Here is a 53,180-nt window from a genome sequence, read left to right on the forward strand (position 1 = left end):
ATTCCATAGAGGGGAGCTGCTGGTGTATGTGCCTGAGCTCGATTTGATTTGTTTCTCCCCCACCCTTTTGGGGTACAATTTCAGCACCGTTGATTTCATCATACTCAAACATTTTGTGGTAGCACAGATGCATTTTTTGGCGCCTAAAGAAAGCGATCAAGCTCCTTGCCAGACCTGCTTTGAAAAGCAAGATGAGTAAGTGCCCAGTTTAATTCTTCCTCCTCAACAGCTATGACTCCAAAAACACTGTCTTGAAACTTATTTCTGATAAACTCTTTTTTTTCCTAGGACAGTTTATTTATATCAGACACTTTCACTCAAAAGCTTGGTAAACTGGAAGCCAGGGAAGAACAAAGAAGACAGAAGACCAAGCATGAAGCAACTTGCTTAAAGGTGAGTTATTAGCTTGCCTTTTTTCCTGTGTAAAGTTATTCATTCCCTATCAATTAATACTTTTCTCTTTTCTTGGTGGATTCTACCTTTCTAAGTCATATGTATTATGAACACTAATGAAACATAATTCAACCAAAACCAGATAAACAGGAAATGCTACTTTTTGGACAGTTGCTCCACTTTCCTTTGGGAAAAAAATGTTGCAGATAAGACAGTGGACTAAGTGGTACACCACTGTCAGAACCAGTGCTTCTAAAATTAGCAGGAATGCTTTCTAGATGATCAGAATTGGCCCAACCTTGCCCACAGAAATTGCTGGTAAAACTTCATAGACCTCAGTGGGACCGTATTTACAAACAGGCTCATTTTATTGTTACTGGGGAAAAAAACAAAACAAAACAAAACAAAACAAAACTCATCCCAGGTCTTCAAGACACCATGAGTTTTGAACAGAGAAAAATGTGGGGGGTTTTTTATCTCCTCCCAAACTGATGAAGCTGTTAGATCATAGTATCAGTCAGAGTTGGAAGGGACCACAAGGATCATCTAGTTCCAACACCCCCTGCCATGGGCAGGGACACTCCACACTACATCAGGCTGGCCAGAGCCTCATCCAGCCTGGTCTTAAACACCTCCAGGGTCAGGGCCTCAACCACCTCCCTGGACAACCCATTCCAGTGCTTCACCACTCTCATGGTGAAGAACCTCCTCCTCACATCCAGCCTGAATCTCCCCACCTCCAGCTTAATTTCATTCCCCCTAGTCCTATCACTACCTGAGATCCTGAGAAGTCCTTCCCCAGCCTTCCTGTAGGCCCCCTTCAGATACTGGAAGGCCACAATTAGGTCACCTTGGAGCCTTCTCTTCTGCAGACTGAACAGCCCCAACTCCTTCAGTCTGTCCTCATAGGAGAGGTGCTCCAGCCCTCTGATCATCCTTGTGGCTCTTCTCTGGACACGTTCCAGCACCTCCACATCCCTCTTGTAATAGGGGCTCCAGAACTGGACACAGTACTCCAGGTGGGGTCTCACCAGAGCTGAGTAAAGGGGGAGAATCACCTCCCTTGACCTGCTAGCCACACTTCTCTTGATGCAGCCCAGGATCTGATTGGCTTTCCAGGCTGCAAGTGCACACTCAGAGCTCCTGTTGAGCTTCTTGTCCACCAGCACCCCCAAGTCTCTCTCCTTAGGGCTGCTTTCCAGCCAGTCACTGCCTAGCCTGTATTTGTGCCTGGGATTGCCTCAACCCAGATGCAGGACCCTGCACTTGGTCTTGTTGAACCTCCTGAGGTTGGCTTGTGCCCACCTCTCCAGCCTGTCAAGGTCTCTCTGGATGGCCTCCCTTCCCTCCAGCCTGTCTGCTGCACCACACAGCTTGGTGTCGTCAGCAAACTTGCTGAGTGTGCACTCAATGCCACTGTCCATGTCACCCACAAAGATGTTGAACAAGACAGGTCCCAGGACTGATCCCTGAGGGACTCCACTTGTCCCTGGCCTCCACTGGGACATGGACCCATTGACACACGACCACATAAAGATCATTGTTGTTCTCTTCAACAGAGCAAGGGACAAAACTAAAATGTAGGCTGTGCAAAAACACAGGAGTCTTAGAAGTCTTTCCACCTGTCTGATCAATGTTTGGAGGTGTAATTATACTGGCTTTCCCCAGAGGTGGTCTACCAACAAGTTTGTGTTAAGTGAACTTGAGAGACCTGTACCCCCTTGGCAGCAGCCACTCCGCAGCATGGATTCTTCGTATTTCAAACCCAAACTAATTAAAAGTAATATATTACTCAGTTCTCATGAACAAAGCATTCTCCCTCTTGTCTTTCTGTGCTCATTGCACATTCTTTTCTCCAGGTGACCTGGGGTTTGCTTTGTCAAGAAAGGCAGGACAAATTCAGAAAGCTTGTTGTAAGGTTCTTCTGAGCACAGGAAATGTGTAGTCTTATCCTCTTCCTCTGCTCTAAGCTTGTATCCTCCTACAGACTCCTATGCAATCCAAGGACAAAGCATCTGTACTGGACGAATTGTCACTGTACACAGATTTTAGTCAAAACTCTACAAAACTAGTTGGAATTGATATTTGATGGGAAGATGCACAAACTGTCCCCTCAAGCTTCTTTCCTGATGATTACATAAAGCGTTAAAAAGAGAATCTTTTACTTTCAAGGCTAGCTTTCAAACACATAGCATTATCAACGATTAATTCATGTTAAAACTCCATGTGAAGACTACAGCATATAAAATGAAGGCCAAGACAGCAATGGCTGGCGCCAGCTTTTTCTAATGTGAAGGCAAAATTGAATTTTGCTCCCTCGAGAACAAGAGGTTGAGGCAGGCATGCCCCAGGCTTTATGGACCCTGCCGCCACAGAGGCGTGCGCCTTACCGCCGGGAGGGGGTGGCGCACCCCACTGCCCCCATTAGTGGGACATAACAATGGTGCAGCGCCGGCTCCCAGGCCCCAGCCTGAGCAGCAGGGCCACAGTTCACCTGCCCTGGCAGTCTGCTGCCTTAGCAACTGTCTGCTTTGCATGTAACTAGAAATACCCTCGGCTCCAGCTAACATGCAGATTTCCCCACAGCCGTGTTTCACCCCCACGCCTCTGCCCAGACACGGTCCCCGGGGCTCGCCCCTTGTTTCAGAGGGCCGATGCAGGCGGCGGGGGCACGCGCACGAGAAACCAGCGCGCTGCCACCGCAAGCACAGGAAGCGGTGACAGCTGCCGCAGCTGAAGTGAGCGATAACTTGCACAAAAATAGACCCGCTCCGCCTGGCTGTTCATCGCTCATCAGGTTGCTGTTGATTAGAAGCCTGGAGTTTGGCAGGGCTACGAGTCAAGAGTTTTTAATTGGCGCGCCTTGCTTCGTCCCAGCCCCGCAGCTATCCGGGGGCTCTGCCAGCTTACCGCTCGCTGATCTGCTGCCCACACACTCCTCTCGGGTTTTCTACGACCACCCTGCCTCTGCCAGGAGGCGCGGAGGATATACAAACACCACCCCTTTTCCCCAGTGAACCGCCACTTGGCCAGATGCTGCGTCCTCGAACTGCCCTGCCGCGGTGCCGGGGATCGCTCCCCCCTCGACCCCGCAACCGCCTCCCCGGGCCTGGGCGCGGCGCGCCAACGCCCTCCTATCGCTTTAGCTCAGCAAATGGCGACGGCGGGGGAGGGAGCCGGAGGCGGCTCGGGGCAACGGCAGAGGGAAATTTGCTTCCCAAGGCGGCCCAGCAGCATCGGCGAGGGAGGACCGCGGGCAGAGGGCGCAGAGGGGGCCCGCCCTTCCCCGCCCCGCTCTGCTCCCCTCCCAGCGCGCCGCGGCTACCGCCGCCCCCGGGCCCGGCTCCTGTCACGATGACTGTGAGAGAAAGGCTCCCCCTTCCCCGCGCCGCCTCGCCGCCTGCGGCCCCTCCTCCGCGTTCCTGCTGCTGATCGCGCCCGCCCGGTGGGAGAGACACCCCTTCCTCCCTCCCCCGCGCCCGGTCCTCGCTGCGGGGCGGCTCCGGTCCCGGCCTGCCCGCCCGTCGGCCACGGGGGCGGCGGCCGCCGCGCCGCCTCGCCGCCCCGGCGCTCGGAGGGGAATGGGTGGAGTTGAGGAGCGCGGTTTCCTGAGAGGAAGTGACCGCACAGGGCAGGAATGCGCCGCCGGCTTCGCGCCGCGTCCCGCCTGCTTCGCTGCGGTGCCGCGGGGAGCCCTCGCCACCCCGCCAGCCATGCCGCACTTCACCGTGGTACCGGTGGAGGACAAGCACCGCGCCGAGTATGATAGCGTAGAAGGGCTCAGCTGGGTGGACTACCGGGAGGCAGCAGCGGCGCCTGTCGCTGGTGATTCTTACGACACAGTCAGCTCCGACGGTGAGCGGACACGGCGGGGGCGCGGGGGAACGGCGGTGTTGGCCGCTCCCTGGAGGATCCAGTTCAAGCCTGGCTGCCCCGCTCTGCTTCGCCACCGCTGGCGGCGGCAGACAAAGGCAGGGGCGCTGGTAGCGGCCCTGTGGGGCGGCGGGGCGCAGCGCGCCCGGAGGAGGAGCCCCCGCGAGGTCCGCCCGGGCGGGCGGCGGCTCAGCCGTTGCTGGGGCCGGGACGCGCCGCCGTGGCGAGGCCCGTGGGGACCCCTGTCTCCGGGTGAATGCTACCGGATGAATGCTGGGAGGGGGGGCTGTCAGCCCCAGTGGCCCGGGCCGCGGTGGGTCCCGTGGGATGCGGGTGGACAGGGTGTCCTTCGGAGGCGAGGACAGCCTCCGCTCCTCAGTCACTTGTTGATAGCCCGGGGGTGCAGCGGCGTGCGGGGCCGGCTCGGGGGCCGGGCCTTATCACTGCTCCCACAAACTGCAGCCTCCAAGAGGCGATAAGAGTATGTGGAGATGCGCTCAAATATTTTCGGAGCTGCACTTCCAAAATAAAGGAGTGGGAGAGGGTTCAATTAAAGTAGACGAATCTTAGTGCTCTGCTTTTCTTATGTCAGCTTTAAAAACTCACCTGCCTAGCAAGGTCTCTCTCCCTCACACCGAGCCCTGCGATACTAGAGCATGTGTGTTGTGTCTGAGTGGCTTTCATAACTGCCCGGGAAGGCAGAGCTGCTTTTTGTTAGTGCTTAATTTATTCCAGTTACAGAATAGGATCATGTAAATTGGAGGGGATTTTGGGTGGTGAGAAATACATTCTTTTATCAGGCAGCTAGTTGCTCTGCTCAGCCAATCTTTGTGTTTTGCTGTGGCTTTTGGGTATAAATCAATTAAAAAAAATAAAAAAACAGTGTTTATAGTGATAAAAGGAAGGACACAGATTCAGAGAGTAGTTCGGGTAAAAGATTGTTTTAGCTGTTTGTGAGATATCTTCCTGTTTTCTGCCTTAGTTATGTTTAGTACTGTAACCTTTAGAGAGAGGATCTTCCCATGGGCTTCATGCATCTGACTTGCCCTCTGTGAATCATGTGTGATTCTAGGCAACAAAAGGAAAATCAGTCAACACCTGACCTGTTCTTCCTCACCTGTGCAATCAGAGTTTTCGGAATGTAAATGTTATTGGATGTACAATAATCCCTGAAGGGAGCTGGCACTGCTCAGGCCTATGCTTCAGGAAGAGAGTAGTGTAATTCTGCTGAGCGATACTCAACTGTCATGAGATCAAGGTGCAGTTCCTGCCTTGTCACCTTCTTCGGTCCTCTGTATCTGCATCAGTCTTCAACATGTGCCAATCTTTCATTAAATTTTAGTTTTCAAAGGAATTTTACATTATATACAAAGTAACTTACATAGGCCTCATGTCCATTATGATTGTTTCCAGATCTAGTGTGGGCATTTTGGAATGATGAAAGGTAGGCACTTTCATCAACATGTCTGTTAGTGGAGACAATTTGGGACTCTAACCCTGAAGGCTGTGCAGGGCCTTGACTTTGTTTCGTAAAGACAGTCTGTTTTACTGTGGGGTTAGTTAATGTAGAGCTTTCATGACAGGTGTTTTTCGCTCATCTGAGCAGGTTGAGGTGGAGGTCTCGTGGAGTAGTTTTTCCACTAGGTAGCTTTGTCCATGTGTTGGTAAGTGTGACTTGGAGAAGGTACTGCCATGGTGGATCTTTACCCAGGTCAATCAGACTGGCTGTCCTTTGGATATGAGAGTGCCTGTGGGATGTGTCCACAAAATACACTTCAACCTACTCAGCTGCCTGTCACAGCCTACCAGTAGCTGGCAAGCTGTGGCTGTCCTGACTGCGACACTGCTGGAAGTTAGCTGAGTCTATTGTAAAACTGATAAATATCTACTAACACCTCTATTAATATATAGTAGTTAGTTCTGTTTCTGTTTGAGCTATAACTCCCCTCTATTTTTTAATTTACTTTCACAGTAATTAAGTGTTGTTTCATATCCTGAGGGTGTACATATAAAGATATATTGTCTTGGCTACTTGTACTGACAAGCATGTTCTTCCTCAGTAGCCTTTTCTGCCTCTTCCGTGATTTCTTGGGTTTATGGCTTTGTAGTATGGAATCTGAACTCTCTTGTGTTACTCCTTTGGATTTTGGTGCTTCTTTCCACATTGCATGCAGAGACCATAGCCTCTCATACTGGAGGAGTATTGATAATACAGCATGGTAGAGATGGAAGCTCTTGTTGAAGACTGAGTATTTCATATTTTACAGCTGATAAGTACTGTCTGGAAGGCAAGAGAGTGACCCCCCCAGAGCCTTCTGTGCATCTCTTCACAGGGTTCTTGGAGTGATCTGTGTTGGTGACACTCCTGATTCCAGATGAGGCACAGTAGCAGAATACACCCTAACAAAGTGTATATGATCCATGATAGCACTGCGCAGAGCAGTCTGAGCCATGTCAATTGTCCAGCCCTCCCATGCCATCCAAGTAGTGCCGCTGTAGTCAGTATAAGAAAGTTGTTCTGGAGACTCTTCTCCTGGGAAGATTTTATCAGCTTGCCATTCAGAACCTTAAATAAACTGCTGCTCAGTTTGATCAGAGATGGGTTACAGTGACTCAGTAATCGCATGGCCCTGCAGGCCTATGGTCTGTCATGGTCATGTAGCTGTTTATAGCTGGTTTGTAACACTGAGTAAAGCAGTGACTTCATTGTCCAGTATTCCTTGCACAATCTCTGTTGCTTATAATTCAGACAGATCCTTAATTCACTCTGACCTTTTCACTCCAACCTTTATTTGCCGTAGCCTTGGTTTTGAGTGGTAGTTTTCTGCATTTTGCTTTATTTGTGACATCAAGTGATGCCTTGTCATCTAAACACTGCAGATGTGGAACCATTCTGCAGAGAATTTCTCTGTCAGCCATTTCCATCAGAAGACATTAGTCAGTGTGCAATAACTTAGACTTCCCAGATAGCTCCAGTGCTTGCTTGTGAATAAAATCAGTCTTTATTTCCTAAGCAGGTTCCACCGAATTGCCACTGCTTGTAATAGATTTTGACATCTTCCATTTAGAAAAAGAAGTACAAAGAATTATCTTGTGATCCTGTGATAAACTTGTGAGTCCTGCTTTATGGATCAGCAGGGATGAGAAATGTGAATTTGGCACCTCTTTGGTCTTTGAAATAATGCCAGCATGTTAGGTTCGGTACACAGGGTAAGAAGAGGGACAGTGGGGCCTGAAAACTGTTTTAAAAAACCAAATAAGCTTTGGTATAATAGGAATCTCAGCTCCACAGTGATTATGCACCCTGTTAACCAAAGTGTGGCAATGTCATGAGCCCTGTGGGAAGTTATTTATCATCCTGTGACTTTTGTTGGTGGAAATGAGATGCTAATCAGCTTGGTGTCATTAACCAGCTTTGGTCAGCTGCCACCCTTGGTTTTTGCCAATGAATTACTCTGCTTATGCTCTAGTGATCACATGTCTTCTTTTGAGTCCAGAGTTGTAGCTGGACTTGAGACATTTTCTTCATGTTTACAGTCTGCATCAATATGTACAGTGTGCTTGTGCAGCTGCAGATTATGCTGATCATCTGCAAGAAGCTATTTTTGAGAAGGTGGATAAAGAAAATTCAGTGCCCGTTTACTTTAAACTTCTTGCTGCTTCACTGCTTTTTAGTATGTGGAAACTTACTAGTAAAGGCTTAATGTCTTTTGCAAGACTTGAAATAAAGATCACATATATCTGAAGATACTTTGAATGGGGATACATAAACAATTCAAAAAATCCTTCTCAAAGCACTTAATTCTTCTGTGTAGGTGTTTTGGCAAAGTCCAGAGATAAGATAAAATTAGCCATGTAATGATTTGGATGCTACAGCTAAAGAGGGGTGACAGATACATGTGTCCAAATATAGTTTAGGTTATTTTAAATTCAAGAACTTCTGTTAGAAGCAGTGTTGGTAAATGGTGCTGTTACAATATTCATAGCAGGATATTTTTGCAGAATTTCTGTAGCATGAGCACCTTCAGCATTTTTTGTATTGCCTCAGAACTGCAGAAAAATCATGGAGGAGCGAACTTGGGGAGGAGTTGAGGCAGAAACTCTGAATTCTATGGGAGGCAGCAAAGAAATACACTGATGTCAGTGAGTTGTCTCTTTGGAGACTTGTAAGTGGTATGAAGACTGCATCTCCTTCGGTTTTGTTTCTTTTTGATATACAAAGTTGGGTTTTTTTTCCTGTTCTGCTAAGCAGCTGTCTTCCTTCTCTGTAAAGTTGAGTAGGTAAATTTGAAGATACTGAAGGTGTCTTGTCAGTGCTACGTAAGTCAATATTTGTTCCTGTTCTATAAATACTTGGGAAATACACAGCGGTGGTTTTAATTTGAAATGTAGATCCTGAAAAGGGTCTTAGCAGCAAGATGATCCTAGTGAAGCCCTTTATTAGTTTTTTCCTGTTTGTGCAGTTGATATTTATCAGGGCACTGATAACAGTGCCAAACTCCAGAATTGTTTCAATACAGGTGAATAGATAAGTGGACTCTTGCTTCAGATAAGGAAAGATAAGAGTGAGGTATGTTAAAAATGAGAGTGGAGAAGTCTGTGACGCATTTAGCTCTTCATAACACTTGAGTGGGTGAAAGGGATGATACTTTCTTTGTAGCCTGGCAGCAAAAGAATTTCCTGAAGAAGCTCATTTTAGTAGAGTCCATGGTAGACACCTTGGGTTTCCTTTAGCAGCAGGCAGTTTTGTTAGGTTTAATTAATCCATAAAAATGCTTGTCTAGGAAAAGAAAAAAGTTCATGTTACTGCATAAACTGTTACTTTTGCTAAGCATGTCTCACATTCTTCTTCTAATATGTGCCGTGATTTAGGCAGAGCTGGAGAGGCTGCAGCTGTCCGGTACCAAAAGGAGCTTGGTGCCAACTGCTGGTGGCCAGGAGACTTGGTTACATATAGAAAAATATGGCTCTTTTTGTGGGTTCTCTGGTATTTCAGCTATTTGGAAATGCTCTGGAAGGATCTTCATGATATGTCTAAGTGATTTGATAGCAGATCCTGTAGCAGTGTATGTACAGCTCTGTATGATGCAAGAAATGAAGACCATAACAACCTTCTGTTGGTCTTCTGTAGCTGCTGACTTTTTTGTGTTTTGGAGGACACCTGTATTAGAAGGCTAAGCAATTAGACATGAAAAGACATGAATTCTGCTTTACATGCTTTCTTCTTTTGACTTGCGACGTGCCCATTTCAAGCTTGAGTTGAGACTAAGTTTGGGGAATTTTTTTTCTTTGCTGAGGCTATATGTTTTAATTAAATCTCTTCACTTTTCTGAAGAAATTCAAATAAATTTTGGTGTCTTTTATGAAAAAAAAAATGCACCACTGTAAGATGTAGTCTAAAGCCTGTTGGAATTACATTTTAGGAACATTTCCATTGTCTTCAGTAACCTCTGAGTCAGGAATGTTGAATCTCTTCATTGTACTAAGCTGATTTTTAGTCTCCCAGATAAGAAAGTATCAGTATTTTTTTGTTGTTTGATTTAGTAAAATCTCTTTATTACTGGTTTTCAGTAGGCATCTGTGTGAATGATGCCAAGTGATCCCTTGGCAGTGAGTAGTACTGTTCTTGTTCTTTCAGTTGAGCTGCTTTGGACGATTTATTTCAGTATACTTGGATTTTGTCATGCGTGGAGAACTGTGCATCTTTCACAGTGGCTGCTGCAGTGAGTGCTGAGCAAACAGTATCTGTTTTTTTAAGCAATCAAGATAATGAAATGGCAGACACAAAAAAATGTTAGTCTAAAAGCAAAATCAAATATTTGACATAAATTTAATATGTTATGCCTTTAAATATAGAAAGACCACATGACCAGGAAAAATAACAGCTCTTAAAATATATGTAGGCTAAATGTTTCTGTATCTTGAATATGATCACAGCATTTCATATGCTGTAATGTGGTACAGGTCCCCTTTCTTCAGCCATCCTCTCCACACCTATGCAGAGGTTTGTAGGCTGCCCACTGCGTCCATGACCAAAGTGAAACCTATTTTAAACGTTTGTTTTCTGAGTTTCAAACTGTCACTTCTGAGCTATAAAAAGTTATTGGAGTTAAAGAAGTAGCATTTTTTTTTTCACCTGATAGGTCATATAATAGGGCTTTAGATTTTTGTGGTAGGTATTAGGTTTGGCCTGCAAAAGAAGGCTGTTTACTTTCCATCTGTCTTAATTCATGTCTGAGCAGAAGAGGTATATGTCAGGACAGTTATGGGAATGTCCCACTCCCCGCACCCCCACCCCCCCAGATTTGTGCTGCTATTCAAGGTACTTGGTGGAATTTCTTTTTTAATCATCTTTTGGTCTTCATTGTGTTCTGTAGGACAGAGAGGTGGGGTTGGATGTGTAGAATAAACTGCTAATTGCCCCAAAGGAGCTTCAACTTGGTTAGCTTATGGATGAATGGGGAAGGTTGATAACTTGGCAGTTTTGCCAAGCTGGCTATGCTTTGCTGACTGGAGGCAGCCTAAGACTTGTTGGAAATGTAGATGAAATGGCATTTTGTTGAGCAGAAGATAAGAGGCAGGCTGTGCTGGGCAGCTTGGGGTAGGGATAAGGAAAGAAATTGCTGGTGCTAGTGAGGAGATGGTCATCATCCTGCCTTTGTATTGGTGATCACAGTGCTCTGACAGGAATTGGGGAAGCTTGTTTGCTTAAGGCATGGCCTAGCAGCATTTCCAAAGGTATTTGAATTCTGGATTTGCCAATGTTCCCTGGGAGTTAGTCCCACAGGTCCATCCCCTTGAATCCAGAATGCTTCATTTGGCCTCTTATCCCTGCTCCACCCAAGTGACCTACATTGTCCTAGAAGCCAATCTCTGTCATTGATTGACACGAGGTCTGTAATATAATTATAATGCAATCCATCGATTACTTGGAAAATGAGAATCAAAGCTGTAACCTGATGCTGGAGGCTGCCTTGCAGGAAACCCTGGCAGGGATTGTATAACAGGATCCTGGGAGAGGGGAGGTGACACAGAGATCTGTGTGTAGGGCAGAGACCTGCTCTGCTATGTATAGGTTCAAGCTAATTATGACAGAACAAAACTCTCTGTGTTTTTCTACATTCTAATTACCAACCTTCATTTTCATCACCTACCAGGAGCCAGCAATTTCTTGTGTTTATCTGAGGTGTTTAGAGAATTACTCAGTCATTACAGGTATCTACTTACTGTAAAGCAGGTTAGACTATTCACACTTCTGTCTTCCATGTCAAAGGGAAAAAAGGAATTAGGGTGTGCTATTAGAAATGCCCATTTGCTGAGTTAGAGTAACTCTTCAGGAGGGCAAACTTGTTGAGGCTTGCTCTTGCATACTTGAAATTGCTGATTGATGCAGTAAAACAGTTTTTACGCCCTGGAGTATAATTGTTTTTCATAAAATTATCTATAGAAGTGCTGCTTTGTGTTATGATCCTGTCTGTACTTGCAAGCTGAGCAGCCCCAAGTTTAGTTGCTGTGCACAAAGTCCACTTCTGGGTTTCCTTGTAGGAGTTCAGATCTCAGTCAGGACTTTGAGTGATTCAAGAAGATGGTGTATCTCCTGATGCCTCTGATGGAGGGCAACACATTATTGTTTCTCTTCTTCCTTCCACCTTTGCATTCAGGAGCTTTTCCTTCATGATCCACTTCTAAACAATAACAACTAACATCACTCTTACTAGTAATTTCTGTAGTATGTATTTTTACCCAGACCTGATGCAAATGACAAAGGCAGAAGTTCTTTAATAGATTTGCAGGTCTAGTTTAAAAACCTTATTGCTCCTGAATATTTTCAGCTTTCTTCTGCTAAGGTTTTTCACTCTCCAGTCTATGATTATACAATGTAATGTGTGTAGCAGCAATGTTACTTGTCTGTCTCCTCACCAACAGGATCCTTTACTTTCACTTGATTGATACTTGTCTTCTGCACCCTGTACTGGGGCATGATCTCCAGGGCACAGCTGGTTTTAGAGCATCACAAGCTAACCCTTGCCAACCTTATCAAAATTCAATTTCCACATGCACATAAGTTATATCTTGGTTACTCTGCCTAAACCAGACACAAGCCATTCACTTCTGATTTGGATGTATGCTCCAGAGAATGTGGTGACAGTGTCAGGGATTAATTTCATGGGCATTGCATCCAAACATGAAGGGAGGTGTAGCTGAGCAGTGTTTGGTAAACCCCAACACTATGTAACTAGACAGTGGGTTGATTGTCTGCTTTGTGTTAAGATCTCTTCTAACATACATGCAGGGAGCTTTAGAGCTGTTACTCGAGGCAACACATGGAGACTAATCTAATTGCAATATTCTACATTTGCCCTGTTAAGAAATTGTATTCTGGTCTTTGTCATAGAAGCATGTGTTTAGCAGGAGCAAACACATCATTATAGGAACCTGAGATTCTTTGGACTTAGATTCTGTCGCACTGATTTAATTCCTGACTGCTGGAGCAGAAGACAAATGATCTAACGTTGAAGAGTCTCTGTAAGAAAACATGCTGTACTCACTTTGCTCCAATGAACTTTTTGTGAAGTGATGATAAAAGCCACTGTGTCTTGATCCGTGCTGTGCTGCACAGTGTGAAATATTTTGTGCTAATTTGAAAGACCCATGAGCTCTTTATGAATGTGTGTTTGAATATAAATGTATTTTACAAGTACTGTGGTTTGTTGCTTATCATGTGCAGTGTCAGAGTGCTCTCCACCCTCTAAAGTGTTCACTGGGATGGAATGACTTCCTTTACTTGGAGAAGTTTCATGCTGACTTGTTCTTTCTTTAAGTATTATGACCTGAGTTACAGTGAGTTTTGGCTGTTCATAGCACTTCACACTGAAGGTCAGTTCTTCATCCTTGGAACGTATGCAACCTTAGCTCTTTTTTTCTCTATTTTTTCTTTTCTTCACCCCCCCCCCCCCCCAGTTAAAATCTCTTACTTTGTTTGCACATAGAACAAAGTAATTTTCAAATGTAAGAAATACCTGATATTTGACACTTTCCATGTGAGATAAGTGAAAACACTAATAAAACATTCGGGGCTTCACAATAAGTGGTAACTAATCACAGATGGCTTCTTCCTGTCTTACAGTAATGGGGAGTAGATGTCTGTTAATGTATGTAATGCAATGCCATTTTCAAACTAATTAAATCTCCTTTTTCTGTTATGTTCAGTATGACTGGGGATATTTAGCACCTTTGCTTATTTCTCTATTTCTTTCCTGTAGGAAGTGTTTAGAGGTGGTGGCAGTGTTGACTTGATGGTCACTGTTTACATCTGCTTGTTCTAACTCCATGGTTTGTGCCTGTGTACAATTGTTTCTGTGGCACACATGGAACTGGAGAAGGGAGCAGATATGTCTGAAATTATGTTCTGTGTTGTGGGGTGGGGTTTTTGAGTATGGATTTTTTTGGTTCTTGTTTTCCCTCATCTTTCTTACTGCGCAGCCATGAACAGACATAGAGCTGAAAACCTTTCTCTGTATTTGCTTTTAAGAGAGAAGGGTGAATTGATTATTATTTGGAATCTGCATGCTGGTCTTGTAGATGTTTATTGCTGTCTCAGAGAAAGTGTGAACACTTGACAGCAAGTTAAGAGGCTTGTCCTGTGGCAAGGAAAATGCTAGAATACTTCTCCCTGTGGTGTGTCTGAGGGGCCTTCATGCATGTGAAGGGACAGAGTTTCAGGGAGGATAGTCATGACAGATTATTTGGAATCGTTTCACATGAAAGAATCTCTGAAGTGGATTATAGTGAAGTACAAAGGTTGTTTTTATAGTGTTTGGTTTGGTTTTGGTTTGGGTTGGTTTTTTTCCTCTTCTTTCTTTCAGCTGGCAATGACAGGTTATATAATGAAAGATCCTAAGTGATGTGAGTTCCTCAATCCAATTTCTCAGATGTGTCTTAGCATCTTTAATTACATAGGCAGTCTTGGTGACTACACCTACGGTATAACCTAGGTGAGTGCCAGTGTGATGTGTGCTGGTATCCAGTGATTTCCTCATGAGGGAGCAGGAGGGAGTGGGTTCAGATAATTATGAACTGCTTAGAATCACTAAGTTAGCATTTACCTTAAGTGTCTTATATAAACCCTCATTTCATCATGCTGATGCCTTTGTTTTTTTTTGGTAATCTTGCATATGATTTGTCCATTAATGGATGAACATATTAAAAAGTATTGAAGATGGAAAGAAATGCATCACTGTTTTCACTTGAAAGCTGAAATGCCTGGAGGGCTAACGTCACAGAGCTACACTTTTCGTGGCATTAGCAGGTTTAAAATGCTGGCTGCATCCACACTCAGCATACAGCAGATTTGTGGCAGAGCAGATGTGTGCAAACAGAGGGTAAGGTGCTTCCTCAGTATGGCTAGGTCTGGATTTCACAAATAGCATTTTCAGTAAGATCCTGACACTTGCATATTTTCACACTGTTGAAAGGATTATAATGCCAGGATTATATCAATGTTATCTTAGCTTTCTGTACGAAACCCTTTTGCTTCCTGAAAGAGATCAGTTCCAGTCAGCAGTGCAGCCAGCAGTCAATTTGTCAGAGGAGGTGGAAAAAAAAGTTCTTTTGGGAATACAGTGTCATTAAATTTGGCCAATCCTCAGGACGTCACAGAGAAGGCAATTACTAAAGCATGTGCAAAGAGCACAAAGAAGAATAATGGTAAACCAAATTACTGGAAATGGCAAAGAGCTATTGCTAAAGGGTAAGTATTTCTTGTTGGTGTTAATACCTGCAAAAGATTATAGTGTTCTGAAAATATCAGTGTATCTTCACTGGGGAATAACATCATCATGCTTTCTGAAACACAGGACAATTAAATTGCTAACTCCTTGGAGTTGTATACTCTCAGTCAACTCAATTGGTAAAGCTGTTCTCTAATCTAGTTCTGCAAGGTACAGTAGAAGTCTGGTAGTAACGTCATACCATCAGAATTCTCTGCTCAGTTGTACACTTAATTCTGTACTGTCCTGCAGCCTAAGTGTTGCATAGTGTGTTGTCTGGGAAAGCTTTGGCTTTTTCTTCTGTACAGAACACAAATAAATGCAGTCTCTAAAACTCAAATTGTTTCAGAGTGGAATTATCAGCAGTGTAGCTTTTTAATTTACTTTTTGGTAAAAATCTGCTTTGTTTGTGTCACTTCTGTAGATGCCAAAGCTGATTATAAATATATCCATGGTATCTGCTGTGTAGCAAGTGCACCTTGACTTGTTGGGTAAAATTCAGTTACCTCAGAACTTTAATGACAGCATCAATTTAACAGTGAAGTAAATATTATGTAGTACTCTTAACATTGTGAATGAACATACTGTATTCTTTAAAAACCCATGAATGTCAGTACTTTGGCCTCTAAGCTGCACTTTCTGTTGGGAGTGTGCATTTGAGCCTGGCGTGTGAGGGTTGGTTGTCATCAGTGTAACTGATAGTATTGCCTAGAAGTTACCCAGGTAGAGGTCTGTCCTTTCATTCTGTTACATTTTCCCCCTCTCATAGAGCCTTATTGGGGCACACGTTGTTACCTAGTGCAACGGTGGCTGTTACTTTCATAAAATACTGGATCTGCCTGGGACTCGGAGCTTATGCTTTCTGCCACTTTCATTGAAAAAGATCTGGTAGCCCGAAGTCTTGGGTGGATTGGTATTAATTAGCAAAGGCCAAGGAACTTGTTTAGGGTTTTCTGTTCTTCAGCAATACTCAGTCCTGCAAAACGTTACTGCTATGGAGGGAAACAAGTTTTATCTCAAGTGCTTGGGAAAGGAGTACCATTGTTACATCTGAAAAGTACTTTCTCGAGAACTGTTAGAACAGTCTTTCTTTTGTAGAAGCAAGCCAAAACACCCGAGTGTAATAAAAATGGACACAGACAGCCTTTTTTGTATTAAAACTTTATCTTTCAGGCTGTAAACTTGTCCTTAGAAATAATCTTGGGACTAATATATTTCTTCACTGCATCATCAGGTAATTTTTCTACCTGAAAATTATTTCTGTTTGCAGCAATCCCTTTGTTCCTCTAATGCTTTCTTTTCTCCCCCCTCGTGGAATACCTGTCTTGGGTGTATTCATTTGCCCCTAGGTCTTGTGAGAACAGTAAACGTAGCAAACCTATTTTCTTTTTGTGGTCAAAAAAATGAAACTGAATTCTGCCCTAATTACCAGTTGTGTCAAAATTTGCAGAACATTTTGACGCATGTAAATCTGGAAAAACATAAATAGAACAGAACTGAATTGCTTTCCAAAGTGGGATAAATTTTGCATGTCTTAAACAGTCTGTAAATTAGGGTTTTAAGTTAGCTCTGTTTAGAGGTAATTTGCAGCATGCTAAGGTGCATGCACAAGAGAGGCACTGGGGGGGGAATCAGCTAATTGAGCCATCTATGAGTAAGAAGAGAGCCTACATGATTAGTTGACTATAACTGCCTGCTGTTTAGATAGCTGAAATCATGTTAAAGGAAGTCTGCACCAACTGCTTGGGTATCAACTCTCATTTCTAATCTTAGAATATTTGCAATATGAATGGTATTTTTTAAAAAATACTATTTTTAATTAAAACTAATTCTAAGCTTAAGTGTTTTCTACACATGAAAATGGCTCAATTTGTGTCTGCACCTATCACAGGCTTTGTGCTCAGGGATGTCTGTAAAATAGTGTGTGAATAACAGAAAAAGGGGTGCTAGCTGCTGTGTACGCTATTACATGACAATTGTTTTGTACTGTGGTGTACACAAGGGAGTCTGTACATGCATAGTACACTTAAAAGTGCAATATTAGCTCTAATGCTGCTCCAGAAATTAAATTACATTGAAGGGAGGAGTGTTGGGCTGTCCTTTTGAGATGGTTTTCTAGTAAATATCTGCTGTTTGTCAGTAATAAAGAGGTAAGTAAACCACCAAGGTTTCTTTCTTTGTCAGGCCTAGCATTTAGGTTCTAATTTGAACTGATTCTCGATAAATTACCTTGGAGAATTGTAGCCCCTCAGTTAAGATTTAGCTGTCAAGGTTTCAAGTAGGGAGGATTAGGGCAACTCTGCATGCCATCATTGCAGGTCATAGCCATATCTGGAGCTTTGTCCAGTTTGCTTGCCCAGCAAAGTGTGTCTGAGAGTCTGTGTGTTCTGCTTTAACTCCACAAGCACAGTGTGTGTGCCTTTACCAACTTGCATTTAATTAGCTGAGATATCTGCCTGTAAAAGCACAGTGGCAGAAATAAAGCTTGTTATCAAAGTTCAGTCTGCTTGGGAATACTTTTTAATATTTTAAGCCTTACTGCTGCTTAATTAGCACTACTGTGTTTTTCACTTCTGTTATCTGCTGTCTAAACGAAAGCTAGTCAGACTATGACCCTCTGTTCCTTCAGCGTCTCTTCTCATGTGGATAGGGCCTCCATAAGAACAAGGTGAGCATCTCTCTATGTTAGTCATGTCCAAATGGAAAGATCTGAAGTTGTTTTAAGACGTACTAGTTTCCCCTTATTTAACTGAACATAATGAAGTAGGGGTGTGGTGGTTTTCTTTAAGAGAGTTCAGAAACTGACAGTAGAGGAGATTAGAATGTCAACAGGTTGAGTCATGCAGCCTGCTCCTACCTATCACCTTCTCACAGGGCTGATTATTCTTTTAGTAGTCTGGCTGAGTAGACTTTATCACTGTAAAGCTCCTTGGTCTTTCTTAATGGTAGACTCACGGTGCCTAATTGTTCATCTTTCATTTATCCTCACTAATCTGTCTTCTATTTACTTTCATATATGTGTTTTGCCTGTAATGCAATCTAAATTCTGGGTTTCATCCCTCAGACCAAGGAAAATACAATGGCTTGCACAGAAGACTTGCACTCAACATGTTCAAGCAGTGAAATTGTCTCTGGCCTAACACCCTTCCAGAAGGAAAGCAATAATGTGAACGCTGTCCTCTGCGTACTTAATCTTTTTCTTTTCCTGTTTTGTTTTTGTTTTGTTTGTTTTGAAGTAAAGAACACACAAACCTTTTGGAGAAGAACAAACCAGGACCAGTCAATAGAGCATCTGCTACAGTTTTCTATGGTGTTTTTATCTTGGCACTGAGATAAAAGTTTGGACATCCATTTACTTATTTTATTCTGTCTCTTGGGCTTGTGTGTTTACATGTGTGGGAGTGTGCACATTTATGATTTTTAGGTTTTGTTCCATGAACTGTCTTTGATGTTTTATGGAACTCAAGTGATCCACACCATGATGAACCTTGTTCTGCAGACCTGTGTCTGTACCTGAGCAAGGGAGCATTAAGAACTCCAGGGAAATGTTTAGATAAGCTGTGTAGTTGTAATGGTGGCTGCAAATAGAATTATTTGGTTTGGAAGAGAACTGGTAGCATTCAGAAATAAAATGCCTTAATTATTGAAAGATGATGAACAGTGAGAAGCAATGAAGCAAGTGAAGAGGAAACCTTAACCTACTTGGAATATAGTTTGCCTGCCTTAAAAATTGCAATTCCATAGGGACTAAGGCAAATAAATTATTCTCTGTTGCAGAGTGTATAGCTCCCTCTTTAAGAAATGTTCCTTGCAAAACAGTGTTGCATGATGAAAACTAACACCACATAGCTCCGGTCCAAGACCAAAGACTTGATTTCTAAGAATGAGGAAAACTGTACGCATGTCACAAGATGGGCCTTGCCCAGGAGACTTCATGCTTCAGAATGTAAACTGTCCTCGTGTGAAGCTGGGGCAAGAATTCCCCGGAGTAGCTTTCCGAGGTCACGTCCGCTCTCTTCCAAAACTGATGGAGATAACAAGCTCTTCCCATGCAAGTAAGTCTCTTTGAAGCTGCTGGAATTGCTCATTGGCAGACCGATGATTGTAGACACGTTTTTATTGCAGTACATATTGTGTTCTGTGCTGCAGTCTGTTCTGTTTTGTCAAAGCACATTTGTGATCCTTGCTGAGGAAACAGTCATCTAACATAGGTTTTCCTTTGAATCTGGTAACAGAATGCAGAAAGAGAGAAAATAACACTAACTCTTACATGTTGTGATTTTAGGACATGACCAAAAAGTAGAGGTTACACTAAATGTGCAACTGCAGTGAAGGTGGTTTTGACTGTCTTTGAATTAGCTGTATTTAACTTAGCAATGGAGTATTCTTTCTGAATCCACACAGATCTCTGCAGCACGCAGTGGTGCACATCTGTGACGTTAAATTTGGATGTCATTGCGAAGAACATACACTCCTTTGCTTCCTGTTAAAGTGTGCAGGGTTTGAGAGTGGGTTAATGCAGCACTTTGTTGGATTAGCAGAATCATAGAGTTTGGAAGTTCATTTTTGCATTGTCCACAGCAATTCATAATCTATAGGTACTTGGAGGGTAGTGGAGCTAGTGCTGTGAGTGCGATAAAAAGCCAGCTGTTATTTCTCCATCATCTGAATTTTTGTGCATGGAGAGAAAAATATGCCCTAGCCATTGGAAGAACAGTACTCTATTGCCAGCCACTAGCTGTGATTTATTTATTTATTGCAGTTTGCCTTGTTTGGGCTTCCTGTGTGCAGGGAGATGTTTAAAGCAAGCACAAATTTAGTGGGAAACTCAAATGGGAAGATATTGGGTGATGCTTGAAAACAGGTGGAGAAAGAGTGAAGCTGGAAGCTCTTGAGAGAGAGCTTGTGAAGAGACTGATTGTGAAAAGATTCGTGGAGGCAAAGTGAAAATACTTAAAAAAAAAAAAAAAAGAGCCAGGTAACTTGAAGATTCATGTGAAGTCATTGATCTTTGTCAGGCACAGTTGGTATGAAGTAATCTTTTTTAATTGAGGGTAGGCTATACCAGTGATGGCAATGAGAGGCTTGGTATTTTGAAAGAGCAAACCAATTGTCATCATGTATAGAAATCTGAGATTGAGTGTATGAGTTATCTTGACAAGAGGCTGATTTTATACAGGGTGAGAGTTTCTGTAAGCATTGCAAGTAAAGGAACGCCCATTATACTTTGAGACAGTGGTAAGCTGTATCTGTAAGGTAAGGTTCCTGATGGAAGAACAAGGAGAAGTAAGGTAGCAGAGAATTGATTTAAAAGTCACTCAGTGTTTTGAATAAAGAACAGGAATCAGTTTGATTTTTTTGTTTGTTTAACATTTAATTACCAGAGCTAGTATTTAGGAAACAAGAAAACAAAACCAAGTTACTTGTGGCCTTGCTGTGTTTGATAAGTGTAATGATGGAAAGATACTGCACAGACCAGTCTTGATCAATCAGGTAACCAATATTGCTGTTGATGTCCCTATGATTTGTGTCCAACTTAGTAAGTAAAACCTATATGGCAGGAAATGAAGTTCCATTTCCTCAGCAAAAATTACAAATGCTCTTCACTGCATTTATACAGACCAGACTGCAGCAGTGCTAACAATACATACTGCAACAAAACTGATCTTGCATATGCCTTCTGCCAGTGTAGACAGAATAGATACAGCAAGCATGTGCTGATTTTTAGTAAATATTTTGCTTTTTTTCTGCAACTACTTTGCTGCAGTTGATAAACATTTTAGTTTTGACGCCGCATTGCTAAGCTCACTGATATTTTTCTAGCTTGTGAACAACTCTACAATGTACAGCAGTGTGAACATCTCTTGCATTTATCAGCAAATAAGCTGAGCCCATTTGTGCCAGGCAGCTGCTAATTAACATTTTGGTGTTAACTTGTCAGAGCTCTGAGAAAAGCAGCAGGCATGGAAATGGCAGCAGACTGCTCTCTACGAGTATTTTTGGTCAGCTAAGTACTTCCAGAAGCCTAAGAAGACCTCTGTTGGTGAATCTTGTTTTTCAGAGTTTTGTTGAAAACACCTGTGAGCAATGTCTGGAAAACTGTCCTGCTTTCATCCTCCCTGCCCCTCAGTAAGAAGAGGACTCAACTTTCTCATGATTGTTTTGCTTATTGCAATTAATTTTGTAACAGTGTGGTGTGTGCTGGTCACTGTGTGTTGAGGAGGAGTCTTCTATTTCCTATTAGTTTCCTTTTGTAAGCTGATTCAGATTTCAAAATGTAGCAATACTTTGACTGGGGTTATTGTAAAATCATTTAGTGTAGCCTTATGGAATTGTGTAGCTTAATCATTGAAAACATGCCCTCAAAAATCCATCTGTGAAATCCATCTGTTTAATCTCTTGTCTTTTATATATTCAGCGTACAATACTTCTTGAACATGCTGTATTTTCATTTGAGATAATAAGATTTTTCTTTAATTTTAAACTTCTTTAGTGGTTACTCTTTTTTGAATAGGGGGAGAAAAAAAAGTATTCCTTGGATTGAACCTTCCTTAAGGAGATACTCTTGGAAATCTCTGTAGTTTGTGTTGGCTGAAAGAGCAGGGAGTGAGGAGTTACAGGAAAAAGAGTTACAGAAAGGCATCTTTGTTGGTCAAGCAGAGTGTGATGGGGGCCACAGGTCTGAGAATGTCTAAACACTGGAATCAATTTAATAATTTTTCCTTATTTTTTCCTTTTTTTTTTCCCTCCAGAGCTCATTTCACACTGTAGTACCTTTAATTTTTTCCCCCTACATTACTACGTGTTAAAAAAAGCTGTACTTCACTACATATACTAATGCTTTGCTTTTGCTGTATGTAACGTTAGGCTGTAACTTAGAAGCATAAGGAGCATGTGTCTAAAGAATGCACAGTCTGAATATACAAAATGCAGTAGGGTAAAGGCATCATGAATTGAGCATGTTTGGTGCCTAGGATTAGTGGGTATAGTGGAAAAAACCCACACCACCAGCAACAGAAGGGTGGAGATTTTGATTGATAGTTGTATTGTAATAGCAGAATCTAGTCTTTGAATTGCTCAGTCTGACTAAATCTACCTAATCAGTTTGGACTTACTGTTCAGAAATTGCTCTAGCTTGAGTAACAATTTTGATGTGCTTGAGAACTGTCTTGTCAGTTGTCACTGCTCTATATAAGAAATAGTAATAAAAAGGAATGTGAGAGTAGTGTTGTAGCTGTGACCCTACCTGTAAGGTGACCTCGTTTTATATTAATAAAAACAGAGCAATAGAAATAGAAAAAGCTCTATCTTGAAAGTAACATCTCTGATATTATCAACATCACATAACTTTACATATTAAAAAGAAATAGATTTAATTGACCAAACAATTTTATCCCTTACAGGTTTTGTAAAGGTTGCAAAATTTCCTTCCGAGCTCTCTTTCTGCTCTTATCAAAATCTGCTTTTTCTTTTCCTTTGCAGGTCATGGCAACCATAAAGAGAACAGTCCTTTCCTGAACAGTACAGAAGCTGGCAAGGGAGGTGATTACTATGACAGAAATCTGGCCTTGTTTGAGGTAATTTCCAACTGTTTTTCATACTTCTAGTGTGATTTGTGATCTTCCAGACTGGGAAGGATTGAGCACATTGTATTCAGTGGAGTACAGAGCACTGCAAAGCTGCATGCAGTGGGCTGGTACCTAATTCTCACCTCAAGACAAATCTAAAAGCCCTTGGTGTGTTTAAGGGTATATCTGCAAAGTAGCAAAATGTAATGGGACCAGAGGTGACCTAAGTAGTTTAAATAGTGAAGCTGTGGCACTGTTGGCTAATCGGTGTGGAAAATGAGCATGGACTGATTTATTGTGATAAGAAAAGCCATGTCCTTTGTGTAGGAGGGTGCCTAAATTCAGGCACTCAGCTTAGTCTGGGTAGTATTTCAGTAATGCAGGTTTCTCCCTCACATGATTTTTTGTTGATATCTGTCTGTTGTCCAAAGTCCCAGTAGGCAGAGATACCCCCTGTGGTGGAGAAGCTCAGGCGTTGTGAGGTAGAGAGGTACAACTCTTTCTGTGGGAAATGAGGAGGACCAGAGTCTCATGTGGGAGGCCCATTGCAGTCACAAGAAGTTCAGCAGAGTCCCTCTCCCCATCTTTACCTTGGTGGCACTGCATAAAGCACAGATACATCATGGTGCAAATATATAATGGTAGGCTAAGGCCAAGTCCCTGAAAAAATGTTTTCAGAAGCTTACATGCTGGGGAATAGTGCAGAGATTCTGTGTGTGGCTCTGCAGCTGGGCTTCTGAGCAGCTTCACAGCAAGACTGGAGGCATGTACCCTGTGTTTCTTGTTCTGGAATTCGGTGTGGGGCAGCCTGAGCTGGCCCTGCACCCTGCCAAGCTGGCACCTGCAGAGCTCAGCTGTGTGGCATAGAGCCTGGACAAGTATAACCAGACAGCTGCTAGATAGGAGCTCACTGGGGAAGTGCTGCAACCATATCTGCAGGCAGTGTGCTTGAGATAAAGGGCTTTGAAGCGTGCTCCCAGCTGCGGTGTCTCCTCCCTCCAAGGCATGGGAAGTCTGTGATCAGGATAAACTCACTTGTAGGTCATAGAGGGTTGGCCTCTTGTGGCATGGCTGTTGCTAGTCAGATGCCTGCCTTTTTCATCAACAGTAACACAGTACCACAGCAGGGCTGCAGGCTCTTTCTGTGGTCCTAAAGAGAGGGAGGAGCACCCCAAAGGCCACACTGCTCAGCTGAACAGCAGGCATCTTGCCTCAGCCACTTTCTGAAAGAGTTGTAATCAGGTTTTGAAAGATGTGAACTGCAGATGAGATCAGAAGGAGGAATAAGAAAAGGGACATTTGGAGTCAGTCTCTGCCACTAGGTACCAAGCATGTAACACTACCAGAAACAGGAAGGTAAGATACAACTCCAGTGAGATATTCATTACTCAGGTTTTATTTCCTGTGTAAAAAGTGGTTTCTCTTTACCATGTACTACTCGCTGTGCAGTTAACATGTAAGATAGCTTGATGTCCAGATACAAGGAGGAAGGAAGGGAAAAAAATTCTTCTGATTTTTTTAATACTTGTTTTTACCTTCAAACTTGCCTTCAGAAACAGAGGTGGGATGGGATCAATGTAAAGGTGCAAGTACAGGTCCTCTGTATATGTGCCCTTTGGGGGTTTTGCGTAGATCCACATCTATTAGCTGGCACAGTTTGAAAAGTTTAAAAACATTATCAGAGTGATGCATGCCAACAGTGAACAGAGTTTAATCACTAAATGAGATTTGTTTGGCAACTTGACCTTTTAAAAAGTCTGTCTGTTGATGGAAGCTGACATTGGAGATTTCCTTGCAGTCCCAAGGCTCAGGCTTCGTTGCTGCAACTCATACTTTTCAGCACCTAAGGAGAAGGGTGCGTAGAGTGCAGACCTGTTGGCACAGGCTTTTCCTGTCAGAATTGGCCTGCTCTCAGAAAATTAAATCCTTTCCCTCAGTGGTTCAGGCACAGTAAAATATTCTGTCATTCCCTGAATGATTTTTCCCTGGCAGCCTCAGGCATGCCAAGAAAGGCATGACCCCAGACACTCTTCATAAATGATGTGACTTGCAGAAGGTGAATAGTTGTCTTCTCCACAGGAAGAACTTGATATACGACCAAAAGTGTCGTCTCTGCTGGGCAAGTTGGTCAACTACACAAATCTTACCCAAGGTGTTAAAGAACATGAAGAAGCAGAAAGTACTGATGGCTCGAAGAAGAAAGTCTCAAAGGTAAGTGGTGATTTTCCCCAGGGCCAGCCACTGAATGGGGTTATTTCCTGTGTGACTTCTGGAGAGTGGGACTCCTTTTTGCTTTACCTTAGTCTCTGTCAGGAGTGTTGCAAAGAAATAACCTAGAACTCTGTAGGTAACCAGCTGCTATCAAAGAACTGGGGCAGATGTAGTGGTTTAAGAACAGTTCTCAAGGGCGCAGTTTCCGTACACTCGGTATGGAGTTAGTTAAAGAGGATGGGCTTTCAGCTGTGAACAAACAGCAAAGCCAAACACCTGCTTTTTCCTAGTGCTGTTTTAATTGCCCAGCAGTATCTGACACATCTCTGCTGAAGACAACACCCTTCTAGAGTGGTGGGTGGAGGTCAGATTGGACACCCTGGGGCAGCCCTGGTGTTTGGCACTTAGGGAGCTGAATTCTGCCCCAAAGGATCTGAATTTAGATGGTTAGTCCATCTGGGCTGGCTTTGTAATAACTAACTAGAGGGTGGAGTTTGATTGTTAGTAGTTAGAACACAGCCCTCCTGATAAAACTCTTGTGTTCTTTTCAGTGCTGTGACAGCCAGGCAAGTGTTTCAGTTAGTGCTAACTTTCAAGTGGCATGGTTGCATTTTATGGCACTTGCAGGCCTGTCACTTTGCATGCAGATTTTATCACAAGAAAGTTTTCCCAGGAGCTAAGATAACACCTGAATTCTACAGATCTTGTAGTTTGTGTCATTCCTGAAAGAAATGGAAGCTGTAATGTTGAAAACCATCAGGTTGTTCTCAAAGAGAATGCTTGTTACCCCATGCTGCACACCAGATTCTAGCTCCTTTGCACTCCAGTTTTTCGCTCTGCACTGTTTTGTTACTGGAGTTCATGAAGTTTTTAGTCAACAATGAAGCTTAAAATTCAGTTTTATCTGAGACCATGTGCAGGAAAGTCCTGTAGTATTGTGGTTAATGTAAGATCATTGCAAGAGAAAAGGTCATCTGAGAACAGCAACTGCATTCTTGTACTATAAGCTTACTTCAAAAAGTAATTTAAACTTCTTAATTGTGAATTTCTTTTGTGTCATACTTGCTGAGTATGTCTGAAGGGTTTTTTTTCTCTTCATGTCACTGATACGTCAGCAGCATGCTTTTTGGTACGAATAATGTAGGCACCAGCTGTAAATACAGTGTTAATGCATAATCTAAAGTAATTTTCAGCCTCTTCCTGTCAAAAGTATATTGATTGTTACCCAATCCACAGCTGAATGTGGGGAGATTCAATAGGTAGCGTCCTTACTATTTGGAGAAAGATCTGATCACATTTTCTGTTTATTTCCTTATTAACTGCCTGCCTGAACACCAGGGTAACATGCAGTCTAGTGTGAAAGGGAGTCTCTTATGTCCCTGTAGGAAAAAGAGTTGGGAGAATTTGGTAATGTGTCTGCAGTGTAAAGTTTATTGAAGTAAATGCAGTACTGCTTCCTAAGGTAAAAATGGTGCAAGAAACAAACAAGTTATAACTGAGAAGTTGTTTTAAATCCCTGGTAGAGTAATATATAACATGTAAGGTTTGCTGTTAGTGTTTCTACACCTAGGTATGATTGCTGTAAACACTTGCAGATTTTCAAGCTGTTTGCTGCCATAAAAAATGGTCAGTTGTCCTTGTTAAAGCTACGGTTCTGTGTTAAACACAGCTCGGGTTTAATGTCTGGGTCATCCTGAATTGCGCTTTCCCATGTCTCAAAAGTGCATGTTCACATACTTCTCTGATGTTTTTAGTGGAATGGGTTGGGTAACCATTCCAAAAGTGACAGTATCCTCTTGTATTAATATCTTGGTGTTTTCTGTGTAAACACTGCAGTGACTTTTTGCCTAGCATGTCAGTCTCTGGGATAAATTGTATCAGCTGCAGTATCCTAACTGTGGATTGAATGTCTTCTCCCTTCTCTTGCCATAAGCAATATGAAAAATTAAACATATTGCAGAATATAAGAAGGTTGAGTATCACTTTGGGCAATAATTATAACCATTAAACTCGGGAAATTCAAACGCAGTAACTGTGCAATGCTATGGACTGAAGGTAGCCAGAAACTGTGTGGATGGGATTCTTCTACACATTCGTTTTTAATCATCTTCAAGGAATAAATCGATGCCCTGCTGTTACTTTGTCCCATCTGACCATTAGTACAGAAGTGGGACTATCCATCCCAGCATGAAGCAGGTCCTGGTTTTAGGTGCCAGCATTAACTGACTCGAGTGCTGTACTGGATACTCCCAGCAAATCCATTCCCAGCCAGTGTAACAAAAGGTAAGCTTCCTGATCTGGTGTGTCACTGTCGTCTTTTAGACAAGAACTGGAACGAGGAAGGTGAGCAGACTCTAGAACTGTTATTCAATACTGGAATAGAAAAAGCAGTCCTTTCAGTCAATGAATATGCAGTTCATCTTGCAGTGAATACCTTTCCAAGTCCTAGCACACCCCTGCCCACCAAATCATATCCATTCAGATAAAAAACAAACAACCCGAAAATAAACACCACCACACCAAACCAAATAGAGAAACACAGACACACACAAAAGAGGCAAGGCAGTTGTGTGCACATGAAATGGCTGATTCCCTGAGGGGCAGTACAGAACACAAGAAACCTCTCTTCCAAATTTTAAGCTTAAAGGAGTAGAGAATGATGTGCTTTAGCTTGTGGAGATCATGATTGTCAGTACCTGCTTTCTACAGTGACAAGACCGAAAAAGACCTGAATGTTTCCACCAGCTCTGGAAAATACATTATGTGACTGTTCTGCTTCTAATCTCTTGGAATAATTGCTGCAGTTTGTAGAAGATGCAAATGGAGATCAGGACAATTTCAGTGCAAAATAGCTTAATATAAACACATTGCCCTGTGTCAGCATTCCCACAAATGTTTTTGATAGCAGCATCCAGTGTTAGATGCACATCAGGTAAAATTCACACTACTTGATGTAGTAGGGTAGAAATTTGGTTGCTTTTTATCTTTTCTAAATACCATCTTCTATTGAAGTACTTAATAGATGCAGTGGTATAAAATACCCCCTTGGCATGCTGGAAAAAAATTAAATTAACTATATTAGTTCATGTATCTTTAATAAGGCAGTTTGTTTCTGCACTGCTTCTGTCCTCACACTACAGAGCAACGGCAAGAGCTGTCATCACTGATCAATGTCCCTAAGCCCTGCAGCCAAGTGCTGTGATAACCTCTCATGCTGGCACAATGGAGTGTCCTTCAGACTGAGATCAATATTTGTGTCAATTATGTGTCTGCAGCTGATTAGAGTGAACAGGCACATCATTTGCCTCACTGAAAGAGAGACTGTTTTCGAGATTGTTCTCTTCCTTCTTGGTTGAGTTAACCCAGCATTCTTCAGAAGGTCTCTGTGTTCTGTTTTCTTTCTGCAGCATCTGAGGTGTTTAAATTTTTCTGTTGGTATCTGTTGAGACTGAAGATAATGCCCTTGTCAGGCCAGACTGTGTTCTGTTCAGACCAGCACTGGTTTAGGATCATTCAGTGATTATAAGATGCTATTAAAAAACAATGAAGTCACTGCAGATTGCTGGCGTTAAATATTTGTGTGGGCAAGCTGGTTCAAGTAGTATGTGTGGCTCATTCTTTCATAACAGTATGTTTATTGCACCGGGTAAGGAAATCCAGAGTAAACTCTTATGCCTGAAGTGCAGTTACTAATGTTGTGGCTTGGGTTTTACCTGCAGGCAGGCACATACATTTCCTAGGCTGCTCTGCTCTGCAGTAGGCTTGCAGCTATACAGTTTCTCTTCCTCTGTAGCTGAAGCTAGCCAGTAATTTGATCTGCATAAGATGCCACTTAAGAGGGAGGAAGAGAAGAAAATAATGAACAGTAGAGCAAAACTGCAGGGACCACTGAGGGCAGAAGAGCTGAGCTAAGGTGAATTCTTATGCAGGGGAAGCAGATGTTGGGAGATGTGTAAAAGGCAGGCTGAAAACTCACCTACTTGGCTAGTACTTGAAAGACTGTCATATAGAGCATGTAAGAACTGTGCTCCACCTGCTTGTCATGTGTAGAAGCAGTAGACTGAGCTTTTTTCCTTTCCTCAGATGCCCGTTTTAACAAACCCTTTAGAAAACCTTTACCTCTGACCACATTACTGCTGGGCTCAGAGATGGTGGAGAGGGGTGACTGACAGATGAATGGTCAGAGAGATGACAAAATGGAATATCTGTGGAGAGGGGTGACTGACAGATGAATGGTCAGAGAGATGACAAAATGGAATATCTCGTGGAATATCCCTTTAAGAAGGGCAAAGAGAACACTGATGTGACAACAGGAAGCCCTTATGGAGGGCAAAATTTCCACACTGCCTACCAATGTTTATTCCTTTCTCATTTAGTAAACACTAATGCTGTTGATGAGACAATGTGAATCAGATGAAGGTGTTTGAATCAAAAATATTTAAACCTCCCCTTCCTGAGGAAACAGGTACACTGTAAAGACCACCCTGAGAAGATCCTCAACCAGTGTAGCATTCCAACCACTCATTGAAAAATCCTTACCAGGATAATAATAAACAACCAGGTTGGAAGAGACTTTCAAGATCATCGTGTCCAACCCATCAACCAATCCAACCCACCTAAACAACTAAACCATGGCACCAAGCACCCCATCAAGTCTCCTCCTGAACCCCCAGAATACTTATGTGCAAGTGTCATTTCTGTTGGTATCAGAAGACAACAATTCTCTTTGTCCGTATGCATAAGCATGACAAAGCTGATGAGGTTAGTTCTGTAGGATGGCAATGTTTGTACAAATGGCAGGTGATGTTTCAGGGGGGCTTTAGTGCTGTATCATTGCAACAGCTGAGTTACAGCTCTCTGGCCCCACACTGGTAGGTCTCATAGGGTAAGTCCATTGTAAACTGTCGGTGTTTGGCTCTGTTGCCCACTTTAGGAGGTTCACCTGAGTTGAAGTGTGTATAGAGGTAGCTGATCTGATTTACCCTTAGTCACACAAGGAATTCAGCACTGATTCAGAAAAAAAAACCATGCAGAAAAACCTGTTTTTTCTAACAAAAAAACTGTTCAGATCATGTTCTTGGGCACAGTGGTCAGTTATCTCTAGCAGAGCAGGTTCCAGATGAAGATGAGGAAATTTCCATTTGTTACATGGAACTGCAAGTCAAAATACTAAATTCTGAGGCTGCTTATTTTGATCTGTGGTTTTGTAACCATGTGATTTGTCTGGGATTTTGATGTGTGTAATAAGATACGCTCCTGACTTACCTTAGATAAATAATTTTTCTTCCATACTGAAGCCAAGGCAAGAGCAAAGTTCAGGATAGTTGTTTTATGGCTTTAAGAGTCATATGCTTGTCTTAATTGCCATTGTACTTTTTCATGACTAATTTGTCTGTAAGGGTGCAGCTGACCTCTTTATTTTTGCATTTAGTTAATGCTGTGTGGAGTCAAATTTGAACAAGTGTTCTCATCTCCTCTTAGTATCCTCCCCATTTAAATGACTGTTGATGGGTATCTTTAAATGCTATCTATCAGTAATGTGTTTTGGAATTCAGGTTTATTTATAGAAGGAAGTATGAAAAGCAATGAGCCTTTGAGAAGTTACACTCTCTGTTCCTGTGCTTCAGCATTCTGTATAATTTTAAATGCAAAAGAAAACTTCAGAAAGCAAAAGCAATGAAATACCTTGACATGAAACCGTAGAGATCTGGGTCTCTGAGATGCTGCTGGTGCTGGGTGTACCAGTGCAGGGAACACTTTTATATTCCTTGTAATAAAACCCTTAGCAGTGGTGTTTTGACCTCATCATTTTGGAAGTGACCATCCTCTGACGAGCTGTGCAAAAGAGAGTTCTACAAGATGCTGGGTTGTGTGCTTCCTGTGAATTCACGTAACTAACTTGGCGCTGTCAGAAGTCATTCAGAGTCTGATGTTAAACATGCATCAAGCATAAGAAAGGTTGGAATAGTTTGCTTTGCATAAAATATATAAAATAGAAGAAAATACATTATATATAGCTCCAAATTGCATCCAGATCTTTTCTACTTGTAATATTACATGTTTTCCATGACTCATGGAGATACCTCTGAGGGAGCTTACTTGGGGTCTGCAGCATTCAGTTGCTATTATACTCCCTGGTTCTACAACACAGCAAATGTGTGTCATCTGTTGTTACAATCAGTGTTGAATACTGAGTATAATTACTTAAATTGTGAAGATGGGATAGGGTCAGCAGTTTGTTGAGAAATCTGTGGCTTTGGAGTTTGTTCCATGTTCTGTAATGTATTGGTGTGTGTTTAGCTTATGTTTCCTAAATTTCTGCCATTTGAAAACCAGAAACTATAGGGGTTTTGCTCATCTGTGCTTTGAACAATTGCAGTTAATGGATGTCAATGAATTTGTTTGTTTGTTTTTGTTTCCCCTCAGTCACCCAGCATGGGCACCCTCATGGGGGTGTATTTACCATGCATGCAGAATATATTTGGGGTTATTCTCTTCCTTCGGCTGACCTGGATGGTAGGAATGGCTGGAGTTCTTCAGTCCTTCCTGATTGTGCTACTTTGCTGCTGCTGTGTAAGTATATAGGTAAAGTAATGCCTGTGACATAACCTCTGTGAAACTGTTGAGAAAACTGGAGAGGCTGCATTACAGACACATGTATAAAGAAAAGCCATCTTTGTGCCAGACACTTCGGCTGTGTCTGTAGCCTTGTGATTTCTTTTTTAAACTTTCCTTTATCCTTCTGTTTTCAGTAGTATTTCTAAACTTGTAAGCTGTATCTAGTGTAGATACAGTCTTAAAAATGATGTTTGTTCAGCAAACAGCTGTTTTGTGTGCTCGTCCCAGGTCACAGCTGCCTAGATCACTCGCTGGCCTAGCCTTTTTTGGTTGTTAGCTCTGTGGAAATAGGGACACCTGCACTCTTCTATCTTGCTTTGTCTTTTGGCACCCATTGTTTGACCTGATAAAGTCATCTGTCAAGCAAATATGTCTTAACATCATGATGATTAAACTCATCCTACCCTTGTTTTCTTTCACATAATGACCCGCTGAGGCAAAATAAATAGAAATATTGTATTGTGTAGGCAGTAGCAGCTTTGCTCCACCAAGAGATGAGTTATCTTTAAAAACTGCTATGATACAATTGCTTCCTTTTCCTTGTTTTCTCCAGACTATGCTGACAACCATATCAATGAGTGCTATTGCCACAAATGGTGTTGTTCCAGGTATGTGTAGTAAGCAAACCTCTCACTTTTGTTTAAAAAACAACAAAAGAGTTGCAGTGAGCTGTTAATATGGCTTTATTCCAGATAAATTTGCTTGAGCCAGGATACAAAGTCTGAATTCATATGTAGTGTCTGTCTGTATCCAGTATGTCTTCTTAGCATCAATTATGCTAAAGATTAATTTATTTGGTTTATAGTTGCCCTTGTGCTAACAAAAAGATACTTCAATAGAACCCCCCCCAAAAATCAGACACACCAGCACCAGAACAAGAGGACACAGTCTCAAGCTGCACCAGGGGAGGTTTAGGTTGGATGTTAGGAAGAAGTTCTTCATAGAAAGAGAGTGATTGCCCACTGGAATGTGCTGCCCAGGGAGGTGGTGGAGTCACCATCACTGGAGGTGTATAGGAAGAGACTGGATGGCATGCTTGGTGCCGTGGTTTAGTTGATTAGATGGTGTTGGATGATAGGTTGGACTTGATGATCTCAAAGGTCTTGCTGTGGGTTTTTTATATTTATAACAGTAAACAAATAAATAATTTTACTCTTTGTTCTTGTTGTTTTGTTTTGTAGCTGGTGGGTCCTATTTCATGATTTCCAGGTCATTAGGCCCTGAGTTTGGTGGAGCTGTTGGGCTGTGCTTTTACTTGGGAACAACATTTGCAGGAGCAATGTATATCCTTGGTGCCATTGAGATTCTATTGGTGAGTAGTACTGCAGTCGTCCTAGTTTTATGACAAATAGCATGTGGAAATTCCCCAGTGTTCTTGCCCCACGTGTAAGCACAGAAGGTCTCCGGAGTCTCAGTGTCCAGTTCTGTACCACAAGTGCTTAGCCATAGTGAAAACATAAATGGAGTGTGATTTAGTCAAAGGCACATGCTCATCATTGATGAAGCTGGCTTAGTCATACTACTGACATAGAATGGGCTTTTCCTATAACTGAAGATTCCTGATGAAGAACATGTTACAGATCAGAAGGTGATGCACATTTGTAGTATAAATACGAGATCACTACAGTAACATGGACAGAATTCTCTTCCTGTGTTCTTTCAGCTGGCTTTCTTCTTTTTTTTTAGACATACATTGTGCCACAAGCAGCAATTTTTCATCCCTCCGGCGCCCATGATGCGTCCAGTGCTATGCTAAACAACATGAGGGTATATGGGACTGTATTCCTCATCCTGATGGCAGTGGTGGTTTTTGTAGGTGTCAAATACGTGAACAAATTTGCTTCCCTCTTCTTGGCCTGCGTAGTGATATCCATACTGTCCATTTATGCTGGAGCTATCAAGTCCATCTTTGATCCACCTGAATTTCCGTGAGTAATACTTCTGGATGGGGAAATAGCTTTGACTACAGGTCTGGAAGGTGGAGTTCTGTGGAAATTACTTAAAACCTGTGCCTAATATGTTGTCATAGCTACCTTTTTTGTGAGTTACTTCAGATTTTTTTCAGCTGTATATAGTGACCATGATAGTCTGCCACATGCAGAGCTCATGGAACAGAAGTTTCTTAGGCTAAAATGAATGCATTATTGTGTTCTTAAAGTGTTTGGTAGAATGAAACTTTGTGGGTGTGTAGATTGGTGGAGGCTGACACTTCTGTTTCCTGCAAAGATAATCTGGTGTCTTGGCCTATGGCTGTGGAGTTAAATTTTAGCAAGAATTTTGCTGGGTTGTTTACAGCAGATTGCAGGAAGCAATTTGGCAAGTCCAGTTTCCCCAGACCAGTCAGAGATGATGTGCTGCCTTTGTGGTTGGAAAGTCTGGTGGTGTGATGCAGCTGCTTGCTGAGAAACAGGGCATCTCTTCGGAATGTGGGAGGCAATGGGGGGGCCATGCTGAGACTCCAGTGAAACTTCCCTAGTCTGAAAGCAGAGGTTGCATAGGAGGAGCTGTGCTCTGCACACAACATGTGCTCCCTGGCATGTTGGCAGCTAGACATGTTTCTTAAACTGGGAGCTGTAGCAGCAATGTGGAGATGTGTGCTTCACCAGAAAGGCAAACAGCATTTCCTGATACTGCTGACAAGAGGGGAATAGAAATAGAGGAGTTGAGTCTGCATAGTCAGTCACATCTGAAAATGTTGTGACCATAACTAAGAACTTGCAACCCTCAAGTGCTCCCTTTAGACATTTAGGGCCCAATGATTATAATGTTTTACAGCAGTGGCAGGTTTACAGCAGTAAAAATAAAACAATGTTTCTGTCTCCCCCTCATTATCTCTTGGACTGTTCTCGAATGTTCTGCCTATCTTTCTCTTTTCTTCCTTGAGCTGTGTTCCTTTTACTTTTGGTGAAGTAACTAGATACTGTATTTATTTTTCATTCTGGAGAGGAAGACACTTCTGGAGTTACAGAAAAGTCTGAAAACCCAACAGGAAAGGACCTGTCTCTTTCCTGGCCTTGGTGATTTATAAGATGTGTGAAACTATTAAACGAATTAAAATGGAAGAAACAATATATTTTTCAGTATTTTTTTCCTGTCAGTGTTTTCTGGCACTGGGAAGGGAATTTGAATGGCAGCAGTCTGTGAGGTTTAATTCCCATGTGTTGTGGAACCGTCTTTGGGGAAGTGGATTACAATTCTTCAGCGCTGGAATAAACCACACTTGTGGTTAGGTGAAACAGAGCAGGCACTAGAGGATTTTAATGATTGTTCACAGCATATTATGACAATAAGAACATTGGCTTGTTGTGATTGACATTTATGTTCCTGATTCTGAAGATGAAAAGTCAGAGTCATTTCAGTACTGGTGTACAGAAACTGGGAGAGTGGGATTCCAAATACCTGTAGATACTTACAGTACCTAGTAATTGGACTGCCAGTTTGTCCTGCTGCCAGCATCTTTTTGAAACTGAGAAGTGATGTAGCAGGCTAGAGCAACTTAAGGTCTCCATGGTATGAAAGAAGAATTACGGGGAAGGGTGACTTTTGCTTGCTTGGTTCCTTCTAACATTGGTTTCAATGTTTCCCATCAGGATTTGCATGTTGGGCAACAGGACTTTGTCAAGAGATCAGTTTGACGTTTGTGCAAAAACAGTTGTTAAGGATAACATTACTGTGGCCTCTAAGCTTTGGGAGCTCTTCTGCCACACCACCAACTTGACCACTGAGAACTGTGATGAATATTTCCTATATAACAACGTCTCAGAGATAGCAGGAATTCCAGGAGCTGCTAGTGGCATTTTAAAAGGTACGACAGCATAGGGGTTTTTCTATTAAAGAGGAGGCATGCTGAGCAGTTGAAATGGGTTGAACTGTTCCCTGCTGGTTCAGAAAGGACTGAAGAAATGTAATTACAGTGAAGCAAATGATCTTTAGTAAAGAAACCCAAGTCTTACAATCTTTAAAAAGAGCAGGGGCACTTTTGTCCTGATATGGTACTTGTCTGCTGTAAAATTGATTGAATTTGCCTTGTACATCTCACAATTTCAGCAGGAAGTCAGCTCCAATTATAAGCTGTACTAATATGAGCAAGTTGTTAGTTTTTCAAAGCTCTTTGTCACTATGACTCTCCGTTTTAGACAGGTTAAGATCATGTCCTGAAAGATAAGAGTACTTGTATAAAAACAGTGTACCTTTTCTTTGCCTGCTCCTGATTATAATATCCTTGCAAAGCTCCTTTTTGAAAGGAGCTCCAGAGAACAGCTGCTCAGTGCCTGTTCTCACAGAATGCAGAGGTCTGGTTTCTGAAATGGACTCAATGTTTATTGGTGACATTTCAAATGGCAGCTGTTTAATTTTGTCATTCTTTCACTATCTAAAGAACAAATCTGTTTTCAGCAAGCTGGCCAGTTTTGGGTTTTCTGAGCTCCTGCCTGTGGGTATGGTGGTTCACTGAAAATAGTCATGATACTTCTGTGGGTTAAAACAGGTGTGAAGGTAAAATAAGGTTAAGTTTAGTAATGATACAGGATAAAAAGCACTTAGACTTCTGCAGGCTATCCATACATATTTATTGGCTTTGTTACAGGTTCCCTTAAAAGCATGCAGCGTAAATTTTCATTCACGTAACGTGTAGGTCTTAATGTGTGTTGATCACTGCATGTGTAGTCTTCAGTTTTGGACCCATGATGATGAGAACAGGTTTGAACCAAAATATGCTTTTCTTTTTTCTGTGGTGTGATAATAACATTGAAGAGAACTTATGGAGCAATTATTTGGAGAAAGGAGAGATCCTGGAGAAAGCACACCACCCATCTGTTGATGTGGCAGGCCAGAAGAGCAACCTTCACCTCTATGTGCTTTCAGATATAGCTACTTCATTCATGGTGCTGGTGGGCATCTTCTTCCCTTCAGTGACTGGTGAGAATACTGGGATTGAAGGGGCATCTTGGGTCTCTTGAGCTTTCCTCTCCTCCATGATCTTATATCCAAAATGTATTTTCAGGTATCATGGCTGGCTCAAACAGATCAGGGGACCTCAAAGATGCACAGAAATCCATCCCTGTTGGAACAATTCTTGCTATTGTCACCACATCGCTAGTCTGTATCCTTTAAAAATGAGCAGAGTCCTGGCACGTTGTGACTCGGATGAATGGCTGTGTGTGATTTGTGGGCTGGTTTTGGGTGACTGTATGATCAGTATGAGTAAGATTGGTTCCTTTTTTCCTCACTGACCAGTCCTATTCTCTTGCATTTCCATTGCTTTTCTTGGCTACGCAGTGATCTGTAGCTTTTCAGGGTGGTGGAGTACAGATAAACATTTTTATTTGGAATGCCATGGACTATCAAGATGAGGGAAGGCTTTAATTAGGGGGAATCATACATTTCATTGTCTTTTTTATTAAAGAAGAAAAACAACAACAACAAAACCCCACAAAACAAAAACAAACAAACCAACCAACCACATTTTAGTTGAGTGATGTCAAGGAGTATAGGCTTTCCTGAATGTTGCAAGACAAATGTGAGTTAGAAATTCCATGAGGTATTCCCCATGTGTGGGTTTTTGGGGAGGTTTGTGTGTAGAGTCAGCTGCTCACTGGTACCAATGACATTATGTATTTACTTTGAAGTCAGTGAAACAAGATCATCTTGCATCCGCTTACAGAACTGGATTGCTGGGTTTTTTCCCTCTTGGATTTGAACACCTTTGTCTGGATTGATCCTTCTCCATGATTCTTACACACATTCCCACGTGGCAGGTGTGGAAGCATTACACACACAGTGCTCAGCAGTGAGCTTCACTGCCTGTTTCCACTGAGACTGGAGTGCTTAACTTGCAGAATATGAGGCAGTTCCTCATACCAGATTTCTGGGTGCTGAGTCTGTGAACAGCCTTTGTCCTAGTTGCAGTTTGTGGATTTCATGTGTGGTTAAACTCTTGAGGGCTTAGGACCACAGGAGCTTTGATTAGGAAAGACTGTCTTCCTCTTGTGTCCTGCTAGAGAAGAGGTAAAGCCAAGGTCTTTCAGCTTCATCTAGCTGTTGGTGTCCTAAACTACAATTTACCAACATAGGAAATTGGGGGGGGGGGGGAGGGGAATTATTTGTGATTGCATGGACTTAAAAGCTTGTTTTTAAGAGCTTTCTGAATAATTCCCACCCAAAGGGCAGGTGGCCAAGATGGTGACTCCTTGAAATTCTGCTGTTTCAAACCTGTTTTCTGTCAAAAATTGCCAAGCTGTAAAGCAGGATCCCGACTCACTTGTCCCAGCTCCTTGGAAGCACAGCCTTTTCCAGATGTTGCTTTGGGAACTGACTCTGTGTTAGGAAGCCTGCAATTCCTAAGAATGTAATAAATAATACAGCAGGTCACAGATGTAACCCCAGCTTCAGCGTTGAAGTATTTGCAGCTCAAACCTGATTTTGTGGTGGGTAACTTTATATGTAGATATTCCTACGCCACCCAGTGGAAGGTTTACACCAAAATTCACCCTAACAATTCTATGATTCTATGAAATTCTCAGGATTATCAATCTTCCCCCTTTAATACCCTTTGTACTTTACAATTGGATTTGTGGGATAGAGTTTGGGATTTAACCCTTCATGTAAATGTAAATCACAAGATCAGAAACCTCACTGAAATGCACAATCCAAAATCCTTCTGAAGTATTTTATACCCCCCAGCATGGAAATAGTACAACTTCATAAAATCAATAAGGTTGGAAAAGACCTCAGAGATCATCAAGTCCAACCTATCACCCAACACCTCATGACTAACTAAACCATGGCTTCAAGTGCCATGTCCAGTTCTTTTTTGGGCACCTCCAGGAACAGTGAATCCACCATCTCCCTGGGCAGCACATTCCAATGGCCAGTAACTCTTTCTGTGAAGAACTTTCTTCTCATTTCATAACTCAATATTCAAAGACTTGGTGATGTGAATGCCATGAATGAGAAAGGGCAAGGTGATCATTTGCTGTGTATGTTCAAAATAGCTTCAGACACAAGAGGAGGAGAGAGAAAAGATATTTTAATACCAGTTTCTGTTCTACACCAGCTGATTAAATCAACATATCCTATGAAATTACTTCCTTTGAAGTTATATCCTTTAAAAATTATCTTTTGTGATAAAATGGAACTTAGAGAAGTAACTGTCACTGTGGTGTTAGATGGTGTGTATCAGTAGTGAGATTATCAGTTTACTCACCAGCTTCACCATGTACTTCTGGAAACACCGCAGTGTGAATGCTGTAGGACAGAGGCACAGACTGAATGTTCCACAATACTTTCTCTGATGGTTGTCATCTGCCTATTCAAGCCTGTTTCCTTAGCACTCCCTGTACTCCAGACTTCAGTTGTGTTTTACTGTTTGGAGCCTGCATAGAAGGTGTGGTCCTGAGAGATAAGTAAGTTTTACAGCTTCAGTGCTCTCCTTTCTTTTTTTCCTTGGTGGGGAAGATAGGTTCTTTCCTATCTCTCCCTCTTTGTTTGTTTGTTTGTTTTATTTTCATTTTTGCTTTATTTCTGGGTGCCTTTTAAGCCATGTTTGTATGTAAATAAATTGTAAACAATGCCTTGGGAATCTTTCTGCAATTGGATATTTTCTGGCATGGCTCCCTCAGATACTCCATTGAGTCTCTTAATTTCTCCACCCCACCCCTCCCAAATATATTCTCTTATGTTGACATAGACTTTCCAGATCCCTAGCAGAAACTACAGTGAACTCTAGATTTCTACACTCTTCCTCCTGAGAGAAGCAAGAAGCAAAACAACAAAATCTTTTTTCCCCCTTTTTTTTTCCAGCCATCTTCTCCACATGAACCTTTTTTCCCCTTATTTTTTCCTGAATTCAGAATTACTCTTTGGAAACTCTCTTCTGTCTTTCTTACATTTGCTGACCACAGTCCCCTTAGTCAACAGCCAGTGCTTTCCCTGACCTATACCAAAGAAAAATGTGGAGACGGGCAGATAGCCCACATTGATACCTCCATATGTTGCATTGCTCGTAGTGATACTCACAGTATCACTTGCATAGAAACCCGGTTAGACATCTGTAACTGGATAAAGCTTGGTATTGGGTTATCTCCACCCTCAGATTATTAGCTCTCAGATGTTTCTGTCTGTAAAACCACTAGCAGTGTTCCCAGCACCAGTGTTTGCCAGTGCTTTTTCTGACCACTTTCTTCACACTGATGGACTTTTTTCCAGTGGACAAGCAATGAGAGGCTTATGAATATAATTGTCTGGGAGGAAAAAAAAAATGAATCAACAAGTCAAACTAACCAACCAAACTAGAAAACCCCAAAGTCTTTAGCTGAGTTTTCTGATACTGGAATTGTTTGGGCTATTTTAAGCATTATTTTGTTTGTTTGAGTGTTTGGATTTTTTTGTTTTGTATTTGTTGTTAAGAACTGCATCTTTTCAGGTGAAAGTAGAAAATGATATTGTGATCATAGCATAATCAGGAGTGTTTGAATTGTTGCCATTGGGCTGCTGACACTTCCTGTGTTAAAAATAACTCACATTGTTTGTTACTTTTATATTTTATAATCAAGTAAATCTATTCAAATGACATCTTAGAACACTGGGTGAACAAAGTGTGAGTTTCAAGATGCTCCTTTGACTGTCTGTTGGTTGCTCTCTGCAGGTATGGTGATGCAGTGAACAAGAACCTGGTGGTTGGCACCCTTTCGTGGCCCTCGCCATGGGTCATTGTGATAGGATCCTTTTTCTCCACCTGCGGAGCGGGTTTGCAGAGCCTCACTGGCGCGCCCCGGCTGCTGCAGGCCATAGCAAAGGACAACATCATCCCTTTCCTCTGGGTCCGTACATGTTAGAAACAAAGCAAATCCCCCGCAAAAGGCATTCTGTATTGAGTAACTAACCAGCTATTTCACTTGATGCTCTTGGAAATCAGATCTAGCTTGCCTAGTTTGCAAGTATTGAAGCAAAGGCTGATACTACTTTTTTTTAATGCTTTGCTTTCTTTGGTTACTAACCAGGAATGTTTTGAAGGGGTTTGAATAGACACTTATGGTAATTTTTATGAAGAAGTCTTAACATCAATTCAGTGAAGCACAAAAAGCCATTAGAATAATTTGTTTCCTTGCTCTAGGGAAAAGAATACAGGAAAATTGCTACTAGGTTTTTAAATGTGGTTTTTTTGCCATGACAATATGAAATCCTTAGAAGCTATGCTTAATGTTTCTCTTTCTTCAGATTTTTGGTCATGGAAAAGCCAATGGGGAACCGACATGGGCTCTTCTGTTAACAGCATTAATTGCTGAGCTGGGAATCCTGATTGCTTCTCTTGACATGGTGGCTCCAATTCTTTCAATGTAAGAAATAGAGCAGTTACTATTTAAGGGGAGGGGGAGGGGAAAGAAAAAGTGATACTCTTGAGTTTTGCTAATTTGATTGCTTTTCAGAACCATATTTTAAACCAGTAATGCAAATTACTGGAGCCAGAGTTCCACTGTTATTATTTCTATGAATTCTCTGACTTCAGGCTCTGCATACAAATCTGTTTCTGCTCTGGAGTATTCTGTGAATAAATATGGTTATAGTATATCTGTATTGTTACTGTGTATGGGAAAATGTTACTTTCATTTCAGAGTGAAGGCCATGTTGATGTTATGGGTAGGTCTAACTCTATCCAGTCAAAAAAACTGTTCAAACTCCTTAGTTCTGGCTAATAAAAACCAGAGGGATAGTGACACATGGCAGAGCAGCTGTATTTTGACTGTAAATCGTGTGACTGTAGTATGTGCCAGAATCTATAAATGTGTGTGCTAAAAGATTTTCTGCTTTTTTGCTCCTGCAGGTTTTTCTTGATGTGTTACCTCTTTGTTAATCTAGCATGTGCAGTACAAACACTTCTTAGAACTCCAAACTGGCGGCCCCGATTTAAGTACTATCACTGGTAAGCAGAAAGCAGCTGTAACCTACAACTCCTGCAACATGTCTGTGGGGGATTGTGGGTGTGTTTCATGTCTGTGGATACCAGTTCTAGACAACAGTACATCAATGTAATATTCGTAGTGGACCAGAACCAGATATTTTTATGGCGTGAGAGTTTCATTCCAGCAACTGTCAGGGACTGGGGAGATCCACTGGAAGCTTTATTTTCACAGCTGGTACAGAATAGGCACTGCAATGAAAAAAGAACAGCAGAATAATTAACTGTTTTTAAGCTTTTCTACCCCAGTACTTACTAATTTAATCTTTGCTTTTTGTTTTAGGGCCCTCTCATTTTTAGGCATGAGTATTTGCCTGGCGCTGATGTTCATTTCATCTTGGTATTATGCTTTGGTAGCTATGCTTATTGCAGGAATGATTTACAAGTACATTGAGTACCAAGGGTAGGTATTAACTGGGTAGAAAAGGGCAGGAGAGATTTTTGTGAATTATTTCTAGCTGTCATATTAGGAAAAGTAACTCTCCAGGGACAGGACTTAGTGTTTCCCTTATTAGTTCACTTTTTTTGTTGTTTTACTTGTGTCAGTGCCAAACAACAGCTCCTGAAGTGCTTTGTTGTTAAGCCTCTAAATGCATTTGGTAAAATTTGAGTAACAGGAAGCAGAAACCCTGGTTGAGATCTGTCCTTCTGCTGTCTATCTCACGTAATTACTTCAGGCCCAGAACTCCTGAAGGCAGCCAGTTTATGTGGTGCAAAGGTCTGTCTAGAACAGTCCCTGAAAAGCTGACTCTGCAGGTCATTCTTACCAGATAGAGTGCTCAGGCTGCAGAATGGTTGTATAACCTAATTTTAACAAATCAACTACTGAAGTTTCTGTTGTGTCTTCCAGCTTGGGAAGTGTTCTCTGCAGTGGGGTGTTGATTGCAAATTAAATAGGGTGGAGGTGGTATGGTGTACATTTGACTGAAACATTTGCCTTTCTCATGTGATATATGTATAAGTATCACACATATACATATACAAATGATAAATGTGCATGTGTGGCATGCTATGAATAACATTACTAAACTTATAGGGTAAGGATTTCTCTATAGCATGACTGTAAGTGTGCAACTAAATGCTCATGCAACCCTAGCCTTGTTGGCTAAAGTGTGTATTCTCCACAGTGCAGAGAAGGAATGGGGTGATGGTATCCGAGGCCTTTCGCTCAGCGCAGCAAGATACGCCTTACTGAGGCTGGAGGAGGGCCCACCACACACGAAGAACTGGAGGTACTCATTGTAGACTAAGAAAATGCACTGTCATGATTATCTACTGACACTTAGGGAATTAAACTGGACTGCAGACAAGGTGCTGTACTTAAAACAGCTGACAAAACAATGCAGCGGAATTCTCTGTCTTTCAAATCTGCTTTGTATCAAGAGAAATAAAATATCAACTAGACTCCCTCTGGTGTGCAAGATGCAGAAAAGATGTGCTGTTCCAGAGTTCAGATTCAAGCACAACTGATAGGAGGAGAGAGGCAGATATTCAGCAGTGCCTTTTTTAAAAAGACTTACTGAAAAACACATTTGCCTTTTATTTTCTCCAGGCCTCAGTTGCTGGTGCTTCTGAAACTTGATGAAGATCTGCATGTAAAATACCCCAGACTGTTAACGTTTGCATCCCAGCTGAAAGCTGGCAAAGGTTTGACTATCATAGGATCAGTGATACAAGGGAATTTCTTGGAAACTTATGGAGAAGCCCAGGCTGCTGAACAGGTCGGTGTCTTAAATTGCTTAAGTGAAAAGGGGTGAGTGGGCAGGTAACTTAGAAGCTTCATAATCATACATGGGAAAAAGGCCTATCAGTAAAGCTTCCTTGAAATACAGGCCTGGCCAGGTAATACTACAGCTCTTCAGGAAAGGGCCTGCAAATGTGTTTCAGCTGCCACTCATGGCTTTGGAAATATAAGATCAATACTTGCATGTTGTGTAAACAGTTATGCTGCATACATCTGTCCTCATTTATAAGAAATAATCACCATGGAAGTTGATGTGTGCTGGTTAACAGAGGGAAGAGGACTAGTGAATTTTCTGAACATAATAAGAAACATTTCAGTAACTGTCAGTTACCACAAACTTAGCCAATGTGCTGTCCCCTTCAGTGGGGATATAAATTTATTACACTAAGCATTGAAGGATGGTACTAACAATTAAGTAATAAATCATTTCATCTTCCTTACTGTGTGAACATGACATCACAGCTCTGTTTATATCTGTGTAATGTCAGCCAGCACATCACTTTTTGTTCCCTAGGGGCATTTTTTGTACAGGAAAACTATTATAAAAGGGAAACTAATCCATAGATCTGTGTGCTGAACAAGTTTGTTTAGTTTTTAAACAAATAAAGGATATGGTATTCCTGACAGGTATATGGAGTTGGATGCTTGTATTTGTAAATTGACTACAGCACCACAGCATGTTCCAGAGAAATCTGAAACTGGAAATCTGAATGAAGTTAGTTTACCTTGGGTTTAAAATGGTGGTTTAGGATTAGAAAATGGAAAGTTAGATAGTAACACAGATATCACTAACTACTGCTGTTAAAAACAGATTATAACACAAACCAGAAAGCTCTTATCTTAATCTGTTGGGAATAATTATGTTTGGAAGGGAACTATGTGTTTGGTAAATAAGTATTGTTCACTGTCAGTGGGTATTTTCTCTTCTATTGTAGTAAGGCGAATGGATGAGCAGAACTTTGAATGTGTTTTACCTGTGGACATGTGAACCAGGAATGTACACTATAATCACATGATGGAGAAACACTTAAGAGTTACTTTTGGTTGTGAGATTTCCTCTTGTCTGTCTTGCAGACTATTAAGAATATGATGGACATTGAGAAGGTGAAAGGATTTTGTCAAGTAGTTGTAGCCAATAAAGTTCGAGAAGGAATTGCCCACTTGATCCAGTCCTGTGGACTAGGTGGCATGAAACATAACACTGTGGTTTTGGGATGGCCTTACGGCTGGAGACAAAGTGAAGATCCAAGGTCATGGAAGACCTTCATAGGTGAGCTTTAAAGGTTCTTTGTGATTAAACACGGTGAACAGAGATCTTTATTATATACAGGGGGTTTTAACAGAATCCTTGTGAAATTGGTTTGGGTTTTTAGTTAGTTTTGTCTAGAGTTGCTTGTGAAATAGATGATTTCCCTTAACACTGGTATTTGTTTGGAATACCAATCTTTATAAGTAGAAGACCTGTGAAAGCTCTTCAAAGATTAATCTAGCAGCTAAAGTGCATCAGTCTAATGAATGCTTGCAGAATTACAGACTTGTGAGAGACTGTTTTTATGGCAAACTATAAATTACTTCCTAGATAATGTCTGTCTTCACAGGTCCTAACCTGTCCATCTCTCTTCACTACTGGAGCTAATGCACTTCTTGCATAAATCCCTGCCTTTCCCCTGTGACCCAATTACTTAACTCTGTCAAATTAGAGCACAGTAGATGCTTTCTCCTCATCCTTAGCTTTGAAGATTGCTGCTTTTATTTCTAACCTGAAGCAGAGCTTTTGTTGTGTAATTCTGCTTTATCCTAACCTGTCTATCCAAGCCTTGCTGTACACACTTTTCTTAATGTAAGCAGTAACTTCCACGGTTTGCTGACATTTTCTCAGTGAGTAACTCCTGTTGTTCCTTTAAGCCATAGTTCACTCTTGCAGAACTGGAAGTAACTGTGTGTTCTTCCCCATTTTGGCAGGTACTGTTCGTTGCACAACTGCAGCTCATTTAGCTCTGCTGGTTCCCAAAAATGTGTCTTTCTACCCCAGCAACCACGAGCGTTACAACGAAGGCAACATTGACGTCTGGTGGATCGTGCATGATGGAGGCATGTTGATGTTGCTTCCTTTTCTTCTCAAGCAGCACAAAGTAAGGAGCTAGCCAAAGAATGTTTGTCACCCAACTACATCTGTGTGCATTAGTATAAAGAAACAAGGTGCGACAGTAGAGCCTGATGAACGAGAGTGAATATATTGAACAGTTTCTGTTTTGTACAGCAAAATATTATTAGTTCAAACACTGAGAGCTTGTTTCCTCACCAGGTTTGGAGAAAATGCAAAATGAGGATTTTTACTGTAGCTCAGATGGATGATAACAGCATTCAGATGAAGAAGGACTTGGCTACTTTTCTCTATCAACTCCGAATAGAGGCAGAGGTAGAAGTGGTAGAAATGGTAAGGGATTTGAGCTGGGTTTCACTTCATGGTGCAGTTGGTGCTATTGGGTTATGGCCTGAGTATAAGCACAATTTTTTTTTTTCTTATTTTGACAGCACAATAGTGATATTTCAGCATATACTTACGAGAGAACTCTTATGATGGAGCAGAGATCTCAGATGCTGAGACAGATGAGGCTGACAAAAACAGAAAGGGAAAGGGAGGTATGTCATTTGTGGTTGATTGCTATGAGCTGCTGAGGTGGATGGCACAAAGTGCCTTCCTAGTACTGTTTTATATAGCTGTTCCCTAAAATATAACTCCTGTATTCCCAAGGTGTGAGGTGTGCAGGAGTACTTTTAGTGTAGCTTTATTTCCCAGAATTGTCTGTAGTCATTGAATAGCCTGTCTGTACCTACAAAGCTGTGCTAAAAATGACTAGGTTGGGGAGGAAGCTATGGCAGTATATGTGCTGTAGAAATTATTTGTATTCCCCTCTTCCATGTAAATGATGCTCAGAGACTTGAGGATTTAAGTCTTAACCCTGCCCTGACCTTTTTACGTGATGTCCAGGGTTTGCCTCAATTTATCATATATCTTACTTTCCTACTGAGGATTTCATTCCACTTTGGTCTGTTGGGACATGTAACAGTGAAAGGTGCAGATGATTTAATTTTTTCTGCATGTGTTTGTCTAACTTTTGTCAGCTTCGAGTCAGCCCTGTTCATTGTTTCAGACTGTGTATAGAATCATAACATTGTTGGAAAAGGCCTCTAAGATCATCAAGTGTGAATCAGTCAACACCACGATGGCCATTAAACTATGTCCACAAGTGTCACCTCTACACGTTTGGTTTTTTAACACTTCCAGGGACAGACTGCCTCTCTGGGCAGTCTGTTCTAATGCCTGGTCCCTCATGATGTGTGCTTGACTGCCTTTTTCATCATGTATAGATACAGACCTCCGTTAGTCCAAATTCTGTGTGGCTTACACCCATCAGAGCTGTTTAAAGTCTATTTCATATGATAAATTATTGGCTGTATTGGATGCCTTAAAGGCTGATTTGACTACAGAATAGAGGATAAAATGGAACAAAAAGTCTTTCATTGCTTAAATAGAACTAGTGAATGCAAAATCAAGTCTCTTGAGTTCACCTTGTTCATGTTTAGGCTCAGCTGGTAAAGGACAGACATTCAATAGCACGTCTGGAGAGCCTCTACTCAGATGAAGAAGATGAAGGGGACCCAGTTCCTGAGAACATCCAGATGACCTGGACAAAAGAGAAGTGTGACGCTGAGAAGCGGAACCGGGGCAGTGCTGTGGGAAGCTTTAGAGATCTCATCAGCATTAAGCCGTGAGTCTTGCCTAAGTCAACAGCTTGCCCCTCCGCAAACTCTGGATGTGCTGTGCTTTCCTTTGTCTCCTAATCCTTTTTTTCAGGCTTGCGTAATAAACATTGAGACCTGAGTGCTGGGAAGTCAGCAGTTAACCCCCTGAGAATTCTCCAACTAATTGGGTACACAGCCCTCAGTATTTTACTTGGTGTAGCCAAATTCTAAATTGGAGCTGTTAAATCCTGTTGTGACTTCCCTTACGTCTCTCAAGTACCTCAAGAAAACACATAATTCAAACCGAGGCTCAAAATTTCACTGACCAAATCAGAATTAGAAACAGGACTAATTGAACTGTCTGATGTATAGTGCAGATGTTTGACGCAGCAAGGAAGAGGCGATGGCGATGAGTGGCTGTGGACAGAGGATGAGTGTGATAAAACCCTTCAGGACAGATTTGCTGTTGCAGAAGCGCTGACAACAGCATTATGTTGCCACGTGCCCCTTTTGACAGCTGAAAGTAAAGCTCTCTTGGCTTTGCAGAAAAATGTCCAAATCTCTGTCACCCCTTTGGTGCACCACATCTTACACGAAGAATTTGCTCACTCAAGGTTTGCATACTTGGCAAAGATTGAGATTTTTCTTCTTAATAGATCAGTGAGAATTCCAATCCAATTTGGGCTGCATTATACTATAGAAGTTCTACTGAATTTGGTATTAACTACCTGTACTTTTTCCTCTTCCATGCTTTCAGAGAGTGGGAAAACTTGTAAGTTTGTTACTTAACTTAGAAGTACATTAAGATGGTTGAAAGGGAAGACTTCATTTTCTCAACAAGAAGCAGAAAGCTCTGTGTAATTATGGAAGAAAAGAAAAGGAATTATATTTGAGCAGTCTTAGTAATGTTTTTAAAGCGAGCAAGATTGGCCACTTAAGCTAAGTATCATTATAAATAGCACATAACAAACTACAAGAGTTGTCCAGACAAGAACTAAGTTAGGATAGAAAACAATTACAGGTCTGAACCTATTTTCTTAAGCAGGGTATGACACAAGAAGTGGGAAATATTACTCATTCAGAGAAGCTCTCATTCCCCAACACTGCTATGATGTTGTTTCTGGCAGTTTCTGAGTGCTAAACAAACCCTTTCTTAGAGCCTGCACTGTCAAGTCACTGAGGAGACGCCAGTTTTAAAAGCCACTTTAGAGAATACCAAACCTTTAGTTTCCAATTTCTTTCCCAAAACTAGAAGTAGTTAATAACAGTGTAGTTTCTGGTGCTGGTTTCTTCTTCACTTCCTGTAAACACAATCTGGCCTCTGTGTTGTCCCTGACTTTCTGAAGCTGACGTGGTGAAGGCAGCGGATGTGTTTGCTCTGAATTAAATAAGAACATGAAATAACAGTGAGGAAACTCACAGGGCGTGAATTATGCTGTTAGTGTAATAAACATCCTTCTTACCATTACATCTATTTTCTGTCTGTATAAAATACTTTGCAAAGCTAAATCTTACAAAGAGCAGCAAGGTTGCTGAAGACTTTATCACTCATAACACGTAAAATTGATTTAACAAAACTACAGATTCCTACTTGATTCCTTTCTACTGATACTTAGTTTTGATATATTAAAATGAAGAAGAGAAAGCAACAAGTGGAAAATCCTCAAAGCTGCAAATAGATTTTCCCTTTGATAAATCTATTTCTGTGCTGCTTTTCCTTTTATGTTTCCAAAATAAAGGTCAATTTCCTCCAGGAAGGAAACATTCTCTGGCTGAAAATCCCTGAAGGACACTTCTGTTCCTGCAGGACTTTGTGTTATTTTGTGACAATATATTCTGAATAATTCATCCTGTTACCTCTCTTAGCCTGGATTATTGAGGAGCAGATGCTTATGATACCATGCTGTGTCTATTCCTTCTCTCCCAGAACTTTTGAACCAACTGGCTACTCACATTGAGGTGTTAAAGATACTTGGGCCACAAGTGTTATGTTGTTAATAACCAGGGAGAGAGGTTGATTAGTGTCCAGCTGAAGGGAAGGTTAAAATCCTTACTGTACACCTGCAGAAAGCCCTGTAAGAGAACCAGGTTTTCTCTGGAGCGGTCAGTTGCTGTTTACGATGGAGACGAGTATACCTCATGGGAAGTGTGGACTGAGTGCAGCAGTGCTGGTCCTCTGCTTGATTCTGATGGGTCTCTGAAAAGGAGTTTTTCAGTATCGAGTCCAGAGAGATGTGTGCTCTGTGCTGCCATGGCAGTCAGAGGATCCAGAGCAGGCTGCCTGAAGGAAAGGCTCTGCAGTCACAAGTGTCCACAGTCCAAGAGCATGTCTCTCTGTGCAAATGCCTTTTAACTTCTTATGCAAGACAGACTAAATAATCTTTGTTAAAACATTCTTCCTGAAGAGCAATATAACTTCACAAACTGAAGGCTAGACTCCAAGGAATCTTAAAACCAATGGACTTGCAGTACCTAAACAACTCTGAAATCTCTTCTGTGTCTTTATCATGAATTTTGGAAAAAATGTGCTGTGTGTTGTGTTAACATTTAACAAAGTGTTTGGAAGCTGTAAGGTGTGCTTCTAAAGGCCTTTTGAGTAATTCAGCTTTTAGAGGCATGTTTCTAACAGTAAATCCAAATGTGCTTCTCTTGCAGGAACCAGTCTAATGTCCGAAGAATGCACACAGCAGTGAAGCTAAATGAAGTTATTGTAAATAGATCCCATGATGCCAGACTTGTTCTCCTCAATATGCCTGGTCCTCCGAAGAATACTGATGGTGATGAAAACTGTATCCTTTCAGGAAAGGCCTGGTCTACATAGAAGAACTTTCTTTAGTCTGTGCTCTTTTTTTCTACAAACACTCTCAAGCTGTAGTGTATGACAGCGTGTCTACTGAGTGGAAGGTTCTGGCTTGTGGCTCTTGGGTAACAGTTGCTTATAGCAAAAGTTGTCAGCGGCTACTCTGGGAGCCTCTTATTTTATTAATTTATTTAACTAAATTCTCAAGAGTGGAGGTAGCAGCTTCTTAAAGTGGCATTCACAGCAGGCAGTGCTCTGTCTGCACTGGAATGAACAGGAATTCCTGAAGGAGTGAAGGTAATTCAGGAACAGCTCCTACTCATAGACATTGCAGTTTGGGACCTTAGCTCTCAGCACAATGCTCTTCTAAGACTGACATTCAGACCCATGCTATTTAGACACTTAGAGGGATGCTTGCACTGTGTCCCTAAGCAAGGCCAGAGCTGTGGGTTATTATCTGGTGAGTGTGTTGGTGTGGCAATTCTCTGTCCACAGCTGCTCTTCAGCCTTGGTTTGTACCATTAAATTAGCAAGCCTTTCACTGGCTCACACCAATGTATGTTGGAAGTCACAAATCACAGACAGGATTGTTTTCTCCTAAGTTAACAGTGGTGGTAATGTCTGCTTCACGGTAGTGTGCTGGCCCAAGAAAGGATAAACGCTTCTCTTAGCATATGGGGTTTTTATCCATAGCTACTACAGCTTAGGAGAGATCTGAAAATTGAGGTTATGGGTGAGGATGCTTATCCCTTCACCTTTCCCTGGAGAGGCTGAGCCATTCTGACTGAAAACCACTCCATATTTGTGGAAAGCAGCCAGGAGGGACTGTGTGTAACCTGGTGCCACCAGCATCACTGACAGACTCAGATTTGAACAGTGGCAGGTTTGATTTAGAGAAAACTGAAACTTGCTCTGTCCTACATGAGGGTAGCCCCTGGTCTCATCTCACAGAGGGTGCCCCTGCAGCCTTCCTGTTACCAAAACCTTGCCCTATAAACCTAAACCAGAGGGTAATCACTATGCATTTTGGTTTCAACATTTCTTTTGGCCTTGACTTAACTGAAACAGACATGGAGTTTCTTGAAGTCTTGACTGAGGGTCTGGAGAGAGTACTACTTGTTAGAGGTGGAGGCCGAGAAGTCATCACAATTTACTCCTGATTTAGGATGAGCTTCTAATGCTGGTCTGCATTAACCTTCTTGACGATAACAGACATTCCAGTTGTAAATGGAGAAGAAAAAAAAAGGTTTTTTTGCCTAACTTTTTCCTCACCCAGTCCTATTCATTGTCCTTCCATTTGCAACATACATATCGTTTGGGATTGCAGTAGTGTTACACCACCAATTAGCAAACATTCTTCATCGCGAAGCTGCCACGTTACTCAGTTTCTGCTTTGGTACTCCAGCGTTTGTGCATGTAGCTAATACTAAACCTCTTTTTAGTCAGCACTGCTGTGTGCAGTACTTTTAGTAACTGTATGTAAAGTTAGGACATGAAAGCCGGTTACTGTAAAAAGATTTTCAAAGCTTTTTATATTAGGTTTGGGGGTTAGAATCACATTACATAGCAGCTAGTTTCTGCTGAAGTTCAGCCAGAAAGCGTTTTCTAAGAGCACACTAAATTGTAAGAGGACTGAAAACAAGCTTCGTTTTTCTGGGTTTATTTCCAGAACTAAACTCTCAGTATTGGGTAAGAATTTATACTTTTAATACATTTATTGATAGAGATTTAAATAAATTATGTTGATATAGTTGAAATTATGTATGTAGCTTGCTACAAACTGTATTGCTTCTGAGACTTGAGGTTCCGTGAGGCCAGATCCCTATTTATTTTTGTATTTATTTGTCAGAAATATTGGATATGCAGATGCAGACTGTTTACAATAAGAGATCTCACCACAAATTTGGAGTCATTAGTGGATTGAAGGACTGGTCCTGTGCAGTTCTTCTATGCTTTGAATTTCTTGCAGACCATCCATCAAAGTACATTGAGCATGTTGGAGTCCCATCTGTAGAGCCAGGTGCTATGCTGCACACACAGCGATGGGATTGCACTTGCACAAGTACAGGGGACCTGCTGCTTCGTTATATGCTTTATACCCTTAGAGGAAAAAGAAGAAAAGAAGACCCATATTAACCAATAAGTCTCTGGAGAGTTTACCAAGCCCATTAAGTTGTACTTTATGTACAGAACATTCGTATTTTTTCAATAAAATGTTGCATACACTTTGAACCTGTTCTCTGCTTTGTCTGCTGTGGTGAAGTCTGTAGGGAAGCACCATCTGCACTTCCCTGCTGTGAGCTCACCACAGCCTATCAGCACCAGTGTGTGAGGGGAGGATGGTGGGGTTGTGTTGGTGCTCACTCCACTGGCGCATATACTGCATAGTAGAGGTGTCAGCTCAGTCTTTGAAGCAGCCTGGAGGTGTGCTCAAGTAAGTAAAGGCTCTGGAGTTCCTACCATTTGTATTAGCCAGGTGGACCTTCAAACCTGTGGACTATGGAACACACAGGCTGGTAACCTCCCCCCTGATTTCTGGCTGTCTGGGAAAGCACTAATCCTGTCTGAGGGTCGTGTGTGAGCTCACCTCTGTGGGGTGCATTTGCAGTACAGGAAAAAAGGTAGAGATGGACACATTTCTGACCCGTGTGCTCATGGAGTTGCTATACGGGTTGCATCAATCCCCTGGTGCCAGTACTCCTGCTTGTTTCACTGCTAACAGCATGGCCAATTTGTGTAAGAGACAGAAACACGAGGAACTGTCCTCCAGGCTTTTGTCTTGGGTAACATAATTTTAAAATGCTTTTTTTACTGAGAGTTTTATAATGGGAGGCTAAAATCTTTCTCCTGCAAAATGGAACCTGCCTGGTGGGAGCAGGATGGTTTTGGTGTGTGCAACATCAACAGCCAGGAAACACCTTTAGGGTGCTCTCTACTGGGTATTTATTGTTTGTTTGTTGGGGTTTTTTTAAAGTCTGCAGTTTGTTCTGGGGATTTTTGTTTGTTTGTTTGTTTTCAAAAGCCAAAATTCATTTTACTCGTGATTTAAAACCAGTGTGAAGAATAAATCTTGCTTATTTGTAAATAGCATGCTATTTGTAGAGGGATTGTTTTTACATCTTCAGAGGACTGAGTAGTAGTATGTATGGGTGCAGCAATCATGATGGCTAACACCTGTTTGCAAGCATTCTTTTGTAGGAGTCAAAGTTCATGACAACATTTTTATTCCTCAGACTTTTGTAGGTCTGACAGTAGCTTTCTAATACAGATATGCACTTATGGAATTTTATGCAGTTGGATGACATAACTCCACCTTACAAAGGATTTGAGTGCCATGTATTACCTGACTCAGGAAACTAGTTTGTGCCTTGACTCTTTTTAACATCAAGACACCTGAGTGAGCATCCTCACATATATATTAGATGAGGCCTTCAGAGATGATTCTGTGCAGTGTGGGTTAACACAAATGCAACTTCAGCACCATGTGGACCCTAAGGATTTA

The 53,180-nt window shown here is 41.8% G+C and overlaps 1 protein-coding gene across 3 annotated transcripts; it reads left to right on the plus strand.

The window, feature by feature from the left end:
* The first annotated feature begins 3,886 nt into the window (after positions 1-3,886).
* SLC12A4 (solute carrier family 12 member 4) lies at positions 3,887-51,910 on the plus strand. 3 transcript variants are annotated; one of them, XM_068150492.1, is made up of 24 exons: positions 3,887-4,248; positions 22,518-22,612; positions 24,683-24,814; positions 31,241-31,387; positions 31,986-32,040; positions 32,614-32,744; positions 33,119-33,360; positions 35,023-35,237; positions 36,185-36,349; positions 36,435-36,533; positions 38,778-38,835; positions 40,077-40,251; positions 40,649-40,767; positions 41,253-41,351; positions 41,671-41,790; positions 42,515-42,619; positions 42,940-43,108; positions 44,206-44,401; positions 45,094-45,263; positions 45,437-45,568; positions 45,667-45,774; positions 46,720-46,904; positions 49,534-49,667; positions 50,747-51,910. In XM_068150492.1, exons 1-24 carry the CDS (start codon positions 3,975-3,977, stop codon positions 50,836-50,838), a joined length of 3,417 nt encoding a protein of 1,138 aa, XP_068006593.1. In that variant the 5' UTR covers positions 3,887-3,974; the 3' UTR covers positions 50,839-51,910. The 3 variants fall into 3 exon arrangements, with proteins under 3 accessions (XP_068006593.1, XP_068006595.1, XP_068006594.1); XM_068150494.1 differs by lacking the exon at positions 3,887-4,248 and adding an exon at positions 14,678-15,016; XM_068150493.1 differs by lacking the exon at positions 3,887-4,248 and adding an exon at positions 18,819-19,090.
* The last annotated feature ends 1,270 nt before the right edge of the window (positions 51,911-53,180 follow it).

Source organism: Melanerpes formicivorus, unplaced genomic scaffold (assembly GCF_026170545.1).
Source record: "Melanerpes formicivorus ecotype bairdi unplaced genomic scaffold, bMelFor1.0.p_v2 SCAF_20, whole genome shotgun sequence".
NCBI lineage: Eukaryota > Metazoa > Chordata > Aves > Piciformes > Picidae > Melanerpes > Melanerpes formicivorus.

What these genes read in the sequence shown, in the direction of transcription:
- SLC12A4 (XM_068150492.1), top strand. Translation starts at nt 3,975, where the DNA reads ATGGGTGGAGTTGAGGAGCGCGGTTTCCTGAGAGGAAGTGACCGCACA. An exon ending in GTGGCTCCAATTCTTTCAAT is followed by an intron (nt 40,768 to 41,252) that starts GTAAGAAATAGA and finishes TTGCTCCTGCAG; the next exon opens with GTTTTTCTTGATGTGTTACC. An exon ending in GTCATGGAAGACCTTCATAG is followed by an intron (nt 44,402 to 45,093) that starts GTGAGCTTTAAA and finishes CCATTTTGGCAG; the next exon opens with GTACTGTTCGTTGCACAACT.